Source organism: Urtica dioica, chromosome 4, assembly GCF_054948205.1.
Source record: "Urtica dioica subsp. dioica isolate 48M chromosome 4, U.dioica_male_clone48M_v1_H2, whole genome shotgun sequence".
Lineage (NCBI taxonomy): Eukaryota > Viridiplantae > Streptophyta > Magnoliopsida > Rosales > Urticaceae > Urtica > Urtica dioica.
In genome coordinates, this window is record NC_142759.1 from 9908969 (window position 1) to 9978689 (window position 69721).

At 38.3% G+C, this 69721-nt stretch overlaps 7 protein-coding genes and 1 non-coding gene across 17 annotated transcripts; 3 read left to right on the forward strand and 5 right to left on the reverse strand.

The window, feature by feature from the left end:
• Positions 1 to 272: 272 nt before the first annotated feature.
• Positions 273 to 8988, forward strand: LOC149400245 (conserved oligomeric Golgi complex subunit 4). Its single transcript, XM_089613781.1, has 3 exons — positions 273 to 1623; positions 5826 to 7460; positions 8153 to 8988. Exons 1-3 carry the CDS (start codon positions 346 to 348, stop codon positions 8780 to 8782), a joined length of 3543 nt encoding a protein of 1180 aa, XP_089469907.1. The 5' UTR covers positions 273 to 345; the 3' UTR covers positions 8783 to 8988.
• Positions 8989 to 9388: 400 nt separating this feature from the next.
• LOC149400246 (pyruvate dehydrogenase E1 alpha) lies at positions 9389 to 11620 on the reverse strand. Its single transcript, XM_089613780.1, has 3 exons — positions 11221 to 11620; positions 9963 to 10743; positions 9389 to 9866 (listed from the first exon to the last, which is right to left on the reverse strand). The coding sequence occupies exons 1-3, from the start codon at positions 11449 to 11451 to the stop codon at positions 9589 to 9591; spliced, it is 1290 nt and encodes a 429-aa protein (XP_089469906.1). The 5' UTR covers positions 11452 to 11620; the 3' UTR covers positions 9389 to 9588.
• A 907-nt stretch (positions 11621 to 12527) lies between these two features.
• TRNAC-GCA (transfer RNA cysteine (anticodon GCA)) lies at positions 12528 to 12599 on the forward strand. Its single transcript has one exon. It is a non-coding gene; the product is annotated as a tRNA-Cys (tRNA).
• Positions 12600 to 17072: 4473 nt separating this feature from the next.
• Positions 17073 to 27951, reverse strand: SETH5 (transducin family protein / WD-40 repeat family protein). 3 transcript variants are annotated; one of them, XR_016296817.1, is made up of 20 exons: positions 26310 to 27951; positions 25490 to 25801; positions 25153 to 25392; positions 24921 to 25041; positions 24693 to 24850; positions 23915 to 24539; positions 22762 to 22826; positions 22553 to 22654; positions 22326 to 22468; positions 22094 to 22149; positions 21265 to 21920; positions 20970 to 21160; positions 20570 to 20858; positions 19959 to 20207; positions 19738 to 19847; positions 19208 to 19523; positions 18714 to 19121; positions 18132 to 18372; positions 17946 to 18045; positions 17073 to 17674 (listed from the first exon to the last, which is right to left on the reverse strand). XR_016296817.1 is itself a non-coding variant. In XM_089613773.1 (19 exons), the coding sequence occupies exons 1-19, from the start codon at positions 27747 to 27749 to the stop codon at positions 18020 to 18022; spliced, it is 5748 nt and encodes a 1915-aa protein (XP_089469899.1). In that variant the 5' UTR covers positions 27750 to 27951; the 3' UTR covers positions 17792 to 18019. The 3 variants fall into 3 exon arrangements, 1 of the variants encoding a protein (XP_089469899.1); XR_016296816.1 differs by having other exon boundaries at positions 17073 to 17741; XM_089613773.1 differs by lacking the exon at positions 17073 to 17674 and having other exon boundaries at positions 17792 to 18045.
• Positions 27952 to 28451: 500 nt separating this feature from the next.
• On the reverse strand, positions 28452 to 31267 carry EMB3101 (Tetratricopeptide repeat (TPR)-like superfamily protein). 3 transcript variants are annotated; one of them, XM_089613779.1, is made up of 4 exons: positions 31072 to 31267; positions 30813 to 30916; positions 29122 to 30702; positions 28453 to 29039 (listed from the first exon to the last, which is right to left on the reverse strand). In XM_089613779.1, exon 3 carries the CDS (start codon positions 30640 to 30642, stop codon positions 29260 to 29262), a length of 1383 nt encoding a protein of 460 aa, XP_089469905.1. In that variant the 5' UTR covers positions 30643 to 30702; positions 30813 to 30916; positions 31072 to 31267; the 3' UTR covers positions 28453 to 29039; positions 29122 to 29259. The 3 variants fall into 3 exon arrangements, with proteins under 3 accessions (XP_089469903.1, XP_089469904.1, XP_089469905.1); XM_089613777.1 differs by having other exon boundaries at positions 28452 to 29039; positions 29122 to 30916; XM_089613778.1 differs by having other exon boundaries at positions 28452 to 29039; positions 29122 to 30916; positions 31019 to 31267.
• Positions 31268 to 33726: 2459 nt separating this feature from the next.
• LOC149400250 (uncharacterized) lies at positions 33727 to 36953 on the forward strand. Of its 3 annotated transcripts, XM_089613775.1 has the most exons (4): positions 33727 to 34044; positions 34236 to 34297; positions 34672 to 34699; positions 34806 to 36953. In XM_089613775.1, the coding sequence occupies exon 4, from the start codon at positions 34981 to 34983 to the stop codon at positions 36787 to 36789; it is 1809 nt and encodes a 602-aa protein (XP_089469901.1). In that variant the 5' UTR covers positions 33727 to 34044; positions 34236 to 34297; positions 34672 to 34699; positions 34806 to 34980; the 3' UTR covers positions 36790 to 36953. The 3 variants fall into 3 exon arrangements, 2 of the variants coding, with proteins under 2 accessions (XP_089469901.1, XP_089469902.1); XR_016296818.1 differs by lacking the exons at positions 34672 to 34699; positions 34806 to 36953 and adding an exon at positions 34404 to 34436; XM_089613776.1 differs by lacking the exon at positions 34672 to 34699 and having other exon boundaries at positions 34238 to 34297.
• Positions 36954 to 42105: 5152 nt separating this feature from the next.
• On the reverse strand, positions 42106 to 43218 carry LOC149400251 (large ribosomal subunit protein P1-like). Its single transcript, XM_089613171.1, has 4 exons — positions 43071 to 43218; positions 42902 to 42977; positions 42544 to 42747; positions 42106 to 42449 (listed from the first exon to the last, which is right to left on the reverse strand). The coding sequence occupies exons 2-4, from the start codon at positions 42968 to 42970 to the stop codon at positions 42396 to 42398; spliced, it is 327 nt and encodes a 108-aa protein (XP_089469297.1). The 5' UTR covers positions 42971 to 42977; positions 43071 to 43218; the 3' UTR covers positions 42106 to 42395.
• A 4259-nt stretch (positions 43219 to 47477) lies between these two features.
• LOC149400252 (RNA-binding (RRM/RBD/RNP motifs) family protein) lies at positions 47478 to 50639 on the reverse strand. 4 transcript variants are annotated; one of them, XM_089613004.1, is made up of 7 exons: positions 50596 to 50639; positions 49941 to 50168; positions 49725 to 49857; positions 49276 to 49399; positions 49147 to 49183; positions 48794 to 49058; positions 47478 to 47808 (listed from the first exon to the last, which is right to left on the reverse strand). In XM_089613004.1, the coding sequence occupies exons 2-7, from the start codon at positions 50151 to 50153 to the stop codon at positions 47729 to 47731; spliced, it is 852 nt and encodes a 283-aa protein (XP_089469130.1). In that variant the 5' UTR covers positions 50154 to 50168; positions 50596 to 50639; the 3' UTR covers positions 47478 to 47728. The 4 variants fall into 4 exon arrangements, with proteins under 4 accessions (XP_089469130.1, XP_089469129.1, XP_089469128.1 ...); XM_089613003.1 differs by lacking the exon at positions 50596 to 50639 and adding an exon at positions 50269 to 50587; XM_089613002.1 differs by lacking the exon at positions 50596 to 50639 and adding an exon at positions 50259 to 50587.
• Between the last annotated feature and the right edge of the window lie 19082 nt (positions 50640 to 69721).

Consider the following 69721-nt stretch of genomic DNA (forward strand, 5'->3'; position numbering starts at 1 on the left):
CAAAAAATTCAAACTAAATGTTCATTTATATACAAGACTAAACGAGACCAAACGGTGTCGTACAAGTATGACTAACAAATGGGTTACACAACTTGAAAAAAATAAGTCGTATAACTTAACTAACCCACGCTTGATATAAACTAACATAACACCTAATTATGTTTTTTTTTTTATTACAATCGAGTTTTTGCTTTATTTTTTCTCCCTCTACTATCTGTTTCAGCAATTTATCACGGATAAAAGCGTTAATCAACCATTGGCTCTCTCTCTCTCTCTCTCTCTCTCTCTCACTGTAACTCGACTCATCTTCCCAAACATTCTTCGAACACCCCAAAACCCAAAGAAATGCATCGATTACTCTCACCCAAATCTTCAGTAAAACACAATCTTTACTTCATATTCCTTTCCCAAACCCAAATCTCTTCTCACCGCTTTTCCTCAAAACCACACAAGAACAACAAACACAAACGCTATGAAATAGAACGAATAGACCCTGAAAGAGTCAGAAGACTCATCGCGTCACAGACAGACCCTCTTCTGGCCAAGGAAATCTTCGACTTCGCATCCAAACAGCCCAACTTCCGACACTCCCAGTCTTCCTACCTCGTCCTCATCCTCAAACTCGGCCGCTCCAAATACGTCTCGATCGTCGACGACATTCTCGCGCGCCTCAGAGCCCAGAACCACCCTCTCTCCCCGACCCTCTTCTACTACCTCATCAAGGTCTACGGCGAGGCCGATCTCCCCGACAAGGCTCTCCGGTTGTTCTACACCATGATCGAGCTCAACTCCCAGCCCTCGACCCAGCACCTGAACTCCGTCCTCAAGATCCTCTTCTCTCGCCGGAGCCACGTCCGCGCCGGCCTCGACCTCTTCAGAACGGCGCACAAGCACGGCGTCGACCCGGACACGGAGTCCCACAACATAGCGATGCGAGGCCTGTGTTTGAACGGCGATCTCAGCGTCGCCTACAAGGTGTTCAACGAAATGCCCAAGAGAGGCCTCGTCCCGGACCAGGACTCGTACCGGATCCTGATGCAGGGTCTGAGCCGGCGGGGACAAATCGGGACCGCGTCGCAGTTCCTGGAGGAGATGCTGAACAAGGGCTTGGTCCCAGACGGTCGGAGCTACACGACGGTGCTGAACGGGCTGTGCCGGAAAAAGCGGCTGAGAGAGGCGTACAAGCTTCTGTGCCGGATGAAGGTGAAAGGGTGTAACCCCGACGTGGTGCACTACAACACCGTGGTGACGGGGCTTTGCAGGGAAGGCCGGGCCGGGGACGCGAGGAAGGTTCTGGAAGATATGGAGGCCAATGGCTGTTTGCCTGACTCGGCTACGTACCGGACTCTGGTGGATGGGCTTTGCCAGGAGGGTCGGCTCGACGAGGCTCGGTGGTACAAGGCTGAGATGGTCTCCAAGGGCTTTTCGCCGCATTTCTCGACGGTTCACGGGTTGGTCAGAGGGTTCTGTGGGGTCGGGCGCATCGGGGAGGCCGGGGCGGTGGTCGCGGAGAGCCTCGGGTCCGGAGTGGTGATTCATTGGGACACGTGGATGGAGATTGTTCCGAGGGTGTGCGAGGATATCGGGCCCGATGAGTTGGATCGGATCGTCGAAGATGGTTTTGTTTAGTGTATATTCAGGGGTGATGAATGAAGTTTTGCTTGGGAGTGTTTTTTTTTTTTTTTTTTTTTTTTTTTTTTTTTTTTTTTTTTTTTTTGTATACATGTATTAGGACTTGAGTCTCATTAGGTCTGTATTAGTTAGTTAGTTAGTTTTAACCAAGTTCTACTGTTTGATTAGTTAGTCCATAAAATGAGCCTGTATATAAGTTGACTAATTGTTCTGTCATAAATTCATATCATTCAATTTGGTATCTGCTTTCATCCGCTGTTGATTTGACGTCGGAGCTTTGCTCCTCAAGCTCTCCCATGATCGTAGTTTTCTACTTTATGAAAGAAGTTATATCTTCAATTTTTCGAACCTTGATTACGTGGTGTTTTTAGCTCTGCTCTTCAATTCTTCAAGATTCTTTTGCTCGATGTTGACGATAGAGGCTATGGAAAGTCGTGATCAGTACTCGTACTTTCTCAATGACTCATATAATCCCCGCGTTATTCTTGTTTCTCGAGTCTTTGATGACAATTATCCTTTGTGGCATAGGGTAATGAAAATTTGCATCTCTGTGCAAAATAAATTGGGATCATTGATGGTTTGATCATGTATCCGACAGTACAACTTTAGATCTTTTCAGATTCGGATTCGAAACAATAATATTGTCATTTCTTGGTGTTATGACAATCTTGACCTAAGCTTTCAAAAACCTGTAAATTAAGACGCAAGAAATCAATCTACTAACACAGAACTAGAACACAGGGAAATAATTAAGGAATACTTTATTTAAATTTTGCTCCAGCTTTCGAGATATTTTCAAGACTGAGTCTCTCTAACTTTGGTTTCTAGCTCAAACGAGTTATCTCACGTTCTTTTCTTTCAATATAAACGTACATAATCTCATTACAACAACCATAGCTATTTATAACCGCTAAAATCAGTTGACTTGAATGACACGTCAACTCTGATGATCCAACGGTCTTCTGCTGTAGAAAACTGTTTTGATGATGTTTTCTTTCTAACCGTCTGATTTGACATGTGTTGATGAAGAGATTAACATATAACACTTGGCTCCTTAACTCTATTCCTAAAGAGATATCGACTAGTTTAATGTACTACGTTGAAACGACTTCCGAAATGTGGTCTAGACCACATAATTAAACAACCATGGTGAAACACTCATATAGATCATTCAAGACACAATATTGTTTATGAAGTTGTACCTCACAATGCGTTGAATCATGAACTCCTTTTGTGACAAGTCCCGATGTCTCTTTCTTTGCAGAGAATTGAAGCAATAGGCCAAGATCTATACATAATGACAACTTAACAAATCAAAGTTATAAATAAAAAATTTTACTAAAATTTTAGTGTGGGGCTCTAAGGAACGAAGAACCGAAAATTATGTTTTTGGCTCTAGAGAGAGAAAGTAAATTGTCAGCATAAGCAACATGGTAACCAAAGATTAAAATATCGTTTATCGCTATTGTACTACATCTATGATTTTATTGGTGTACTACATACCTCTCACTGTATATCGTGATCTGGAGCGGAACTAGGAATTCAAATCGAGGGTGGTCAACAACACGAATATGGAACGTCATATATATATATATATATATATATATATATATATATATATATATGTATGTATGTATAATGTAGTAAATGTATTGCTAGGATATCCTTTCCTAGATACTATCACGCCCAAGAAAAGTATAAAAACACTTCCCAGCAAAATATTTTCTCTGAAGTTTGATTACCTACAACAATGCGTAGTGTAATATTATAATCAACAATACTTAGTGAAGAAAGTAACCAAAGAAAGTGGCTTAATTCCAAATTTACGTTTTGATATTTGGCTTTATTTAACATTGAAGTAGTGTTATCTCAAGAAAATAAGAAGGAATCAACTAAAGTAAGAAGTTAAAAAAAATGCTAATAGGAAAAAAATTGGGATTTTAAGTTGAGATTGAACCCATAATATCTATTAGTGGTGTGGAATCACCATAAGACTAAACTACCTATCGAGTTTTTAAGTTAATGAAAAGAAAGAAGACATTAAAATTTAAGAGGTATTTAATCTTTTTACATGTATCACTAATTAGCCATGCCCAATGGCCATATTTAGTTATAGACAACCAGGGTAAAAAAATTACATCATCTCTATTTCCAATTATTAAAATTTTAATTACGTTTTGTTTTTTTGTTTTTGTTTTTCTATAAAGTGTGGTGGCTTGGAGCCACTTTCATGAGCTTAATAGGTCCGTCTTGACCGTGATATTTGCGTAAGTTTACAAGATAAGATATTTACAAATACGGGGCTGGACAAATATAAGTATCTATTTCTAGAATCACATAAACACACTCTAAAAATTACTAAATATAGGCATTACGCCCACCACCAGGATTCGATCGAGGTTAAACTGTCAAAAAGAATATATAACCGAATATATATTTATTTTTAACGTTCAAAATTTCAGCTATTTATTTATCTTATAGATAATAATGACTATATCTATAACATAGATAATAAATACAACCTCTCCCCCAACTTTTATCCTCAGGTCGCCACGTGACGGCTCTTTTTTTTTCCTGTGCCTTTTCGTTTTTTTTTTTGTGCGTTTCAGTTTTCTTTTTCTTTTTCTTTTTTCTTTGCCTTTCTTTTTTTGTTTTTTTTTTTTTTTGTTCTTTAATATTTTGTAAATTTTTTTATATTTATATTGGTTTTTTTCTCCCACTTTCATCAATATATTTTGTATAATTTTTTTTTTTTATGTATTTTATAATCAAAATTACTGATACTATCAATAACATACATTATTTTGACTGTATGTTAGTTTTATATTTTCTTTATTAAATTCTATTTCTTTTTCTCTTTGATATTTATTTCCCTTCACCTTATATGTGTCTTCATATTTCATTGGAAAGCGAACGCACGTCTTATTTACCAATGAAAGCCTAATCGATGTGCAAAATAAATTTTTTACATTTTCTTATTCGTTCATTATTTTTAAGGGTTTTTCTTAATTATACTATATCGTTTTTTTTTTAGTTTTTTTTTCAATCTCTTTTGTAAATCTTTTTTTTTATGTATATTGTTTTTTTTCTCCCTCTCTCGTCAATATATTTTGTATAATTTTTTTTATGTATTTTATAATCATAATTACAGATACTATATTATACTATATCAATAACATACATTATTTTGACTGTATGTTAGTTTTATATTTTCTTTATTAAATTCTATTTTTTTTCTCTCTGATATTTATTTCTCTTCACTTTATATGTGTCTCCATATTTCATTGAAAAGCGAACGCAGGTCTTATTTACCCAAGAAAATCTAATCGATGTACAAAATAATTTCTTTACATTTTATTATTCGTTCATGATTTTTAAGGGTTTTTCTTAATTATACTATATCATTTTTTTTAGTTTTTTTTTTAAATCTATTTTGTAAATCTTTTTTTTAACGTATATTATTTTTTTTCTCTCTCTCTCATCAATATATTTTTTATAATTTTTTTATTTATTTACCCAAGAAAATCTAATCGATGTACAAAATAAATTTTTTACATTTTATTATTCGTTCATGATTTTTAAGGGTTTTTTCTTAATTATACTAAATCATTTTTTTTTAGTTTTTTTAAAATCTATTTTGTAAATCTTTTTTTTAATGTATATTATTTTTTTTCTCTCTCTCTCATCAATATATTTTTTTATAATTTTTTAATGTATTTTATAATCATAATTACTGATACTATATTATATTATATCAATAACATACATTATTTTGAGGGTATGTTAATTTTATATTTCCTTTATCAAATTATTTTTCTTTTTATCTTTGATATTTATTTACTTTCACCTTATATGTGTCTCCATATTTCATTAGAAAGTGAACGTAAGTCTTATTTACCCATGAAAGTCTAATCAATGTACAAAATAAATTTTTTACATTTATTATTCGTTCATGATTTTTAAGAGTTTTTTTCTTAATCGTCGATTTCTTTGATGCCCATTGTTTTCGATTCTTGATAGCACAAATTAATTTCTACAAATTTTACTTGCTATTATCATTTATAATAAAACTAGTTCCATTAGAACAAGGGACCCAAATGAAATAACTTTAACCAGAAGGTGTTAAGAATTAAAATTAAATAAAGCCGTAAAACGAGAAACTCAAATCAGATCTTCTTCTTCTAAGAGTCTAGTCTGCTCAGACCATTTCCGGAAGCGAAACAGCAATGGGGTCCATCGCAAACGGATCGATCGCCGGCGTGGATCCAGAGAACCAACACCAGTCCGCCGTGAAGTTCGGAACAGAGGAGGCCCTCCGGCACGTACGAAGCCTGACGGACGTGGGGGCGATGACTCGGCTCCTCCACGAATGCGTGGCCAACCAGCGAGCCCTAGACCTGGAACTCGACGCCCTTCTCCTCCGCCGCGGCGACCTGGACCGCCAGCTCCAGGGCCTCCAGCGCTCCGCCGAGGTCCTCTCCATCGTCAAGTCCGACTCCGATCACACCCTCGCCTCCGTCTCCTCCACCGCCGTCCTCGCCGACCGCCTCAGCGCCAAGGTCCGCGACCTCGACCTTGCTCAATCGCGTGTCAACTCCACGCTCCACCGCCTCGACGCCATTGTCCAGCGCGGCTCATGCATCGACGGCGCCGAGAAGGCCCTCGCCGCCGAGGATTACGAGGCCGCCGCCGGATTCGTCGAGACTTTCCTTCGGATCGACGAGCGGTTCGGCGGCTCCGACCAGAAGGACGAGCTCATGGAGTCCAAGCGCCGCCTCGAGGAGATCGTCAAGAAGAAGCTCGCCTCCGCCGTGGATCGGAGAGACCACGCCGAGATCTTGAGGTTCGTTCGTTTGTACTCGCCGCTAGGGCTGGCCGTTGAGGGCCTGCAGGTTTACGTAGGGTATTTGAGAAAAGTGATTGGGATGAGAGCCAGGGTTGAGTTTGAGAATCTGGTTGAATTGATCGATCAGAGAGGTCAAGGCGATGCGAATTTCGTTGCTTGTCTTACTAATCTCTTCAAAGACGTTGTGCTGGGCGTGGAAGAGAATGATGAGGTTCTCAGAGGCCTCTGCGGCGAGGACGGGGTTGCGTACGCGGTCTTCGAGCTTCAAGAGGAGTGTGATACCCGGGGCTCGGCGGTGCTCAAGAAGTACATGGAGTATCGGAAACTGTCGAAGATCTCGTCGGAGATCAACGCAGGGAACAAGAATCTGATGATGGCCGCCGGGGTCGGGGCCGTCTCGGAGGGTCCCGATCCGAGGGAGGTCGAGCTCTACCTGGAGGAGATTCTCTCCCTGATGCAATTGGGCGAGGACTACATCGGGTTCATGATCTCGAAGATTAGGGGGTTGGGGTCGGTGGACCCGGAGCTGGTTCCGAGGGCGACCAAAGTGTTCCGCAACGGAGGGTTCAGCAAGGCGGCGCAGGAGATCACAGGGTTCTACGTGGTGTTGGAAGGGTTTTATATGGTGGAGAGTGTGAGGAAGGCGATCCGGATCGATGAGGCTGTGCTCGATAGCCTCACGACTTCCATGGTGGACGACGTGTTCTACGTCCTCCAGAGCTGCCTGAGGAGAGCGATGTCGACTTCGAACATAAGCTCGGTGATAGCGGTGCTGAGCGGGGCGAGCAGCCTTCTGGGAAACGAGTACGGCGAAGCGTTGCAGCAGAAGATGATGGAGCCGAATCTCGGGGCCAAGCTGTTCCTCGGCGGGGCCGCCGCGCAAAAGACGGGGACGGAGATCGCCACTGCGCTCAACAATGTGGATGTCAGCAGCGAGTACGTCATGAAGCTCAGGCACGAGATCGAAGAGCAGTGTCTCGAGGTAATTCGTTTCACTTGCCTATGTTGCCTTGTGTTTTGTTGAATCATCCGAAAGACCCACAAATTCTGATTCGGAAATGGTTTCATGTACCTTCTGATTTGCTCACTATAGTATTGGATAATACCCTATGCTGACAGTTTGATCATGAAGATCATACCATTCTATACCATAGGATAATACCCTATGTTAGTTGAGAAAGACCAACATTTTTTTTATAATCCTATTCGTGTACCTTCTGATTTGCTCGGCTTTAGGATAATACCCTCTGCTTTAACAATTCGACCAATAAGAAGATAGTTTGTGTGTGCGTGTGTCGTAAGTAACAAATGAGCCACAGAGTAAGATAATAGTCACCTCGGCTTTCTACGAGAGATTGCACATATTTCTGTTTCTGATCCTTGGAGGAGATTAGTGACTTATAGAAGTGAGCAAATTGCTGTAATAGGAAAATAGATCATCCGACTATTTCTACATTGGGTAGTTTTGATCTCCCGGGATAACTTGGAGAACAAATTTGCCGCTCTGTTAGGATCTAGATTTCTCTGGTTTAGCGGTCCTCAACTGTGTGGACGAAAAAAAATAAAAAAGAAATCGCCCCCCCTCTTTCTATATTTTGTTATCCATGCGAAGCTTTACAATAAGACTATCATGAATTCAGAACAAGTCAAACACGAAACTCTTTTGCTTCTCAGATATTTCCCGCTCCGGCGGATAGAGAAAAGGTGAAATCTTGTCTGTCGGAATTGGGAGACACGGGGAACGCGTTCAAGCAGGCTCTGTCGGCCGGCATGGAACAGCTGGTCGCCACGGTGGCGCCGCGAATCCGACCGCTGCTCGACAGCGTGGCGACCGTCAGCTACGAGCTGTCAGAGTCGGAGTACGCGGACAACGAGGTGAACGACCCGTGGGTCCAGAGGCTCCTCCACGGCGTGGAGACCAACGCGGCTTGGCTCCAACCTTTGATGACCGGCAACAACTACGACTCCTTTGTCCACCTCATCATCGACTTCATCGTGAAGAGGCTCGAGGTCATCATGATGCAGAAGAGGTTCAGCCAGCTCGGCGGCCTCCAGCTCGACAGGGACGCGAGGGCGCTCGTCAGCCACTTCTCGGCGATGACTCAGCGCACCGTCAGAGACAAGTTCGCCCGCCTCACCCAGATGGCCACCATCCTCAACTTGGAGAAGGTCTCCGAGATTCTCGATTTCTGGGGCGAGAATTCCGGGCCCATGACGTGGCGCCTCACCCCTGCCGAAGTTCGCAGAGTGCTCGGCCTCAGGGTCGATTTTAAACCCGAAGCCATTGCCGCCTTGAAGTTGTAAATTGAGTGAGCTACAAAATCTTTATTCTTTTTTGTTGCCAACATATTCTGTTTTGGTGTGAGTAATTGTTACGGTTCTCTCTTTTGCATGTTGTAGCATCTTGTTTTTTTTTTAACCTCAGAGGCAGTGTATACATGAGATTTTAAAAAATATGGGACCAGAAGATATAATTATAATAATAGTTATTATTATTTTGCTTGTTCTCAGCACGAAAATCTGATTAGTGTTATAATTACTTTGTGTTTTGAGGAATCGTTGACTTACAATTTTTATCAATTAGTATGTACCTAGATAGAGGTTTTTTTTATGCGTCGGAGTAAAAACGTCTTTAGGGTCACTACTCATTATTCTAGCACTGTTATTTTATAGCTTCTACAAAAATGAGAGAAATAATGCTTTAAAATTGTAATGTTTCCAAAGAACTGAATACTTAAAATCTTTTCTAAAGGCAATATTTCTCAAACAATAAACTAAAAATTTTCTTATGAACCGTAAACAAAATTAAACACAGCCCAAAATAATAATAATAATAATAATTTTAAAAACATTGATAAAATATATTCAAAAATCAAGGAACATGATTATTTACTACAAAGACTTTAAACATAGTAGGAGATAAAACTTTTCAATTAAAATTTTCTTTAATAAGAAGTTTCAAATGAAAAAAAAATACCCAAAACTGAAACTAAACACCCGCCACATCCAAATAGAAATTCTGATAAGAGCCAGCCAACAGCCAACAGACCACAGGAGTAAACAAATAAAAACATTTCCAAAATAAGAGGTCACTAATTGAGTGAATATATCTAGACTTTGGCGGTTCCCTGAGTGAATTTCGGGTCCTCGCACCTGTACTGCCCATCGGGTCCGATCCCGAAGCCTTTCGGATCCGCAAACACGTTCTCCAGCAGCTGGCTCCGAGGCGGCAGAGGGCTCTCGTCCGCAAAGTCGACGCAATCCTCGATCACCTCCTCTATCTTCTTCTCTATGGCCTTCAAGTCTTCCTCGCTCGCCAGCTTCTTCTCCATCATGTACTTCTTCAACGCTGCTATCGGATCTCTCGCCGCGTAACGAGCCTTCTCTTCTGCAAAAACAAACACAAACAGATCATCAACACAAACACCCACGGGGAATTCCCAAAAAAAAAAAAAAAAAAAAAAAAAAAAAAGCAAGCACTGACCAGGGTCACGGAGCTCATCGGGGTCAGCCAAAGAGTGTCCCCTGAACCTGTAAGTCTCGCACTCGACCAAAGACGGTCCTTCGCCTCTGCGCGCCCTTCCGATCGCCTCCTCCGCGACCTCGCGAACCTTCAAAACGTCCATCCCGTCGACGTGGATGCCGGGCATCCCAAAGGCCGGGCCTTTCTTCCAGATCGCCGGGTCCGACGTCGACCTCAGGTGAGACATCCCGATCGCCCACAAGTTGTTCTCGACGACGAACACGATCGGAAGCTTCCACAGCGCGGCCATGTTGAGGCACTCGAAGAACTGGCCGTTGTTGCACGTCCCGTCCCCGAAGAAGGCGACGGTGACGGAGTCGGCCCCGGCCTCGCCCTTGACCTCCCTCCGGTACTTGGACGCGAAGGCGGCTCCGGCGGCGACCGGAATTCCTTCTCCGATGAATGCGAAGCCGCCGAGGAGATTGTGCTCCTTCGAGAACATGTGCATCGACCCGCCCTGGCCGCGGCAGACTCCGGTGGCCTTGCCGAAGAGCTCGCTCATCACCGCCCGAGCCGGGACGCCTTTGCTCAGAGCGTGCACGTGGTCGCGGTACGTGCTCACCACCGAGTCGTCCTGTCGGAGGAGCTTTATGAAACCCGTCGACACCGCTTCTTGCCCGTTGTACAGGTGGACGAACCCGAACATCTTGCCTCTGTAGTACATCTGGGCACACATGTCCTCGAAGAATCTGCCCAGGATCATGTCCTCGTACACGACTAGCCCTTCCTCTTTCGTGATCAGCTGCGGATCAGATCAGATTATGAGAAACCGGCAACAATTTCAGGTGACCTCGTAAATCTAACACTATACAAGTCTTCCTCATCAGTTGGATCATCACACGTCTATAAATTTCAGGTGACCTAAAAAATGTAACACTATACAAGTCTTCGGTGACCTCAAAATGTAACACTAAACTAATCCGTTTCTTTACAACGAGTACTTACTTGCACAGTGGAAATTTTTTCCAAATTATGCAAGGAAAAGAAAAAAGATCCATCAAGGCGTCAGTATCAAGGTAGCAGTTGTTGTTTTGATTTTTAAGATGAGAGAACGAAGTATTCGAAAGATCTCTCAAGCGTCATTATCAAGGTAACAAGTGTTTAATTTCTAGATGACAAGCAAAAAACATGATACACTGTGACAATCCTTCCGTGAATTTTGGAAAACTCGAAATCAAGAGCAGAAAGAAGAGAAGCTATGGAAAGAAAAGAAAATTACATAGTCAGTAGAAGCTCGCTTCTTGTCCTTGACGACATCGGAGACAGCGACGATGGTGGATTGGCCGCGAGAGACGGAGCGAGAGGGATTGGAGGAGAGAGAGCTGAATCTGAATTTCTGTGTGGATCCGAGGAAAGAGGAGGGCCTGAACGAGGCTTGGGTGTCGCCGGATCTGGGCGGGTTCGTGGTGGAGCCCAGAGGGATGAGCTTTGCGACGGAGAGCGACGACATTTTTGCGTCGGCGAAGAGAGAGAGAGAGAGAGAGAGAGAGAGAGCAAATGAGAGTGCGGAGATTGAGAGGCCGAAATATATATAAAGAGAAGAAATGGCGGAGGGCACGAGGAATTCCAGTTTTTGGTCTCTTGTTGGAAGAGAATACCCGCTACACCCAAACCCAACTAATTCTTACTGCTGTTTTAATTTCATTTTTTTTAAGAAATTTTAATTTCATTTTTTAAACATATTATATTTCAAAATAATAATATTTGAGTTGCACTTTCACTTATACACAAAGACACGTTTGTTTTGTTTTGTTTTTTTTTTTATTTTTCTGCAAAACCAGACACATTTGCTGTAACAGCTCACACGAGCCGTAAATAACGTACGTCTAATATCACACAACGCAAAGGAATCGATTTTTTTTTTTTTAAACTGCACTGTGTCTATTGCTTAAAGCTTCATTTTATGTATTTTTACGATATTTTATTACTTAAGCCGAGATAAGCCTAATCCATCTACAAATTTTTTTTTTATTCAAATTGTCTTTACAAAAATCAATTAGACAACTTTATATACTTAACATACTTATCAACCCTATTTTTTTCCCCCTTAGAATCACAAATTCACTCTTAGGATTCTCAAGCGTTCTCCAAATTCACGACGTGTACACTTCGTTCTGGTGCATTTTCGATTCTTGTGGCGACAAATAAAAACACTTGTTCTTATTCATCCAAGGGAAGAAAATTGATGAAGCTCAATTTTTAAGTTATATCAAATATTTGAAATTGTTGCTCTTAACACTCTTATAAAGTCCCATCTGAAACTGATCCAATAATCAAAGTTTCCAATGAAAAATGTTGCAACATCAAAATTAAAATGTTAAAACTAACTACACATGTCAGTGAAATTAATCATCCATGTATTTGTGTGGTCTAGCTTATTAGCGACGGATATGAATAAATGTTCCCTTTCTCTAATAATAATGTTCCGTGATACGTGGATTGAGATAAGAACAAACATATATTTGGATGACACAAAATTCGTGTTTAAGGTTTGCTTATATTATAATTTAACAAATGACAACGAATGGGTCCATAGCTCAGTGGTAGAGCATTTGACTGCAGATCAAGAGGTCACCGGTTCGAACCCGGTTGGGCCCTATTCTTCTTGACTTTTAATTTGTAGAGGAGATTTTTATGTTAATTAAGGAGTCCCGAATTTTATTGCAATTTTGCTTTTGAAAAAAATTCTTACGATGCATATGATTAATCGATATTCATTGTCCATTTGTTTATATTCAGTTTTATATCATATTTCTCTGTGAATTTAATAATTTGTTTTATGGTTGTGAATGATTTGAATTTGCATATTTTTCTACTATATTTTTTTTAAGTTTTTGATCCACTACAAAATTCGGTGCGAGTTTCATGAAGGCTTCTTTTTCTAATTGGGGATATAAATTTGTGCAAATTCACCAGATCTTTAGTCTTCAAATATCGGACTTAAGGAAGGAGATAGAGAGAATGAAGAGGGATCTCTCCCATGGATCGAGTGTCTTGCGAATTGCGTCTCTCAACGCGAGACTTGAGAAGCTTCTCTCGGCGGAGGAGATTCATTGGAAGCAGCGGGCCAAGGTGAATTGGCTGACCCACGGTGACAGAAATACGAAACTCTTTCACGCTTCCGCCAATCAACGAAGGAAGACGAACTACATATCGGCCATCATTACCGACTCGGGAGCAAAAATTACCAAGATTCACGACATCCTCGGCGTCTTTGCGGGGCACTACAACAACCTCTTCTCCTCGACCTTTCCGACCGCCACGGAGCTTGAGGCCGGCATTCCTGCCACGGTTCCGAACCTCCCGGCTCGACTTCGCATGCGGCTCGAGGAGGATTTCAGCAGGAATGAGGTGGAGACCGCCCTTTTTGGCATGCATCCGACGAAAGCTCCGGGTCCCGACGGGTGGTCGGCGTGTTTCTTCCAGAGGTGCTGGGATGTGGTGGGGGATAGAGTCGCTGCCAGCTGCCTTGAGGTTTTAAACGGCGGTGGCAGTGTTGCGAGCTGGAATAGTACTCTCATATCCCTCATCCCAAAAGTGGACAAGGCCTCGACACTCTCCGAATTCCGGCCAATCTCTCTCTGCAATACCCTATATAAAATTGTGGCGAAGGCTATTGCGAATCGACTAAAAGAGGCCCTTGGAAGTGTCATTGACGATAACCAGAGCGCATTCATAGCCGGCAGGAATATTGGCGATAATGTTATGGTGGGCTTCGAATGTAATCATTGGCTACGGTGCCGCACACGGGGTCGGACGGGCTACGCAGCTTTGAAGTTGGACATGAGTAAAGCTTATGACAGGATTGAATGGTCTTATGTGCGAAGAATCATGGAAGTTATGGGGTTCGGTCCGGTGTGTATTGCTCGTATCATGGATTGCATCTCAACAACCAACTTTTCCGTTCTTGTTAATGGCTTCGTCTCCAAGTCTTTTTCCGCGTCTCGAGGACTTCGTCAAGGTGACCCTTTGTCTCCATACTTGTTTCTTTTATGTGCCCAAGGATTCTCTTCCTTAATTCACCAGCAAGTTCAGCTAGAGCACATCCATGGGATACAGATCTCGAAACGGAGCCCGGCGGTGTCTCACCTTTTCTTCGCAGATGATAGCCTCGTATTCTTTAAGGCCGACGCTGCCGAATGTCAAGCTCTTCGTTGTTGTATCGATGATTACTCAAGAGCTTCGGGTCAACTAGTCAATTTCGAGAAGTCGGCGATCTCGTTTTCTCCTAACACACAGCCGAGCAAAATAAGAGCAATCAAGGACATCCTGGGAGCTAGACTTACGGATGGGTTCGACGTGTATCTTGGTCTGCCTACTTTCTCGATGCGTTCAAAAATTGTCCAGTTCGGTTATCTCCGGTCTCGGGCAGTTAAGAGGATCAGCGGGTGGAGCCAGAAAATGCTATCGATGGGTGGGAAAGAGACTCTCATTAAGTCGGTTATTCAGTCTATCCCTACCTACGCGATGAGTTCGTTCAAAATCCCGGCGGGGGTGTGTGAGGAAATCGAGAAGGCTTGCGCAGATTTTTGGTGGGGCGAAGATGGTGGGAGGAAAAGATTTCATTGGTAGAGCTGGGACCGTCTTTGCAAGCCTAAAAGTGAAGGGGGTCTCGGCTTTAGAAGCCTACAAGATTTTAACCAGGCGCTATTGGCTAAGCAGGTTTGGAGATTAGCGAGAGCACCTAATACCTTAGCAGCGAGAGTCATGGCCGGTAAGTACTATCCTCACTCGTCGATTATGGAGGGGAAAGTGAAGTCCGGCTGCTCATATGTATGGCGGAGCTTGCTTTGGGGCATCGAGTTAATGGAAAAGGGATGGCGGTGGCGAGTGGGTGACGGCCAGAATATCAAGGTGTACGGTGACAGGTGGATTCCTTCTCCTTCGAGCTTCATGGTGCAATCCCCGACACGACTTCATCCATCGGCGACCGTCGACGAACTAGTCAAGGACTCCGGAGGTTGGAATTCCAGGCTGATCCGGCAGGTCTTCCTACCCTTTGAAGCCGAGAAGATTCTGGCCATAGCTCGGCCGAGTGGCAAGAAGAAGAATTCTATAGCATGACACTTTGGAAAGAAGGGTGTCTACACGGTTCGGAGTGGTTATTATGTCGCAAGGGAAGCTAGGAAGGCTGGGGAGACCTCTGGCACCTCTCTTAGAAGACAAGACAAACTGTGGAAGATTATTTGGGACATGGACACTCCTCCCAAAATAAGGACGTTCTTATGGAGAGCTTGCAAGGATTATATCCCGACACGAGGTAATTTAGCGAATCGATCTATCCCGGTGGCCCCGGTCTGCCTTCAATGTGGCTGTACGTACGAGTCTTCCGCTCATGCCCTCGTCTTTTGCCCGTTGGTGGAGGAGGCATGGGCCAACTCGCCTTTTGAAACCATTAAAGAAGCAAGTCAGAGCTGGAAGCTTAGAGACATCCTCGTGGGAGCTGCGACGACTATGTCTAAGCATGAATTTTCTACTCTTGGAATCTTCTTGTGGGATATTTGGAATCAGAGAAATAAGCACTTCCATGATTCCCGCAGCGTTTTCCGTCACATTTTTTCTCGAGCTGAAACTTTGCAGATGGAGACGAGGCGATGTAGTATCCAACAAAGGCAGGCCCCTCATGCCGAGAGCCGGGTTTCGTGGACACCTCCGACGAAGCACAAGTGGAAGATGAACGTAGACGCGGCGTACCCTACCAGCGGGTCTCAGATGGGGCTGGGCGGATGTATTCGAGATGCCCAGGGTCAATTTGTTGCAGGCTTCAGCAGGTCCAGACCCAAGGCGACATCGCCCCTGGAGGCGGAGCTGGAAGCGCTCCGAGAAGGGCTCTCTCTCGCGACGAGCTGGGGCTATACTCCATGTGAAATGGAATCTGACTCCAAGGAGGCCATCACCATGCTCATGACAAGGACGCCAGTTGCAGACGAATCCGGATTCCTCGCTGACGACCTCAGGGTTTTGGCGAATCAAACCAATTCTAGCTTTAGTTTTATTAAGAGAGAGGGCAATTCTGTGGCTCATACTCTCGCGCAATTTAGTTTGAAGGCTTATAACCCTGCTACTTGGATTCATTATCCTCCTGATTGTATTTCAAACATTATTTCGGCGGAGTCCGCTGCCCTCCTCTAGAGGATTTAATAAAGCTGGTGTTTTCCCTCAAAAAAAAAAAAAGCTTTCCGCATATGAATTTTTACTAAAGCTTCTTTTGTAATCCACTTAATTTCAGAAAATATGTTAAACTAATTTATTAATCTGTCAGATAAATTTTCATCAAAGCTCTACTCTCTTCAAAAGCTATTACTTATAGGAGATTTTCAGCATTTTAATTTTGACCGTCCACATATTGATATCATAATGTTACTTGGAATGTTGCGTGAAGATATTATCAGCAAACCTAGATAATTTTTTTTTTTTTAATTTTTTTTGTTCTTCCAATCAATTTTGTTGATATGTTTCATAGTCCACTCGTTCGTCTATTTTCAGCTTTAATTTGCATTTCTATGTGACTTCATGGGTGAAAAGTAGGCATATTAGCTTATTTAAACCCCATACGTTAAAAATTTAGCCTATTTTTCTAAAAATTAAGAAAATAACTCAAACTAAAATAAGATGCATGCGCTATACTATGAGAAACGTAGGCATGTGTTAGACTGTGTTCAATATTTAATAATGGAGCTATAATTTTAATGGAGGGTAGTCATTTGACTATCTCATACAGTTTCTTCAATACGGTTTTTTATAGTGATATGATTTTTTAATTTGTTTATTTTCTCTCTTTTTTTTTTTTTTTTTTGAATTTTTATACACAGCAAACTTCATTGCTAGTTTCAACTTTCTAGGCCTCTTTTATAATTGATATAGAATGAGCAATTTTTGACAAACTATCTACTATCTTGTAAAGTTATCTCATCAGATCAATTTTTTGTTGAAGCTTCTATTATTCTTATCTTAATTTCACCAAATATGTTCAAATGATTATAAATTTCTTATAAATAACAGAATTCTATGTCAAGGTCATTATAAAATGTTGTACTTGTGACAAGCTTGTCATAAAATACTGGTACATTTTCTGATACACTCTCGTAACAAAAATAAAAATAAAAAAATAAAAAAACAGAATTATATCTCATCAGTGAGTTGCTCTTCGGAAATCCAGAAAGTGCAGAACTAAGTTTTGGAGTTAGATGGCTACCTCCTTAAAATTTTAGGACGGGTATAACTCCTCTTTGTTGTCTTCTTAAGAAAAAAAAAATATCATAATCAAAACACAGTAGTTTGCTTGGGAAATTAAAACAATGAAAAACATATAAAATAAAGGGGACACTTAGTCCCTCCTATACTAACTTTTAAGGCTAATGCCCATCCATAATTGCATGATGTTCACATCATTGTCAGAAGGTGACGTCATAGGATGCGAGAGTTGAAACTTTGTCGATTGACGAAGTTGGTTTGTGAACTTCAAATATGGTCAGGACTTGGGTCTAGGAGTAAAAAATTATGAGGCCATCCTTATCTGAGGTTTTCCCGGAGAATCCTCTATCACTATTGCTCATTTTTTGACCTTCTTGAACACCTGAAATAACTTGCTTCTCTTCTACCTTCTCGCATATCTCTTCTGGTTCTTCCGGCCTCTCGTCACACCCCAGTGGAGTCCCAAAAAACCACATCACCTGGTTGTCATCGCAAAATCTAGCCTATGAATGTGGGAGAACTTAACGAAACGGCCAAGTATCAGCTCTGAATACAATGTAATCAAAAGTTGTCAAAATCTTTGAACGAAAATGTCATCGTTGAATGGCTGGTTTTTATTCATTATTTCCTCCCTGATAATGTACACATAACTGAAACTAAAAGTAATTACGTAAAGCTCTAAACACAACTCAATACCGAAATAACTTGAACAAAAAACTCAACCAGCCTAGGGTTTAAGTAGAACTGAACCTCTCAGCTATTGACGTTGTGATCGGCAGATGAAATTTTGAGTATTGTTAGTCTATCTATACATAAAAACTGCATCACCTCTTGCTCAACTTCTCCTTGCCTGCGCGCCCAAAAAGTCGAATCAATCATAAAGGAGATAATCAAATATCAACACCAGTTTGTGATCAATATGACAGAAGAACGCACCAAAAATGTTTGATTTCAAAGGGAACCGGAGAGATGACCCTTTCACTTTCAGGTCTTTAAGTTGCTTGTTTCTACTTTGCTTCTCTGTTCTGGTAACACTGCTGCTACTTTCTCCGCTCGGGAAATCGGTTCCTTTTCTTACCTTCTCGTGATAAATCGCCGGCGGGGAGAGCCTCAATAGAGGCACGTTTTCGACCTGGACGAACCTTTGATCTTTTTGCAACAGCCTCAACATCTCAAACTGCGATGTAGAAAGAAATCATATTTATAATTTTTTTTCCCGATAAACTTTGTTTTATTTCTACAATCAATGATGGAAGAATAAAAAACCCTTTTTGTCCATGTATTTTCACTTAGTTTGTTAAGTTGATAAAAACTTAGTCCCTTCGACACTTTTTATTTATTTGTTTTTTTTATTTATAATTTTTAACATGTGAAAATAAAAAATCATAAATAAACATATTATTTATGCATTTAACAAATTCGAGGCTATCTATTTTAGTACTGAAAAACACAGGGACAATAGTAAATTTTGACCGAACTTAAGGAATATGTTTGATATTTTCCCTTGACGATTCGTACCCTTGAAATTTGCTGAATGGCATAGGTGTGGTCTGAGGAATCGGTATCGTGTGGGAAAGTTGTTGCCCCGTGTGTTTGGTGGGGTCTTGATGAAACCTTATTCACTAAGCTGTTCTCCACGAGCACTGATTTATTCCTAGACCTCTGTGTTTTCTTGTTTGGCATACAAACCGGGCACCCTGACGAGGACCTGAGACTTGACGTGTCGTTTTCCAAAGCTTCACACTGAAGATGGGTTGCATGCCCGCAGTGAAAAACTCGAATGCTTGAGCAAGAAAGGCTCTTGGTGAGAATTCCGTTGCATATGCAACAAATTTGACCACGCGGGGCGTACCCATGAGAAGCTCCTTTCTTTAGTAAGCTCATCGTGTAATACGTGTCATCTTCTATCAAGGATTTTGCAGTGTCCTATCAAACACAGTGAACAAAATATTTGTAGAAACCTGAACATAGGGCTAATATTGCAACGACAAAGACTGGAGAGGTGATGGTACCAGAATTATTCTTTCGAAGCCATATGTTCCAAGCATACCAAGTATGGTAAGTTTAAAGTCACCGAATTCCTGGTTACCATTATCAGAGAGGAGTTTTGACATTATAGTCGGGAGGCGAACATATCCTATCATGCCCTCCACAATCTCCCTGATGAGCTGAGAGAACAGTTTTTTCAAGATATGCTCAGCTTTATGGGATTTTGGAATCCTCCACTTGATTATGGACTCTTCACTCTCTTTCTTGTCCGATGGATCAACCAAGAAGCCACTTAAATTTTCTCCGAACCCATCACAACCCATCAAAGGCTCACAAAAACTGCATTGGAAATCATGAATGATTGTTGAAAATATATGTTAAGTTCCAGAACAACAGATATGGTGTAACCGGGATTGAGAGGAAATCAGTTTCAGCCCATTAGCTTGCATCCAGATTCTCAAAATCTTTTTTATTTATTATTATTATGAGCTAGTGGTGACTTACCTCAGACGAAAAAGAAAAGAAAAAAAAAGCGACTGGGTACAGAACTTACGAGTCTAGCAATCTGAACCACAGCATTTCTGATTCTTCAGGATTCAGACGAGGGGTGTTCCGTTGGCATAATCCAATACAAGCATTCAATATATTTTCTATTTCTTTCATCTAAAACAGAATCACAAACAATGTTAAATATTACCATACAAGAGTTTATAAACATCAAGGAAAAAAAAATACAAACATAATGATGATATATTTACAGCCATATTTGCTAACCTCCTCAAGATTTTTAGCATTTCTGCCATGCTCTGTTTGCAGTGCATCAGCAACCTTGGCAAACTTATCGTTGAGGCTGGAAAGTGTTAGCAAGAGAGCACTGCCAACATCACCAACCCTTTCTAATAAGAAAGAAGCAGCATCCACAATCCCATGTTCCTGGCATAGGCGCAAACAATGTTCCACGCGATAGCTATCAAAAGTCTCCAGGAACTTAAGAACTGAATCCGGTTCATACTGGCATAATAGCTGCAAAGTTTGAAACACTATAAGCAATTGGAAAGTAACAACTCAGAGAAAGAAATAAACTAACCACGAAATCTTAGGCAAATAATTTTTTGGAGTCTGATATATGATCTAAGTTGAAGCTTGACCCAGAGAAAAAAATGGTCCGATCTTTGTCTTTAAGTAAGAAAACTTCTAAGCTGTAATTGATGAATAATATGAGCTATCAGTTTAGTCCTTCGACTTGATAGAACTTTTTAGTTAACTTGTGCGTCATAGTTAATGAACATATGCCCACAAATTTCCAATAGTAAATACTACAAATGTCAAGCTCTAGACAGGAAAATGGAAACCATTAAGAAAATTTCTGCATAATCTTTACTCACCTCAAGATAAAGTTCAATCATTTCATCTGTTACATTGACAGGATTGTTCCTCAGAAATTTCGGGAAATCTGATATTCTTTCTAAGTAAGCCTCAAGTCCTTCAGGTTCATCCTGCATACTCATTCTATCATACCTTCTTAAATTATCCAAGTTGAGGCTGCCAGATAAGTGAACCTCCACTGCTGTTTTTAAATAAAGGAAAAGGCTTTTTGTATGACTACGTAGTTCAGATAGGATGTGTGAAAATTCGTTGTTGAACTGGTTGACAACCAAGAAGAAAGTGCCCTCTCTGAAAAGGATCAAAAGTGCCCAATGTTAAATGCTGGATATAAATAAAAGAAACAAAAGGCAGGTACGCAATTTAGGAATCAAGGGAGATTCAACATGACTTGAGCATTACCTATTCAAGACAACCAACTCCGGAATACGATTAATGACTGCTAGTCGAAAAGCCGTACGATCATTGTCACTCAGCTCTAGCAATGCAACATCAATAAAGGCAAACGCATGAATGGGTTCATCCACATCTTTCATGTAGCTATCCAAAGCAGACAGATACTGATGCCTAATTTTATTAATGAATCCACAAACCTAGAATGGTAACATATTGATAATATTAGTTGAATTGCCTTTAGAACAATTGTCTGTAACTTTAGAAACAAATCTTCTAGACTACACTACGAGAGCAAAATTACCTGGTAAAAGCGTGCTTCTTCACAAAGTTGTAACACATAAGAAGTATCCCAGTCGTTCTCCGGTACTACCTTCAAAACTGCTAAGACCTGTTTCTCTCTTTTTTTATAGACAAGTCCTTGTTCTGTATTGCTAGATGCAAAATTCTCTGATGTCAAACATTTCAACATATAACTGAGGACTTTCTTTGGCACATTTGCTTTCCCACATGCAACATAATGTGCAATAAATTCATACATATAACCTATTTCCTTCTTCGACGGCCATTCTTCGACTGGGTCCCCGCCATCATCACAAGATCTATCTGATTGTGAAATGTACTTGTGCAGAATATTGATAAGAACATCTACCGTCTTTTGGACGAATGAGTTAGAATGCTGAGCCTCTACAATGCTCTCTTCCTTCACCTGCACACTGGAATCAGCTGAATTCTGAGAAGACTCGGGCTGTGAGACTTCAGCTTCTGCAAAAGCACATCTCAGAACATCTAGAGTAGCTTCAGTATCTAACTCGAGGAGGGGATATACGTTCCGATATGTTTCTCTGGATGATAAGCGTGAACTATCTCTAGAGTTAGGGGTAGCAGAGCTCTCCAACAAAAAATTCAGCAGCTCTTCTTTGAGAGATGGCAAGCGTGAAGGAGGAAGTTCACCATGTCCTGTGTTGAAATAATTTTGATTGTTTAGTCAGACAAAAGTATCAAGCAAGAACAAAAAAACAACTAAGGTTAATCTTCTTTCAGTGTGTCAGTGATTCCTTGCAACTTCGTTCCAGGAGATAGAGAGAGATTTTCGTACGACAATCTTGATACAAATAGGAAAAGGTACATACCTGGAGGAAAAGCGATGCCTGAAAAGCAGTACTTCAGATACACTAGTATCCTGTATCTGTTAAAAAAGTGGTAGAAATGAAACAACAATCAGGCTGAGGTTTACACATGTAATAGTAGAAACTATTACTCCAGTCAAATTATCACTATAAATTTGGCAATAAAGAAAGGTTAGGCAGATAATTAATAATATAGCACTTGATCAAAATACAATTTCTATACAATAGACCATACCCAAGGGCAGCATCAGCCTCTCTTTCACTCTTGAGTAACACTGCCAAGAGTTCCTCTAAAGGTGCCCTGAAATCATTTAATCCTTTGTTGAAGAGATAAATGAGGGCACCATACAATCCATGCTCTTGGCATAGCCTCACAACCTGCGGAAAATGATAAGAAGAAGTTAAAAAAAAAAAAACATAATAAACAACTTTAGTTCAATACAAGCAAATATCTCTACATACTTGGTTGAAATCCAAAGAAGAAATATCCATGTGGAGGACGCATTGTTCAACTCTCTGTAACCACCCTTTGCTGCTATAATGCTCTACTAATGCTTGCATAATCTAAGCACGAGATTGCAGGGGGAAAAGAAAGAAAGAAAGAAAGAAAGAAAGATTACTTAATCGGAAGTAGATATTATCACAGACTATGCTAGAGCATTAGGGAATACCTCTGGTGGTAGAGAACCTAGCATGTCTCTTAATATGTATGGCTCCAGTAGCTCCAAAAATGTGTCTTAAAGATAACATTGGAAAAAAGTTACTCAAAGAACAAAGTTCAACGGAAACTGAAAAGGAGAATCCCCTTTCTGCACTACATGATATTATAGAGAAATTTATTTTCTGTTTGAAACTTGTTCTTTGACCTAATTAATCTCTCTGGTAATGGAAGGAAGATTCAATATCCCAATTCTTTTTTTTTTTTTTTAAGAAGAACATCTTTTTTTATTAAAGTCAGTATATGGTACTTAGTAAACCTAAGTCTCAACGAGAATTAGATCATTTACTATGTCAGGTAGTCACTTTCTAATGCTCACTTGGAGCTGTTTTTTGCTTTGTTGCTCAAATTAGACATATGCCTGATTTCCTCTTTTGCACCTAATGGAATATCTTGAGCATGGGCTGCTTTCGGAGTCGGCTTCAATCCGGGTTGATACGTTCGAGGCTTTGGATGGCGTGGCGGCTCTTTTCTACAGCAGCGAGGAAGATGATAACTCTTTTGTCCTAGATTCCGAGTCTCGAAAGTCTGATGGGATAGAGCAAGGCATCGTTGATCGGGTGGTATATGCTCCCGTTAAGCGAAAAGACAAGGTTGAGAAGGTCTTTTCTGCTCAGAGAAAGGTTGAGAAGATCGATTTGGATAAAAGAGATCTTCGAAAAATGGCCTATTTAATCAGAGTTCGGAAACCAAAGTTCATGAGGATTCGTTCTGGATTTTTATGAAGTATTCCCATGGTTTGAGAGGAGTTTTGGAGGATGTCTATGGTTTTCGTGGATCTCGTTTTGGGGTTTTTGTTTCTTATCGGAGCAGTCAGCGGGTTTAGAGTTTTTGCGTCTCTAGGAAGTTCTTCTCAGATAGGCTCATAGGTGTTTCAGTGTTTAAGTCGAGAAATGTCCCTTTGTGTCTATTTTCTTTTTTGGGGTTTTTATCGGGTTTTTCCCGAACAACCACTCTTGTATTTGGAATTTGCAAGATCTTAATATAAAGGTGTTCTTGTTTCAAAAAAAAAAAAATATTCCATAATCAAGAATCTTACTCCTCAGTTTCGCTTGTGATAGAGTAATAGAGCATATTTATGCAAGACAAGAGTGAACCGAAGGTACCTTTTTGTTTAACTGCTAGAAACTTGGAGAAAATCTCATCAAAAAAGATGTCAGTCCTCTTAATATGCACACAGAACTCAACTGCAACTCCGCCAACGCGGGTATACTGCTCTTTTATTTCGTGATACACAGAACTGCTTGAATTCTCAACTTGATCCATTTTCTCGATCTGGTTACAAAATGCCACCGAAATATAGGAGAACACTTCTTCTACATAGGCATGAAGCAATTCTACCAGGTAGGGCATTATGACCTCCTGTACCGCATCCAAAGTCCTAGGAAGATCAACCACACCATGTGCTTGACCGTCGTAAATTGTCATTGCCATGTTCAAGGAACCCATCCAATCGCCTGCTTTTCTCAAGGCCTGAATTCGCTCCTTCCAAGGTAGAAGGCGAGACACTATAAGATGGGCTGGTCCAAGTATATAGATAGACGCCCCCCTCACTGCTAAGCAGTTGTGATACGACTTTTCAGGATTTCCGAAGATGTTATTGAAGTAAGTGTGATATGAAACAAGATCATCCCCGGGAGAACCATCCATGGCAAAACTAGTTTGATGAATTACGTTTCCATCATTTGCACACAAATAAAGTTGTCCCGCCACAGTAAGAATCACCAGCATCTGTATGCATGCAAAACCCTCATCATCTTTGCAGCCAAGCTACGCTCATGGAGATCTTTCCACACAAACGAAAACAAAAACGAAAAAACAAACATACACCATGTGGACTGAAATGCAAGCAATAAAGACAGATAACAAGCTTCTCGGACATACCTGATCATCAAGCCAAGACACGCCAATAACTGCACTATCAATAGACCATCTACCGTAAACTTTTAGGTCTGATTTGACCAGCTTTGCTACCTGAACTTTTCTATCCCACGCAATCGCCAGCAACGAAATTCGTTCCGATGCCTCAAGAGACCCGTTCTCTGCAGCAATTTAGATACTTGTTTCAAAAACCTGCCAACTAAAACTCTAAGACATCTCAATAGTCCATACCAGAAGTCGAATTACGCGGTTGTGTTGTGCATTTCCAGGCAGTGTAAGGCATAGATCCCTCCCTAACCCCTTCTGGCCGAGGAATTTGTGCATAGACCTCTAAATTTGGGGTGAGCCGGACCTGGAGCAAGGATATGGCATAGTCATTATCAGAATAAGCCATACCCAGAATACATAATATAGAAAAACAAACAGAAGAAGCAGTATGTGATATAATCTGAGAGCCTCATACCACCAAAGCAGTTTGATGTGTGACAAAGATGACCACACCGTCTTCCACCAAAGAAGATCCTTCATTAAAGAGCTTCCAGGCCGCGTCTCCCCCGACTACACCCCCCATCATACTGCTAATGCCACTTGCGGAGCCCGTTGCATTGCCATGAGATGAAAGAGAAGACCCTCCCAGAAAATCATCAAAGAGGAGCGGCGAAGCTGATAGCACTGTGCCCGTTCTTTGTCCATCAAGAAGACACTATCTCAATCAATATACATGGTGTTAAAATGGGATGATATCAACAGTTTAGAAATGGAGAAAAATTGGCATAAATGACATGTTGGCGGTGCAGTACCATTGTTTTGTTGGTGAACCTATTAAACAAAAGAACCACTGAGAAAGTATGCAAGAGAACCAGACCCTTGGTATCACCAGTAACTGCCTTAAATTGACGCGTAACCTGAGAATCTTGACCTAGAAAGAATGCATGAACAACGGGCGCCGTATGTTCTCCAGTAATTACTTTCGCTGCCGATGACCTCTGCACATCCCAAAGTGTAATGTGCCCATCGCCATAACCAGCCAAGAGAAGATCTCCTTGCTGATTGAAGCATATGGAAGTAACGGAAGCATAAGATCGTTCCCCTTGCAATCCTAGCATTATCATCTGCAACACGCAATGACATAAAATGACCCCGGGATGAAAAATTAAATTTCTACTGAATAGATTAAAAAAGGATTGACAGGGTCAGAAATTATGCTTTTTGAATGATTATATTATAATAATAAAAGAAATTACATATAATCAACATATCTGCTACGAATTGGAACAAAATGGTTGACCAACTAAAATATTAGGGATTTTAAGAAAATCCTTTGCTTAAGTTTTTCCTCAAACACTACACATAAAAGCATGTGGTCATCTATACAGAATAGAGAAAATAGAACACGAACCCCAATAGTAAATAACTTCACCGATCCAGACAACAAGCAACATTTTCTTAAACATTCTCACTTTAAACAGTGACTAACACTTCTCTCTACCACACATCCTGAAAAGGACCCTAAGTTAAACCACCACAAGATTGAACTAAGGGTATACCATAAGAATACAAATACATAAAATAGAGAAGAATCTGAAATAAAATTAAAAAAAAAAAAATAGCAAAGCAAACCTTGGCATCCATTTCGTCAGCATTATGAGCAGAATATTTACTGGGAACAACAACAATAACCCCTCTTGCCATACCCACAGCAACATAATTAGCATGAACAGCCAAGACCTGAGGTGAGCCATAATCGCGCCTGAACGCCTGTGACGAAATAGTCCTCGTAATAGTGTTACTAGCATCTATATCAAAGTACCCAACTGCTATAGAACCCCTCCGAACTCCCTCGAGCCTCATCGGCTGTGCAGCGGCACCCGCTTCCCAGTTCAAACCCGTGGAAGCGTGTTTCTTCTCTAGTTCTTCAGCTAATTCAAGCCTCTTCATTGGAGGCCGCGACTTCTTCTCCGCTTTTTCATTCACCCTCTTACTCTCCAATTTCCCCATTCTCTCCTCCAACAGTTCGTCAATGTCACTCGTCAAGCTACCATCATCGCCAGCAACACCCTCTTCGATACCATTTGGAGAAGAATCTTCTCTCGACAAATTTTCTCCTTTGAAATCTACACTCGACGTGCTTTCTAAAGTTTCTCTATTTGGATCAGTGGCAAGCAAAGAGGAAGATGAGCGCCCCGATTCATTATCTTCATGACCATCCATAAAAATTGAATTTCTATCCACTCCAGTACCATCTTCATCTACAGTATTAGACTCAAACCTCACATCTATATTCTCAGCACCCGAAATCCGACCTAAGTCAACATCTTTTCCGTTATTGAATGATACAATGTCGATATCTGGTTTAGTACTAACCTCCAATAAGGCTTCGGTTTCATGACCCTGATCAGCTGAGCTCTCAGTACTATCGTATCTTGTCAAACTATCACTCTCAAAATCAGCAACAGAACTCTCTAACAATGTCTCCGCAGTTTTCTCGTGGCCATCGCTACCATTCACGGGTTCCACAATCGATCGATTGATCTCCTCAGAAATTCCACCAATATACCCATTCCAATCGGAACCTAATTCAGCGTCATCGATCACCTTTCTCAAACCCTCGCTCCCAGCGCTGTCCCTTCTCGACTTGATAGCGGCGGCGTGGGGAGACGGAACGGACCTCGAGGCCGCTGCCGCCGCCGCCAGAGCCGCCCCGGGCTTCGCATTGGACCGGACGCCTCCGAACAGCGACGGCAACGGCTTCGATGCCCTGCGGAAAAATTCCTCCGGCGAAGACGACGACGATGCAATCTCGGCGGACTTGAACCGCGCAAGCGAAGCGGTTCTCGATCCGGCCGGCCTCTCTTCCGACGACACTCTCGACGCGGAGGATCGGGACCGGCGATCCGATGGCGGAGACGACGGAGGAGAGGCGGACGAATCGGAGTCGTTGAGGATTTCGTCGACGGTGCGGCGATGGAGGGAATTGAGATCGCCATTCTCGTTGTCGTTGTCTTCGTCGTCGTCGCTGGAGAGATGCGAGTTCAATAGCGAATCGATATCGAGCTCCATTGAAGAACTAAGAGGATCGAGCAGTCAACTCAAATTCCAAGACTGATAGTAAGCTCTCTTGGTGATGCCCTGGGTTTGTGCTCGACCGCCATGGAAGTTATGTTCTCTAGTCTGTACTTGAATTAATACAAAATTAATATGATTATTTAGTTTTTACAGTTTCTTAACACCGAAGTTTGAAAAATTAGAAGAAAAGCTGTGCCACTGTATTTGGCACATTGGCCTAGTAGGAATTATTATTATTATTATTATTATTATTTTCTTTCTAATATTATTAGCTCGATTTATATACATCAAACATTTGCTTGCATACAGAAAGAATTCTTCCAACACAAATAATTCAATATTAGCATCACCGCACATATGTTTATGACGAATGAAAGGTAATCGATGATATTAATTCCGAGCAACGGGTTGAAAGATGAATCAAATCACCCAAGTACCGCCGATCATAATATAATTTTTTTTTTAAATATGTTCAAATACCTGAACCACTCAATACCAAAAACAATCTGAAATAGAAATTTCACCCCTTTAAGGCAAAACAAAAGAAAAAAAAAATGTGGACACATATACAAAATATGAACGAAAATGCTTCCAACACATGGAAGAACAAGAAGCACTAAAGATTTGAGGATTGCTTACTTTTTCAGACATTTATTCATTAGTTGATAGAGAGATCTATACACCATGAACAAAATAGGCATTGTGTTCGTATAGACAAAAATCTATAATTCTCTCATAAGAGATAGTGGAATGCGGTCATTCTGTCTACAATCCAAGTAAAAAAAAAAAAAAAAAAAAAAAGCAAAGAGTCGAGAGATCCTTGGAGCCCATGGAGCCGCGTGGCCGTTGCCTCGTCAGCACCGGTAACACCAAACTCCGACAAAACTAGAACCACTTGGTGATACGTTAGGCAGAATATTGACACCAAAGATTCAAATCTGGTTGTTCAAGCATTGGTAAACTGACGGGGTAATTTTGAATCCACTGATGCCATGTATTTTTATCAATCCGTTTATTTGACATTGACACCAGAAAAAATTCTATGACACCACGCTGAGCTCAAAGCTGATTATATGATCTTGTCGTTACCAAGAAAAAATATATCAATTGTTTGATTCACAAATGCATATATCTTTTGGTACCAACACTGTAAACCTAAAACACAAAAGGCAATAATAAAAACTGAATAAATAACCAAGACACGACTACTTCAGGCCGATCGGAACTCCTAATCAAAGAGAGAATGAAACCCACGTCATCGTCGCCCTTTTCCACGGGCACTTCCTGTAAAACAAAACACACAAGATTTACACAAATCGCCCATCACCAAAACTGCACAAAAAATAGGCTCTGGTTTTTAGTTTACCATCTTCTTCTTTATTGACACCAGAGCAGAGGCAATGGAGGTTCAAGACAAGATCTTTGCAAAAACACATGGGCCTGTACAATTTCAGCTTTAAAGGAGAGAACTTTTCGAGGGCTTGTCAAAAAGGCATATATGCTTTCAATAGAACTCCTTGAAGTCGGCCATGTTGTTGCAACACACAGACGACACCAAAGCGTTCCAAACCGAACGCTCGGGCAATTTGCCTTGGCTGATCATCTCCTCTAACCACATCACAGCCTCATACGGCTTTCCGACCGAACAAAACCCCTTGATGAGCCCATTGAAGGGCTCGTCGCTACAAGGCCAGCAACGCTTCGCTAACATCTTCTCCATCACAACGCTCGCCTCGACAAACTCTCCCTCGCGGCACAGCCCGTTCACCACAGTGCTATAACTCTCCTCGTTCGCCGCGCAACCAGATATTTTGGCCATCTCTTTCAGATACCCCACGGCAGACCTCGATCCGCCTCCTTCGCAGAGGTGCTTCAACAGAACGTTGTAGAGTTTCACGTTCAGGAGACAATTATCTCTCACCATCTCGGTCTCGATAACGCCGACTGCTTTCTCGGTCTCCCCTTTCCTACACAGAGCGCTCATCTTCGCCTCGAACAGCAGAGCCGTCGGCCTAAACCCTCTTCCTCGCATTTCTTCGAGGACTTCGTCGCCCTCAGACACGTTGTCTTCTCCGTAGAGCTCGGTCGCGATGACAGTGTAGCTAGCCAGGCTCGGAACCCCGCCCTGAATCAGGGCTCGGTTCATCATCCTCTTGAGGCTCTCCTTGTCCTGATCGCCGCCGAGCTTGTCGAGGTCGAGACGGAACCACTTCCGCCTCGGAGCCCTGAGCCCTTTCCTCAGTATCTTGCCGAGAATCGCCACCGCTTCCTCGACCTTCCCGTGGTCGCAAAGAGTGTCCAGCAAGTTTCTGTAGATCGCCACGTCATCACCGCCGCCTTTCTGCGAAATCCGCCAAAACATCGCGTACAGCAAATGGACCGCCTCGCTCAACCGGCCGTCCCGGCACAGCCCTTTCATCAGAATCCGGTAGCTCTCCCGGTCGGGATAGACGGTCTGGTACTTCATCTCCACGAAGATCTGCTGAGCGATGTCCGAACGGCCCTTTTCGCAGAGAGCGGCCATTAAGATGTTCAGGGACAGAACTCGCGAGCTGACTTCCCACCGGGAATAATTCTCCAAGAAGAGCCGGCGAGCGTCGTCGAACCTGTGATCGTGGATAAGCATCTTCAAGATGGTGTGGAACGATTCGGTCCAGTTCACGCAGTTGAACTCCGGTATGTTCTTGAACAAAGAGTAAGCTTCCTCGGGAAAACCGGCGTCGCAGTAGGTCTTGATTGCGTCGACGAAAACGTAGTCTCTGCACTCACAAGCGTCGTTCCTCATCTGATCGATCACTTTCTTCATCTCGTTGACTCGACCCGAGCCTCCAAGGATTCGAATCATGGCAGCGTATACGGGACCGTTGTGGCGGTATTTCGGGTACATAATCTGAGCTTCATTGAAGAGTTTTAAGGCGGTCAATGGATGTTTCTGCTTCTTCAAAATCTGGGAAAGTTCCGAGGGTGTTAAGAACCTAGGCCATCTGACACTCATGGTGTCTCAACAAACAAAACCACCCAAAAAAAAAAAATCAAATTTAAGCATTCGCTGCTAACACAATTTATTTTTGCTGCGAACACAATGGTTTCACGGAGGATATATGTCGAGCAGTTGGCGTGTGGCCTACTCAACTGCTCTAGTTCTTTCCAACATTGCTTTCCTGTTATTATGAGAAAATAATTCATATCAGAGTCTACTTCCGTACCGAACGGAATAAAAAGGAGAATAAAAAAAAAATTAATGTTTGGGGATTTGGATTAACATAAAGAAGAGTATGACGAGATGTCGAAGATGTGTATTTCGCCGCGCTCTCACCTTCCAGATCAAGACCACAAGGACTGTGCTGTGAGAGAGTTTAGGGTTTCAAGGTTCTTGCTGCGTCGGCGAAGAAGAAGGTGAAGAAGGAGAGAAAATGGGAGGGGACGGTACGATGCGAGGGAAGCCAGTTACTATTGCAACTTTCATTTCTTTTTTGTTTTTTTGTTTTTTTTTTTTTTGTTTTTTTTTTTTTTTTTTTGCGACAAACATACTTTCATTTCATTTCTCGGTAATAACTTTTTGTAACCAATGTTTCAAGTGCCTTTTACATGCTTACTTCTAGGGGTTTAATTTTTTTTTTTTTTTTTTATAGAAAAAACATCGTTATGCCAATGAAAACCAAACATAAAAAGTTTGAAAAAAGGAATATATTTCGATGAAAAGCTGCATACATGATAATAATAATAATAATAATAATAATAATAATAATAATAATAATAATAATTGTTAAGCCGTTTTTTGGTTCAACACTTATGGACACTGACGTGAGCGGACTTGGTCACGTGTTTTCGAATCCATGAGATTAGTAATGAGATATTCCTCTTATCGAATTAAGAACGAGATAATTGGTTTCTCAAACTCTTGGACACGATCGTAGAGAGAATATAATTTGGCTCGGGAGCCTCGGGTTTTGAGAGAGTGTGAACTTATCTCTCCCACTCTAGAGAGAATGGAAGGAGATCGTTCCTCGTTTTTGTGTGAAAATGAATGAGTGGAGTAGCTTTGATTCTCTTTGTTCTTGATTTCGGTCTCAAAAGTGTTTCTAGTGAGAGAAATAGCTGAATAGGGGTTTTGACAGAGTCTAGTTAGAGAGAGAAAAAGTCAACTCTTGACAAGTGTTTGTCTCAGGTATTTATAGTAGAGTTATAGTAGAGTTGTGAGGGTCGGGGTAGTCTCGTCATTTGGCTGTTATTGGAGGGACGGTCTTGTTTGGGAGGGGATGGACGAGATCTACCGCAGGGTCACGGGACGAGCCCATGAGCCACGGGACCTGCTAAGGGGTCATGGGACGTACCTATGGGTCATGAGACCTGTCAGGGGGTCATGAGACTTATCCATGGGTCATGAGACCTGCTAGGGGGTCATGAGACTCGCCAAGAGGGTCACGAGACGTACCCATGAGTCGTGAGACCTGTCGGGGGGTCATGGGACTCGCCAGGGTGGGTCACCAGACGTACCCACGGGTCATGGGATCTGCCAGGGGTCATGAGACTCTTCAAGGGGGGTCACCAGACGTACCCATGAGTCGTGAGACCTGTCGGGGGGTCATGAGACTCACCGGGGGGTCACCAGACGTACCCATGGGTCATGGGACCTGCCAGTGGGTCATGAGACTCGCCAGGGGGGTCACCGGACGTACCCACGAGTCATGGGACCTGCCAGTGGGTCATGAGACTCGCCAGGGGGGTCACCAGACGTACCCACGGGTCGTGGGACCTGCCAGTGGGTCATGAGACTCGCCAGGGGGGTTACCAGACGTACCCACGGGTCGTGGGACCTGCCAGTGGTCATGAGACTCGCCAGGGGGTCACCAGACGTACCCACGGATCGTGGGACCTGCCAGTGGTCATGAGACTCGCCAGGGGGTCACCAGACGTACCCACGGATCGTGGGACCTGCCAGTGGTCATGAGACTCGCCAGGGGGGTCACCGGACGTACCCACGGGTCATGGACCTGCCAGGGGGTCACCAGACGTACCCACGGGTCGTGGGACCTGCCAGTGGTCATGAGACTCGCCAAGGGGGTCACCAGACGTACCCATGAGTCGTGAGACCTGTCGGGGGGTCACGAGACTCGCCGGGGGGTCACCAGACGTACCCATGGGTCATGGGACCTGCCAGTGGGTCATGAGACTCGCCAGGAGGGTCACCGGACGTACCCACGGGTCATGGGACCTGCCAGTGGGTCACGAGACTCGCTAGGGGGGTCACCGGACGTACCCACGGGTCATGAGACCTGCCATGGGGTCATGAGGCATGAAACTACTGATGACGTGGCCCCTTGCCTTGTTATGATTCCATTTGGGCCGAACCTTGTGTACATCTTTTTTGGGTTGGGTCGTAGCATTTCTTGTAAAGGAAAAATGACCAATAACAACAACAACAACAATAATAATAATAATAATAATAAAAGGGAAACTTGATAAACCAAGCATTGTGTGACACACCTTTTGAAAATAAAGACATGTTTTGGGAGTCTTAGGAAAACCAAGCATTTTTAGTGATGAAAAGTCATAAATACCCTGCTGTTTATTCTTCCTTCATCAGCAGAGTTAAATGCCTTAACAAATTCGAAATAAAAAAGGGAGCAAAACCCACAAACCTCACGCACGCAAACCCCCACGCACAGCAAACCTCACGCACGGCAAACCCCGACCCGCTACCAGTCCTCGTCGTCGCCGCCATTCGCTTCTTAGATTTAAATTTAAAAACAAAACAAAAAATCTTCAAAATCGGATATGTGGTCAAGGTCCAAAACTTTAGCCTACCACAGTATAAAACAAACGACAAATCCTTTGTATAAAACGACAATCGTCACCATTTTTCAATCTCTATTTTTAACCGTTGGATAAGTAGTATCCTATGGCCAACAAATGTTTCATATATAAGAGTATAAACAAACACATTTAACCTCAACTAAATTTTGAAGCAAACAAAATCAAAACTAAAATCATTTATGTCAATCTTTCTTCCGCCACACTCTCTCTCCCGCTCTCTCTATGTATGTTCACTTTCTCCAACTGAGCAACGATGACCGAATCCTTTCTCACGTTGATCGTTTCTATTTCTTCGACTTCACTCACTCATCGTTTTCGTCAGAGCTGTCGATTGCCTACGACTCCATGATCCTTTCAGCCTCAATTCGTAATTAGCGGTGACTGATGTTTAGGGTCAGGGCTTTTGCGACAACCTCTCCTTATGAATGCGTTCATTGTATCTTTGTTCCTTGACGGAGAGTCGTTCTCGAAGGTACGTTATTTAATTTGTTTTTTTGTTTTTAATCATAACTTTGTTTCCTTATTTTGTCAATTTAGCCATTTGTGACAGATGTTCAAATGGATGATGTCGATAATGGTAATAATGCTTGTGTTGTATGTGATGTAAGTAAATCAATAATGGCACTTTTCTCTGTAATGATAATTTTATCTTAATTATAATAGAGAACAGTGGACTAAAGTTTTCAATGAAGAATTGGCGAAGCTCAAAAAACGCAATTGCAAAGGTATACTTGTCTTGTCTATTGACCTGATCTTATTTTGCATTCTTGTTCAATCTCTACATTCATTCATTTTTTTTATTTTGTATTTTTTGCATTGGTGTTCATTCAGGTAATAGCAAATCAAAAGCACCAAAGTGGTATACTTGTCTTGTCTATTGACCTGATCTTATTTTGCATTCTTGTTCAATCTCTACATTCATTCATTTTTTTTATTTTGTATTTTTTGCATTGGTGTTCATTCAGGTAATAGCAAATCAAAAGCACCAAAGTGGTATACTTGTCTTGTCTATTGACCTGATCTTATTTTGCATTCTTGTTCAATCTCTACATTCATTCATTTTTTTTATTTTGTATTTTTTGCATTGGTGTTCATTCAGGTAATAGCAAATCAAAAGCACCAAAGTGGTATACTTGTCTTGTCTATTGACCTGATCTTATTTTGCATTCTTGTTCAATCTCTACATTCATTCATTTTTTTTATTTTGTATTTTTTGCATTGGTGTTCATTCAGGTAATAGCAAATCAAAAGCACCAAAGTCTCCAGATGCCACGGTAGATAACAGAGAAAATCGGACTCAGTTATCAGTGAAGAAGCGACCCCTTCGGCATTCTTACAGCTCCAGAAGCTCTCTCTCTCTCTCTCTCTCTCCCAGAAACTCGTTGTCATTCTCATATCGCCACTCCCAATGAAACCCCACAGGTTTCTCAACTACCAAACACTCAAGTACCTCAAAACACTCAACCCCGTCGTGCTCAACCACCCTTCACACTTCGTCGCGCTTTTCTCTTCAACCTCTCAGACCCCGGAAACAGACCCTCCTCCGATCGTCCCGGCGAAATCCGACACCGATTCTCAAGACTCTCTTCTAAACCTGATCAACTCTTCTCAATGGCATTTAATCAAACACCTCTCGCCCGGTCAAACCTCCCACGCTCTCCTCAGCCTCCGCGAGAAGCCAGACCTCGCTCTCCGCTTCATAGGACACGTGGAATTCATCCGCCTAGACGTCAAATCCCAATGCCTCGCCGTCGCCGTACTCGCCGGAGCTCCGTCGCCAGAACCCGCCCTCCGTCATCTCAAGATCGCCGTCAACGGCGACGACTCCAGATCGATCCGGGAGATCTTCGACGGGCTGTGGATCGCGAGAGAGCAATTGGGCATCGACGACGACGATGCCGGCGTGTTCGAACTCTTGATCAGGGCTTGCTGCGAGGCGAAGAAGGCCAACGAGGCGATAGAGTGCTTCCACGCCATGAAAGACATGGGCTTGGTCCCAAAGATCGAGACTTGCAACGAGATGTTGACTTTTTGCCTGAGATCGGAGATGTTCGAGGCCGCTTGGGTCGTGTACGCCGACATGTTCCGGCTCGAGATCAGGTCGAGCGTCGTGACCTTCAACATCATGATCAGCGTCCTTTCAAGACAAGGGAAGCTGAAGAAGGCCAAGGAGTTCATCGATTACATGGAGTTTCTCGACATCAAGCCCAACAACGCAACTTACAACGCCCTGATCCACGGCTACTGCTCGAAGGCCCGGATCGAAGGAGCTCGGGTGATCCTCGACGCGATGAGAAGCAGAGGATTGAAACCCGACTCCCACACGTACAGCCCGATCGTCAACGCACTGTGCGAGGAGAGAAAGACCGACGAGGCTGCCAAGACTCTGGACGAGATGATCACGATCGGAATAGCCCCGACCGCCGCGGCCTACAACGTCCTCGTCGAGGGGCTCTGCGAGAGAGGTGATCTCGAGAAGGCTTTCGGGTACAAAGACAGAATGACCGAGAGGGGCGTGAACTCGACCGCTTCGACTTACAACCCGTTGATCCACGGGCTATTTCTCGAGGGCAAACCGGGGAGAGCCGAGGAGTTGCTCGCGGAGATGAGAGAGAGCGGCGTGAGCCCCGACGAGGTCACGTACAACGTCGCGATCAACGGAGCTTCCCGGCTCGGACTCGCCGGAAAAGCCTTCTCTCTCCGTGACGAGATGGAAAGCAAAGGAATCGCCGCGACGAGACCGACCTTCACATCGCTCGTCTACGCTCTGACGCGGGAGAGAAAGACCGCGGAAGCGGAGGAGCTCGTGAGGACGATGGTCGGGAGAGGGGTCGGTCCCGATCGGACGGTCTTCAACGCTCTGATCGACGGTCACTGCGCCGGCGGCGAAACGGGGCGCGCTTTCGGGGTCTTGGAGAGGATGGAGAGACTTGGAGTCTCGCCGGACGAAGTGACGTTCAATCTGTTGATTAACGGGCTTTGCAGGGAAGGGAGCGTCGAGGAGGCCCGCGGGCTTATTGCGGAGATGAAGGTGCGGGGGATCAAGCCCGGCCACGTCAGCTACAGCATCCTCATCGGCGGCTACAAGCCTCGGGATGAGGCGTCGGGCGTGGGTTTCGATCCCACGATTCTCAGTTACCGTGCGCTCTTGGAAGGGCTCGGAAAGAGCCGCGACGACGAGCTCGCCGCAGAACTCCTCGAGCAAGTGGTGGGCTAATGTGGAAGATTGGTTGATTAATTGATGAGTACTGATGCAACTTTTTAATAGATCGATTTTTTTACATCAACTGGTTAATTGAATTTACTGGGAAAAAAAATACAAATACACTGTACTTTGTATTCATTTTTATTGTTTCTTAAAGAATTGAAAGTTGACCTTTCTTTTTTTTCTTTTTTTTTCATTTTTAGGAGTGAGCAGGCTTAATCCGGTAGGTTTTTGCATTTTTATCAAAAGTTGCACTTTTTTTTTCTTTGGTCCCTTGTGTTGTTATGTATTTTTAGAAATTTCATAATGTAACTAATTTACAAGAAAACAGGTCCATGAAAAATGGTAGATTCAGGTTCTACTATCCTTCACGAGGTCGTATTGTGAGCACAGACACAAAAAATAAAAAAAAGTGATCTTGTATGATATGAAAAAATACATAAACTTCATTTATTTTGCCCGAAGGAGTCAAAGGGCCATAATTTATTGTTAAAAGTATTAGTATTAACGGATTAGCGGATCAGCATGTGACCTATGTTTCCAAAAAAATATATTGTTAAAACTTAAAAGTAATTAATTCTTGGGAGCTATTCACTTGGGAGGGTTCGGGGCTATCGGAGTTTCCGGTTCGAGCCGGATCAAAAGAGGACTATGCTTAACCGGATATCAATTCCTTTAACTAGTGACTAAACGGTAAAACAACTGCCAAATAATTGAATATATGCAATAGTTATTTTTTATAATTTTATTTATACTACCGGAAGAGTGCAATAATTTCTATATGCCCTTTGTTTTCCGCAAAAGAAAATATATATATATTTTTTTTGGAAAATTACAAAAGAAAATACTGATAATAAAATAAGCTACCCTTAAGAATTGAAAATAAAGCCATGTTTTGGTACTCTTAAGAAAACCAAGCATTTTTACTAATGAAAAATCTGAAATACCCTTACTTCTTCTTCTTCTTCCTTCATGAGTAGAGTTAAATGACTTGATAAAATCGAAATAAAAAGATGAGCAAAAACCCACAAACCCACGCATGGCGAAGCCCGAACCGATCATCGTCGCAAACCAGTCCTCGTCGTCGCCGCCATTCGCTCCTTCCTCTTCTTGTTCAGCCCTCCTCGTCGCCGCCATTCGCTCCTTCCTCTTCTTGTTCAGCCCTCGATGCCCACGACCTAATTCCTTTAAACTCAAATTTGTTGGGCGTTCTATGTAGTTAACCACTTTAGAGAAGAAAAATGGGTAAGTTTCGATCTTTAATTCGATGATATTTTGTAAGAGATTTGTTTGATTTTCAGGAAAAAAAAAAAAGAAAAAAAAAAAAAAAAAAAAAAAAAAAAAAAAAAGAGTTTGGGTTCGTCATTTGGGATCCAGGAAAAAGTTCGAATTTGTTGTCTGTAATTTCGAACTTTTTAGTTGTTATTTCGATTGCATTTCGAACTTTTTAACTTTTACAGATTTGACTGGTAATGTATACTCTTCAAGAATAGTTCTTCAAGCGGAGAGAAAAATCTGGAAACGCGAAGACCAAATTGAGTCCAAAATTTGACTTTGGGTCTAAGGGTTTGAAGTTTTCCATGAATTTTCGGTGATTAAGATTGCTTTGATATGAAATTTTGGGTATTTTTGGTCTTAAATTTTGGGTATGAAGTTTATACCGTTTAGGGTACTTTCTGGTATTATTTGAAGGGATTTCGAAGATTTATGATTGATTTGTTTTGGAAAGATTTGTGAGGGTATGTATGCAGTTTGGATATTTTGCACCTACTTTCAGCAATATTTGTGTCAAAATTCAAAGTTTTTACCTTTGATTGATTCTTTATTTCGAACTTTTCCCAGTGTTTTATGACAACTTATCATTTGTTGCAGCCCCCGAGACGGCAAGCACTGTGGCAGCCCCCCGAGACGGCAAGCACCGTGGCTGCCCCTCGTCAACCCTCCGGCGAAAGAATCTGTCTGCGTCTATGGTAAGTTCATGTTGATTTCAAACTATTTTGCCTATATTTCATGGTTTATTTTCTCAATTTCAAAGTTGTTTGTGCTTTTTAATTATTTTATGTTAGATTGTGTAGTTTCGAAGAGAATGAGCAAGCGGCCCATAAAATATGATGATTACACTGCGTTGAACACAGCCAAACTGAAAAGCTTGAAAAAAATGGTGATGAAAATTGGATGAAAACAATGAAAAAGTTTGGATGAAAATTGGGTTTGTAATGTTTGCTGATAATTACTTTGGTAGTTTTGGAGAGGGACTAGTTTTTTGGATGAAAATTGGGTTTGTAATGTTTACTGATAATTACTTGAGTAGTTTTGGAGACTAGTTTTTTGGATGAAAATTGGGTTTGTAATGTTTAATGATTACTGAAACGTCTAAAATCAAAGACATAAAATATCTGAAATCTCTTAAATCCATTACATAAAATAACTGAAATCTCTGAAATCCAACACATAAATAACTGGAAAGTATGAAATCCATTACATAAAATAACTGAAATGTCTGAAATCAAAGACATAAAATAACTGAAACCTCTGAAATCCATTACATAAAATAACTGAAATCTCTGAAATTCATTACATAAAATAACCGAAATCTCTTAAATCCAACACATAAATAACTGGAAAGTATGAAATCCATTACATAAAATAACTAAAATGTCTGAAATCAAAGACATAAAATAACTGAAACCTCTGAAATCCAACACATAAATAACTGGAAAGTATGAAATCCATTAAATAAAATAACTGAAATGTCAGAAATCAAAGACATAAAATAACTGAAACCTCTGAAATCCATTACATAAAATAACTGAAATCTCTGAAATACAACACATAAATAACTGGAAAATATGAAATCCATTACATAAAATAACTGAAATGTATGAAATCAAAGACATAAAATAACTGAAACCTCTGAAATCCATAACATAAAATAACTGAAATCTCTGAAATCCAACACATAAATAACTGGAAAGTCTGAAACCTCTGAAATCTATTACATAAAATAACTGAAATGTCTGAAATCCAACACATAAATAACTGGAAAGTATGAAATTCATTACATAAAATAACTGAAATCTCTGAAATCCAACACATAAATAACTGGAAAGTATGAAATATATTACATAAAATAACTGAAATGTCTGAAATCAAAGACATAAAATAACTGAAACTTCTGAAATCCATTACATAAAATAACTGAAATCTCTGAAATATCTGAAATCCAACACATAAATAACTTGAAGTCGTAAGTCCTCATCAAATTTTGGACTCAATTTGGTCTTCGCGTTTCCTGATTTTTCTCTCCGCTTGAAGAACCATTCTTGAAGAGTATACATTACAAGTCAAATCTGTAAAAGTTAAAAAGTTCGAAATGCAATCGAAATAACAACTAAAAAGTTCAAATTACAGACAACAAATTCGAACTTTTTCCTGGATCCCAAATGACGAACCCAAACTCCTTTTTTCAGAAAATCAAACAAATCTCTTACAAAATATCATCGAATTAGGGATCGAAACTTACCCATTTTCTTCTCTCAAGTAGTTAACTACATAGAACGCACAACAAATTTGAGTTTAAAGGAATTAGATCGTGGGCATCGAGGGCTGAACAAGAAGAGGAATGAGCGAATGGCGGCAACGAGGAATGCTGAACAAGAAGAGGAAGGAGCGAATGGCGGCGACGACGAGGACTGGTTTGCGACGAGGACTGGTTCGGGCTTCGCCGTGCGCGGGTTTGTGGGTCTTTGCTCATCTTTTTATTTCGATTTTATCTAGTCATTTAACTCTACTCATGAAGGAAGAAGAAGAAGTAAGGGTATTTCAGACTTTTCATTAGTAAAAATGCTTGGTTTTCCTAAGAGTACCAAAACATGGCATTATTTTCAAATGTGATGTCACAAAATGTTTGGTTTATCAAGTTTCCCTAATAAAAGCGCTACATACATGATCTGATTGAAAATAACATGCAAGTAGTGTGCAGCTGACCTTGACATCCATGCAGAGATGTGCATGTGAGGACTGACTATGGAAGTTGAGATTCTCGAATAAAACTGTTTTTGACTTTTCTAACTTGAACAGTTTTCTGAAAAAACTGAATTGACTATTTGTTTGATGATTCTTAGAATACAACTCAAAAAGTTTTCAAACTGTTTTCTGTTTTAATGAAGAAAATCAGAAAACAGTTTTTAGGTGTTTTCTAATTTTTTCACTCAACTTTTTAACTTTTTTTTAATATATCCTCTTGACATTTTTTTTCTCTCATATCAACATCATTTAGTTTTCATCACTTTTGATTATCGAATTTGTTTTTTTTCCCTGGAAAACTTAAGTTTTACAATTATGGCAAACTTTAAACAATCGGAACTCCATTTTACAAACTATTAATTGGTCGTGATCCTCTCGTCGAGCACATGAGTTTTCACTATTTTTAGTCAACCTTAGGTATCAAAATTTGATATTTGTTGTATTGACTACAAATACAAACTATGTTTTCCGATGAACTTGTGAACAATCATTATTACTAAAAGTACGACCATTATATTCGCAGCAGAGACTTTTAATTAGTATATATATCGACACATAATTCTGAATTATTACACTACAATTACAAAAAACTGAATAAAAATAAAAAATAAAAATAAAAACTGAAATCTTTACCAAATAGTTATTTGAAAACAGCAAAAAAAATTTAGACTACAACTATCTGAAAACAAAAACAGTAAACAAAAACAGTTTAAGTGAACTACCAAACAGGCCGCGCGTTCCAGATTTCGCAGCCGATTTTGCACCGACAAGTTTTTGGATTTCAAGAAAGATTACTCGACAAGTTTCGTATATGATTCGGCACTGGTAATCAGAACAATCGGTGTGCGGCTTTATATTTGATATTTTCCATAGCTGTATGGAATTTTCTTAAATATAAAGGATAAAAAGAGAAATTCACGTAAGTTTTATGTCGTACATTATATAATTGGAAGATTTGGAACCAATAACTAAAGAATACTATCTTTAAAGGAGAGATCATATTTGGGAGAGATAATGAAAGGAAAATGTGTTGATTTTGTGTAATAAAGCATACTCTACACTGATTTTTCACAAAAGAAAAAATAATAACCAGCCCCTGATGCTACTTATGTCATATTAATACTTACGCTTCTACCAATGTCACATTTAAATTGTGGTAGTAGCTTGAAATATTACTGTGTTGTGAATTTTTGCGAATTGTGATACCATGCGTACTTGTAAATTAAATCTGAACAGCTCATATAGCATAGCATAACTAAATCTGAACAGCTCATCATTTTTCCCTAGTACTTAGTATGAACGTTCTGAGCCAACCACACACTCGAGCATTTCTATAACCATTGAAAAGTTTATAAGCAAAACAAAAATTCAAAGACCCAAAGGTTGACTTCGTAGTACTTGTATACCACGAAGCAGCTCTCAAGTCAGATGACAAAATCTCGAAAAAGCTTATGGTTCCATATAGAGAAGAAAAAAATTGCTGATACACGAATACATAACTTTTGCTATCGATACAAAAGCCTACAACACGATAAAGACTGAATAAATAACCGAACCGGCATGAAAGGACGTCTTTGAGCCGATAGGAGCTCCTAATCGAAGAGACTGAATCCCATGTCGTCATCGCTCTCTTCCTTTGCCTCTTCCTGTGAAAAAAAAAGAACAAGAAATGTCAACAAAATATAAACCCACACAGAAGAACCAGACTTTAATTTCCATTTGCTCTGTTTCTGAATTTACCTTCTTCTCCTCGGCCGGAGCAGCAGCTGCGGATTCGGCAGCGGCCGCCGGAGCAGCGGCAACGACGGCGCCACCGCCGCCGCCTCCGCAGTTCATTACGAGGTCTTCGATGTTACGCTTCTCGGCGAGCTTCGCGAACAATCCAGGCCAGTACGATTGCACTTGCACGTTCGCGGCTTTCAACAAAGTGGAAATCTTATCTCCCTATCTCAGAGGAAAACAAACGATACACATCTTCACATCCATTCAAATTCAACACTATTTTGCTCTGATTGATTCTTTCATTTCATCCAATTTTTCTCTAATCGCGAAGCTTGTCAACTAAATTCTGGTGTAACTAATTTAGAGAGAGGAATACCGTGATGGCGATGCCATCGTCGTGGAGGATCAGAACGGCGTATGTGCAGGCGAGCTCGTCGGTCGACATTATTATGCTGTTTTCCAGAAAGAAAGAAAAAAACGATCGTCGGTCAATTTTTGGGAGAAATGAATGGGGAAAAGGAGAGGGAATTAGGTTTCGGATTTACCTGAAGAAGAATAAGACGAGAACTTGAAGATCTGTGTTTCGCTGCGCTCTCTCGCCTACAAAAAAATGACCACCAGCACTATCTGCAGATTGCTTTTAGGGTTTCAAAGGTTTTTGTACCGAACGACTCGGGGCTTGTTAAGCAGATCTACAATGGGCTTTTCTAATTGTCAGAAGACCCAATTAGGCTTTCAGATGGGCTTTGGAGACCAATCTCACATTTGTCGTTTTTAGAGATACCTTTTCAAAACATAATCCCTTCTTATAATACCTCCTTGTCCTTCATAGAATATGAATATCTTTATTTTAAACCTTTGTCCCCGCCAGCAAAAACGAGTATCTTTTTCAAATTCACTTGCAATGATAGTGAAAGAAATGATATTTACAAAAACCAAACATAATTAAAATTTATGTAGTAGATATGAAGTATAATCTCAATAGTATTTTTTTTTTGTATATTTAGTTCGTGAGATATTCCATATAAAATATGACTTATTTAGTAAGTTTGTGTGTCTATTCGAGTTCCCAATTCGGATTCCTATGTATGTTTATAAGAATTTCATCTCTATATAAATGCAGTTTGTTTCATTAATCGGTTATGTTATGTAAATATCAGTTATTAAGTTGTATCTAAATATATTAATACTATAATATTTTAGGTTAGATTTTATGCGCACTAATGGCTAAATAAAACTAAGCTTCTTTTACAGAACAGATGGTTGTTTGATTTAAAATAAGAAAAGTAGTTAAAAAAAATGTATTATTCATAGATAAAATATCTTATTGTAAGAGAAGTAGTTAAAAATATCTTATTCAAGTTTACAAGTTCATTTTTTTTTAATAAATTTGTTGACCAAATTATCCATTTGATTCGGACGCATTAAATCTTGATATATCAATAATATATATATATATATATATATATATATATATATATATATATATATATATATATATATCTCATCTCGCACAAATAAAAAATCTTCTACATGAAATAAAGATTGAAGGTTATTTTCAATTGAGAATATCTATGGGTCTTTGTTAGCTTGTTTATTTTGAATTTTGTCATACTATTAATAAAACCAACGATTTTAAGAAAAAAATTGACCACCTTCTTAGAATGATCCATCAAATTTTTCAATGGTTTGTTTAAGAGTTTATTCGACATGTTTTGCTCATCAACAAGCTCATGTGCTCTGGTAAATGTGGCATGGTTGACGATTACACCGGTAAAAGGCTAATCCTAAAGGCTCGTGGTGATTAACACACATGAGCGGTTCAAGACTTTCAAGCGCATGTGTGAAGATAGAGAAAGACGTTAGTGCTATCTTTCTCTAGACTAATTTAAAGAATATTATCATTAGTAAGGTTTCACGATGATCATTAGATTATTTAATTTTAAATTTAAGATAGAGATCTTGTGTAAATCCTACTTTGTACCTCAATATTATATTATGAGTAATAAAATAAGTAGTTTATAAGAGTAGTAACCATATCACCAATGTCTTTTTAACTAGGATTTTTTGCCACTCAAATGACCATACCACCATGATCATGTATTTGTGCTTATACGTGTGCATTATTTGAATGGTTCTTATAGAGTGGTGCTCGAACAAGTTATGTTCGCTAACTTAGGTCTTTCGAGTGGTATCAAAGCATGTCGGTGCTTGATTAGCTGAGATCTAGTGACAACAAACCTAGGAGAAGGATTCATAAAAGAAATTCCAACCAACCACCATCTCTCGATGAAATCAACTATGCATACTAGAAATTTCGAATGAGAGCTTTTTAAGAGCAAAATTGATGATATTCAAATCTGCTAGCAATGATAAAATTTTGGTTTGATAATCTAAAAGTTTTGATGAATAATCGTTTCATAATGCGGGATACAAGAGTCTTAAAAATACTTTATTGGATTGGATGTCGCTCGATCTAATTAAAGATTTATCTTGCCCCGACAACATTATGCATTAGAAATGTTGTCCGGTAGAGGTTTTCTTTCATGTAAAGATTGAAATTGTCAAATGAATGCCAACATTAAGTTCTCCAAAGATGACGAAGACCTACTCGGGAAAATCCATATCGTTGAACAGTCGTTTCACTAGCCAGATTGATATACTTAGCTTATCTTGTCAATAAGGTTAGTTAGTACATGGCTCATATATTTGTCCCTCACATGCAAACCGTTCATCAAGTGTTGCAATACTTAAAATGAATAGTATGTCATTTGTATCACTTTAGCCTTAGATTATATTTGTCGTTTAATCTTTATTTTTTTCATGTTTGGTCCTTACATAAAAGATCATGTCAGAGTCATATGTGATTGTCACGTGTAATTGCCATGTGATTGTCTTCTTCTTCTTCTGGAACGCCATCTATAATACAACGGCGTATCCCTCTCCGAAGTTGGGATACGCCATCTATAATACGCCATCTAAAAACTCGACACTTGATAAGTGGCCTTGGATCCTTGATAGGTGATTCGTTAGTCTCTTGGAAATTGTAGAAATAACCAACCATTTCACATTCATAGCTTAGAAATTTCTATTGTCTATGCAAATTATTGTGATTTCTATTGTAGTCGTTTTAATTAATTTTTATGCAAGTATGAATTATATTTGAATTAATATTTTTTTAGAATAGACTAATTTATAATAAAGTAAATAATACATATTAAGTATCAAATTATAGTTATAAATTTAATTTTGGACTCATTTTTAGAAATTTTTTATGTTAAAAAAGAGCTATAGAGATTGAATAGTGGATGCTCAAAATATGAAGAACCACTATCCCCATCAGTTTAATATTTTAAGAATAAATCTTCATGTAAAGAAAAATATAGAGATAGAGATGGAGAGTATCTCCATCTCTATCTCAAAGAGACGGTTTTATGAAGAAAAAAGAAATATACAATTGAGAGTGCTTATAACGCTTCACATGTGTCCAAATCTACTGTGGAGTCCTCTTGGCAAGATGGACTTCTACGTAAATAGAATTTATTTTCTTTGCTATTTTGTTATTTCCTTGTGCTGATCTGGAGTTAATTAGCAATAGGCATGTCTCTTTTCCTTTCTAGATATACAGTGTAATAAAACCCATCTTTATGGTTTGAGCAAATAACGTACTTCTTTTTTTTGCCATTTTTTGCTTCCTTTCATTTGAAAATTATTCTTCATGATATATATCAACATATTTATTTTGAACATATTATTTAACAAGTATATAAAAAAAACTATCTAATAAATAAATAATAATAGTTTATATGCTTACGCAAAAAATTATAGCCTTGGAACGGAAGACCAATATATTTTGTGAAGATTGTTATTTGAGTAAACTAAGAAGCATACTAATACCAAAATGATGTGTCGAATAATAATAACGGAAATGACACAGCAAATGGCCATAGTCATACCAAATATATATATATATATATATATATATATATATATATATATATATATATATTATAGATAGAGGATATGTGGTTTCTATTTAGTCATTTGTCAGCCCAAAAAAAAAAATTACAACATTTTACAGGTTGGAGGATTTATAAGAATCTTAAAAGCATATTAGGACTTACCCGCATGCCCAACTTTGAAGCACAAAAGCAAATAAAATCACATTTTGTCCTCCTTTTCTTAATTTATGTGTATATTTTAATTGGTAATTTCATATCATCAGATACCCTTTGGATTCGAAGCACATCATTCAAAGCCTCTCTTAATAACGGAGGCCATTTCAAAAGAAGGATCAGAAGAAAAAAAAAGGTAGACAATTTAATCAGCAAATAACGACTGAAAGCGAAAGATACTTTAAGGATTTAAACAATTCTAAGAAAGAAATTAAATATATAAACAATGAAAAAGGTCTGAAAATGTTCCTACTGAATCAATCCTATCCAAAAAAGAGTATCAATAATCATGAATAATGAAACAAAAGAAAAAAAAAATTACATGTTACTTGCCAAGCTGTCCCTGAGCTTGCCACTTTTTTTTTTCTTGTTGACCAACAAGAGAGAGACTGTGGTGGTTCAAAAAGACATAAAACCAATCTTTTGAACCACAACTGTTTTTTTTCCTTCTAAAAGATTATAAACAAAAGGGTATGTCCTTGGATGCTCTATGCATCCGAGGCATAACAATCATATTCTTAGAGTCTAGTGAGTATTGCAAGGTAGAATCCAAAGCCAATATTTAGCTTCTACCTTATAACAACAACGATAATTATAATTAAAAAATAAATGTCAATGCTTCAAGTGAATATGATGATGAAAAAAAATTAACCTCCCCTAATTGCTAACTACTACTTAACAACTAATAAAAAAAAACCCAATTGTCCTAATAGAGCAAACCATGTGTGAGTTGTGACAATGACAATGATGACGAGGTTAGTGTAAATCCCAACTTGCTTTGTTTTGTTTTTTTTTTTTTTGTCTTTCCTTTTTTCCCTTTCTTTTTCCCTCATCCCTTCTCTTGTTTAGTTATGCCAGTGATGAGGCAGGCTGTCCTGTCCTAGTAGCCAAATAATTCTTTGCCTTTTGTGTGTCTCCTCTCCCTTTTTTTTTTTTTTTTTTTTAAGTCTCCACTCTTTTGAATTTTTGATTCTTTATCCAATGTTAGCCTTGAATTGAAATGAGAAGACCTTTTTTTCCCCACAAATTTAATTTGATGAGTTTTGCTCCGAGGCCTCTTGTGATACAGCCGTCCTAGATCCCGTCCCCGTGCCTGTACCCGTTGGACCTGTTCGCATAGGCAAATGAATTCTTCGTGCAACACTAAACTCTTGAATAGATTACCTATATCAATTTTCTAGAATTAACTTAAAGTAAATATCATCAATCCCCACAACATTACCAACTAGAAAATCATCCACACACTAAATTTTTCTAACCACTATGAAGTTACCCGTTACAGTTTAAACGGGGAAAGATTATACAAATAACCATTCGAAGCTAATTGATTAGTAAATAGCCAAATAAAATTTTGACAATGTCATTGATATTTTTAGCGGTTTACATAAGTAATACATCACTTAAAATAAAATTATCACGTAGTCAGAAAATTAATTAAACATGTAGTGTTACTTGTACATTTTGGCTATCTCACAATTTTATGCAAATCTAGAATATTTTGTAAATCTATTAATTTCAATTGGCTTTTTTCTACTCTAACACCATTAGATATATAGTCTTATTTACATATATGGTTTGCTATTTAACCAACATTTAGTAATTTTTTGATGAAAAGTCATAAGCCATTATTTACAGGTTCAAAAAACTTAACTGCAACAATAAAAAAAACAAAAAATTGGCTACGTAAGCCACCTAAACTATAGGAATTGTAAATTAGCCAACATTTGTTAAATAATTTGTAAATAGCCAATTTGCATACGTGGCAGCCAATTAACTACCTAAAATATATGTTTGGTTGTGTTAAATAAGGCTTCTATTAATTTGTTAATAAGTTTACTTGGCTATTTACAAAAAATTAACCAAAGATGGGCTATATCTCAATCCACTATATCCGTGTGGCTATATAACTTAATAACCCTAAAAAAAATATGTAAATACGTCAAGTCTATGGTTATTTACCTAATATTTACTGAATGTTATAGCTAAACAGCAATTCCGAAACTAGTATTTTTGTAAAATATATGTATTAAGTTTTATTTTTAGTTTTTGGAACATGAGTTATTGAAAGCAATAAAGGAGAAAGAAATTGTGACCTGTGGTAGGTGTAGTGGTACTAGGCATTGGGAGCGAAGAGGGAAGAGATAGTAAGCCTGAAGAGCCATAGTGCTGGTGAGGCATATAAGGGTATTGTACCATTTGTTGACCCATTTGAACGTTGAAACCGTGATGATGATGAGCTTGGTTACTACTTTGCGCGTATTGAGAATAATACGGATAGTAATTTTGGTACATCCCAGACCCTCCAGCTGTACCCATGTATGGTGAAAATTGTTGACCTCCATACACTCCATAATAATTCTGCAAAATCAATAATTAGTAATTACAATTAGATATTTCAAGCTTAGCTCAAATTATGGGATAGAATTAATATTCTGGGAGCTCTTACCATGGGGTACATTCCGTCTTGTGAATATCCGGTGTAGCTGTTAGTAATGAGAAGAAAACACATTCAGAGTTCAGACACTATAATAGATTGAAATAGTAAATGAATTCATGTAAATGTGATTGAGTTTACCCATAAGCTGAATAAGGGAGAGAGTATTGAGCAGTTTGTTGAGGAAAGTATGTTGATGTTGCCGAGCCTTGATAAGCTGGTGGTGGTGGAGCCATTAATCCAGCTCTAAACCTCCCTGAAGAACCTGCATTGAGAAAAGTTTGATTTTTTTATTTTATTTTATGTGTGTGTGTGTGTGTGTGTCCAGATCCAAATTTTGCAGACAAAATATTGTGCATGCACATGCATTGTGGTGGTGGAAAATAATCCATTGACAAAACTAGCTAGTATTTCATCATGGATAATGGAAACTTTTTAAATGCAAAGCAATTTGGTCAATCAACGATAGCGTGATGTGACATTTTTTATCCTAAAAATCCCCAGAGATAAATGCGCTATGTATATATATATATATATTTAAAAAAAAAAAAAAAGACATTCAAGAGAGAAAAAAGAAATAATATACAGACCGTGTTGCGGAGTTGTTGGACGAGGTTTATGGGCTCCGAGAGAGGCGAGATTGCAATTCGCTCTTCTTCCATCGATCACAGGGGATGGGTTTTGACACGCTCTCACGGCTGATTCTGGATCCCTAAACGTCACCTATAGATACATATGAGATGTTTATATGATCAGAATATATATATATATATAAAGAAGAAGAAGAAGAAGAAATAGGGGCTTACGAATCCATAACCCTTGGATCTGCCGGTGTTTTTGTCAGTGATGACAACGGCCTCAAGAATGTCTCCGAACTGCTCGAAATACCTTCGCATCGTCTCTCGCTGAGTCTCCCAAGCCAAACCTCCGACGAAGATTTTCGTGAATGTTGTGTCGCTGTTGCTGTTATTGTTATTGTTACCCACCATCTGAAATTGCCTATTTTGTTGATGAGACATTTTTGGCTTCTACGCCTGAGAAACAGAAAGACAGCCCCAAAAGATAAATTCTGGTGACCAAAAAGGCACAAACAAAGGAAACACAACACACCAAGAGAGACCAACAGAATCACACTCGTGCGCTTGTGAATATATGTATTCTTGTTCTTCTCTCTCTCTCTCTCAATATGTATGCGTTATATATATATATATGTATGTATATATATATATATATATATATATATATCTTAGTAACTTCCTTTGTGGTGGTATTTTTGGCTTGAAAAAGAGGGTTAATAACTGCCAATGTTTTTTTTTTCCTTTTCTTATTTTCTTTCTGTTTTCACAACAAGAGCAACAACTTCCTCAGATTCCTCAGCAACGATACTACTAACGAGAAAATCATTACTCTTTGAACAAGAAAATACAGAGAAGAGAAAGAGAGAGAAGGAAAAATACTGACCTCTGAGAAAATATTTATATATACAACGATGAAAGGAAATATAGAATAGAGAGAGAGAGAGAGAGAGAGAGAGAAAGAGAGACAGGCAGAGAGAGAGAGCGGAGACAAAAGCTACTAGTGGGTACCCACGTAGACAATTGTAGGCATGAGGGTTTTATCCAATGAGATTGCAAAGACCAAGACACTAATCTTTTTTTTTTTTTTATGTTTTAATTTGCTGTATCATTTCATAAGCACTTTTCTCTCTGGCTCCTCCTCTGATATTTCCACATATATATTACGACACAAATAATAATTCCCCTAAAATATAATAAAAATAAGAATAAATCTATAGAGGGTGGGTCTGCATAAACATCTCTGCTTCGCTGCATTCAACCTTATATTGGTGGGTCTCTCTAAAAATCATACCTTTGGACTCTCTCTCCAAAATAACCTTTATTTTCTGAAAGGATTGGAGAAAAATACAGAGCTGTGGAGATTATGTTTGGTGGGGCTGAGTCTTTTAATTTTTTTTTTTTTTTTTTTTGGGTTAAGGCACAACCTTCTAAATTCTCTTTAATTGGGTAAGTGGCTAGAGAGAGAATCAAATATTTTGGACGCCATTATGGGCACCTCTAATTAAGGTAGATGCAAATTCATAACTACCCTTTTAGTCATATTGCATGGCTTCATTGAACAGCTAGCCAATGGAAGCAATTCCCTCATGAGGGCAAAGGTCCCTTGATTTTCGTCAATGGGGTTTCCATTTTTTATTGAGGACAAAATTTCTGCCAACAAATGTGCTGGGAATATTTAAGGGAAGTAAAACCGGTGACATAATTCCAGATTTTTCTCGAGAATTTTAAAATGGGAACTACAATTGAACATATGGCCTTAATGCCTTAGTCCTTACACAATATAAGAAGCAGTTGGGCAATTATATGTTGCAATAGCACACCACACTAGTTGTCATGATGTTGGTAGTTGAAATCCAAAGCTGGCCAATATTTGTCTGAACCAAAAAGATAAAACCAAAATCCTCATAACCATAATTAAAGAGCTCTGTTCTACTCAATATATACAACTCTCATTACTCGTGCCTTCAAATTGATGACATTTTGCGTATAATGCATGTGGTGATCGACGAAGATCAAAGAGAAGCCTTGGCGGAGTCATAATTTGAACTCAGGAGACATATATATATAACAATTTTTTCAAAATTCAGAGGTGTGTGAGGACTGTGTATGTTTGCGAGAGAAAACATTAAAAAAATTCTATAATTTGGGCTAAAATATAATATAAAATAGTAAAAATAGGGGTACATTAAAAAAAAGGTCTAGGGAATAACTAACTGAGCTTATATAAATACACTCTAAAAATGCAGTTGTGTTTCATTGTGTCTGGGTTGGTGTATGGTTATAATTATTGACCAAAAAAAAAAAAATTGTAATATTGATTTAAACGTAAAATTCGTATTTTTTCTTATTATTGTTAAATTTATTGAACTTTCTCTTGGGTGATTCAAAATCATCTTTATTTTAGTAGAGGAGTTCTTTAAACTAAACTAACACATCATGCCAACAGAATATTGGTAGTTATCGACATAATATTCTTAAATCTAGCAACGTAGCTAATTTCAAACATGGTTTTAAAGATGTAAGTAACGTTTGGTAAATTTTGTAATCTAGTCATTTAAATAAATAAACAATTAAAAAAATATCGAAAACACCATTTTATAACATAAATCATAAAAATCAACTACTAATCAACGTTTCAGCCAGTCAAACTTATCGCGTGTAAAATAAATGGAAATTAACTAAAAAAACTTGATCTCGCAACTAATTGGACTACAAAGCATAAAATAAAATATTATGGAATAAATCAAGTTAACGTGTATTAAAGCTGCATTTTTTGGCTGCGATCAAAACGTTGGATACATATTTATGTTCAGCCGATTTCAATAAAAGCTAATGTAGTAATGACTAATAAAGTCACGTCATCATTTGTGGCTACGTTTGAGACTTAAATTAAACGTTGGCTAGATTGGAATACCAACGTTTCAAGTGGCTAAATCCATGCGAACTTTTTCTCGATGAAAATAGTATTAGATTACTCAAATGCAATGAAAAGACATCTAAGATGTCCAAAGAGTGTCAACTCGGCCGATGCCAAAAAAAGATCCCGTTGAATAGAGAAACGTACAAAGCTCACAAGCTACAAGAAAAAATAATGGAGTAAAACCGAGAATATCGGATAAGCTATCGTAATAAAGACTAATAAAATATATAAGCTTCTTGCCACAAATAGTGTATGAACTTTTATAATTGTGTTGTTTCAACCCTTAACTTATGTTTTTGGAGCAATTCAATCCCTAATATATTGACTTGTGAGGGTATATTGTTTGTTGAAGGACGGCCTGAGAATGAGGACGAGGCATGTGCTAATATGGGTCATTGTATTATGGCTTCCACTCCCGGTCAGCGAGGTGTTCGTTGTTCACAACTTCAGTTTAATGAAAAGTTCTCGACAAACACTAAGAACTAGATGGCAATTGTGAGAGAAATTATGTAGAGGCATAAATTCCTAAATATATAAAGGTCTTAGCAGAAACCTGAGGAACAAAGATAGGAGAAACGCCTAGCTCATAAGGTGAGACCAAAAGTTATTGAGCAATTAAAAAAAAAGTTAGATAAATAACCACATTTACAATTTGAAATTCCTAAATAGCCAACGTTTTGTAAATTTTAGGTAAATAATCACTTTCATATATTTACAGATGTAAATCTTAGCAAATAGCCACTTCTATTTATTAGGTCACGTCATCTTTATGGTTATTTATCTAATATTTACGAAGCGTTTGCTATATAACAATTTCAAACGTTTTAATTGGCTATTTTTACCTAATTTTTGAAAAAAAAATATAGGAGAACTTAGTGAAAGGGTAAGAATAGTAAAAGCATGAAGGAATTGTCTATCATGAAATTAACCAATTGAAGTCAAGAATTTGACGGTTATCAACTAATAAAAAAATGCAAGAGGAAAAATAGGGTGCCGAAAGTCACAATAGCTAGCTAGAGTTCATTATTTATTAACCAAGATATATTAGTCTATAAGAGAGAAAAAGTAGTTTAGAATATTCTCGGTTAAGCATCTCTTCTCAACTCACTTGTTCCTATTAATATTTGATTTGACATTGGCACAGGATACCCTTCCAAAAAACCAAAAATTTCGCTCATTTTAAGTGGTATCGGGTGCCACATGTTGCACCTAATACTATCCGGTGCGACATGTCGCACCTGATAATTTTAAAAATTTTAAGTGGGCTTAAAATCCATCATCGTATTTTCATTGTCACGAATTGAAAATTTTGTTTTTTTTTTCTTTCAGGTGCGACATGTCGCACATAATGCTCATTTAGATGCGACATGTCGCACATAATGCTCATTTTGGTGCGACATGTCGCACCGGATTTTAGGTCATGTCTATAACCGATCTTGTTGTTGTTCTTCTTCTTATTCTTCACACTCGCCTCTCAACCTATCTCACTCTCTTTCTTTCTCTCGTCCCTCTGCCTTGTCGGATCTCGCCGCCCCTCCTCCGCCGGAGCTCGCCGTCGAGCTTCAATGTAAACTTTCTATCTTTCTCACTCTCTTTCTCTATATCTCACTCTATTTCTCTCTCTGTCGGACCTCAGCTCCACCACCGCCCCTCCTCCTTGCCGAGCCTCAGCCCTCGCCGGCCTCGCCTTCGTCGGAATCAAGCTCGCCAACAGCCGATCTACAACAAGCTCGAAGACCCTTCGCCGTAGAAGATGAACCGCGTCGGGAGAATCACCACCGCTCTTTGCGTCTGTCAGGGTCGCCGATCTGGAGGCGCGTAAAGAGGTCACTGGGAAGAAAGGGAGGTCGCCTTTGGCGGAGTGGTGGGAGAGGACGATGGCGTTGGATTGGCGGAGGACGCCGGAGCGGAGGAGTAGGTCGAGGTCTTGGAGGTGGTTGGAGAGAGCGGAGGCGGTGATGTCGAGGGTCGCTCTAGAGGAGGAGGTCGGAGAAGGAGGCGTCGGAGCAGCGGGACGAGAGGGCGGATAGGCGGCTGAGGGTGGAGAGGAGTATGGGGAGAAGATTGTGGAGGAGAGGATTCTCCGCCCAATGAGCTGACTTCGCGTTCTCCGCTACGACCGCCGCGAGGTCGGAGAGCTTGCCGCGGAGGAGCTGCCACCGTAGATTTTCTGAAGCCAAATAGGTGTAACTTTGGGTGCGACATGTCACACCGAAAAGTGTCGCACCTAATATGTGACACTTTTAGGTGCGACGTCGCATCCGAAACCTTTAGCGACGGACTTTATTTTGGCATTAGGTGCGACATTTCGTAGTAGTGTATGAACTTTTATTTATATGATGAGTTGAGATATGAAGTTCACTAGTTTAACCTAATGGTCATGTAAAACTTGTTATTTTTGATATCTTGTGTAAAAAAAATGGGCAAAGAATATACATATTGATCTATAAAATCAATTGTTATAAATTTATTATGTATATTTTCGCTAGTTCATTTAAATTTTATAATTTTTTTTTAACATAAGTTGTTCTTAGAATTAGCTGATTGTTTTCATTCGTAATGTTTGAATGTTAAGATTTGATAAATTGTTATACCCGCTTTTGTATATAGTTTTGTTGAATCATGACTCAGTAATTTTCACTATAGGACGTTGATTCAGTTATTTGGATAAAGCAACTTGACATTGAAATTCTTTTTTTAAAGGAATTTTACATTGAAATTGTTATTTCATATTTGAACTTTAAACGAGATAAAAAAAAAAAAAAAAGGTTGATTCAAATTCATAGTAGTACCACTACAATCCATGGGAGAGGGAGAGGGAGAGGGAGAGGGAGTATTTTGTTTTGTTTTGTTTTGTTGGAGATTTTGTGATATGAGTCACATGGGCACATCAAAAGTCGAGTCAAAGAAGAAGACCGAACTAGTCAAAGCCTTAAAGAACTGGGATTGGCTGGACTGTAAGAAGACATACACTACGTTGAAATTATATGGGGGAATTAAATAACAATTGGAATTTGAGAGAGAGAGAGAGAGAGAGAGAGAAAATGAGAGAAAAAGAATGAGAAGTTGAGGTACAATGGTATCGGCCACATGAAGGCTGCAAATCAAGCACACGGGTCAGAGCAATCGCACATGCTTATCTGCCACTGCTTTTCATTATCAATCCCACAAGATCACTTTGCCCACTTGTTCCCTTTCTTTTTTTTTTTTTTCTTTTTTTTTTTTTTTTCATCTTTTACCTCATTCAACCGTTATATATGGGTGTTGTATATGGGGTCAAGTGACTATCCAATCCAACTATATAAACGTTAAATTTTTTTGAAATAATCAAAGTTTCGTTAATTTTTTGTAAATAGTCATGTAAATTTATTTACGCTATCAAAATAATAAAAAATACAGAGTAAATTTTTATTAAATATGGCTATTTACGAAATATTTACAAATTTTTTTTGCTATTTACGAAAAATTTACAAAACGTTGGCTAAAACGCAAATGTTTATGTTTATGTGGCTTATATCGCTAAATTTTTGTTATATATATATTTACTATCCACGTAATATAAATAACTACGTGACTGATCTTAACTAAAATTATAAGTTAATCATTCGAATAAAAATATAGTTAGCTCTTTTATAATAGGGTCTATTAGGAAAATAACCAATTTAAATGTTTGATATTGCTAAATATCCAATGTTTGGTAAAATAGTTATTTTCATGTATTTACAGACTTAAATCTTAGATAAATAACCACTTCTATATATTAGGTCACGTCATTGTTTACGGCTATTTATTTAAGATTTACCAAACGTTGGTTATTTAACAATGTCAAACGTTTTAATTGACTATTTTCCTAATTTTCTGTTTAGAATATGACAATATCATCTTATTTTAGTTTAAAACTATTTTCCTTCTCTGTGCTGGTTGAAGAAACAAGTTGTTTTAGTCTCTGACTGGGTTTAGAATTCCTCGAGGGTTCGAGGTAGATTTAATTAAGCTCGTGATTATGTTTAGCAGTGCTTCATGTTCTTCTTCAAGAATTGAAGAAAATCTTTGTTGAATGGTCAGAAAGAACTCTTTCAGACGAATTTTGATATATATATATATATATATATATATATATATATATATATTTTGCTCTCATTGGTAGGGTACATATCCGAACATCACGATTTTTTTTATTTATTTTTTATTTATTTATTTATTTATTTTTTTGTAAATAGAATGATCTAATTAACGTAATAGAACTGGCTACAATTTTGGACAGAGAGATCGGTACCTCACTCAAAACATACGAGTGTCTTGAAACAAAAATTAGTAGAAGATAATCCAATAAAGAATAAAGGAAGAATTATCTATTTAGAATAAAATATATATATATATATATATAGGGTTGGTAAACAACACAGCACACAAACGAAAAGAAAAATAGAAGAATTATACTGGAATTTGGCCAAGCCTTATTATTACTTTCTTTGCTTTGACTTGATACCAACACTCCTCTTGATTCCACGTTGCATGTAATGAGTAGTCAACTATAAGTCAACGTAGACAGGAAAAATGTATTCTTCATTGGATGTGCATTACCCATTGTAAATAGATTTATTATCTCACAGTCCCCAAAAAATCAGCGTTTGTTGGTTGTGCAGTTTAATTTTTCACAGCACGAAATTACAGCTACAGATCTGTCTTCTTTCCGAATTTTATGATATTTCCATTTGTGTCTGTTTTCCTACAATGGTATATGTACAGTGATGGTCAGCTTCCAAAGCGCGACTGAATTTCCCCTCTGACAACGAAATGTGAGAAAAGAATAATATAAAACAATAGTTTTGGTTTGTGATGCATGAATAATTTACCCTTTGTTTTTGTTTTTTTTTTTAAAGTCACATATTTTCCATTAAAATTGGGTAAAAACCCATCAATACAAGAGAAAAACACCTTAGTACATGGAACACATCAAACCTAAGCCGAAGTGAAACTAACACTAAGTTCCGGTAATCGCACGTTTTGTGCATGCTTCCGACAAGTGGAAGAACGACAAGCACAATAATTGAGCACACATAGGGCTCTTTCAACAAAACCAAAATTGGTAGATGGAAAGATCCACTCAACCTCGGTTTGATAACCACGAAGAAGATGCATCTTCAACCTGTATAGATCAAAACCTAACAGGAAATCCACAACGAGATAGTGGACAACGGCTAATCCGTGTCCAAGATAAACCAAGTCAAACAAAACGCAACATGAGCTAACTAGCATAAAAACATAAAGCATATATAACTAAATAAAAACACAAAACAAAACACACAACACAGCCAAACCGGCAGATCCGACCACTTCTGCACCCGAAAAACTCTTCAGCCACGTCCCTCCCATCCATAGCTCGGAGTCTCACCGCATACTCTTCCGTATCACTCCAGTCGGAGAGAAAAACAGAGGAAGCCACCAGCGTACCACAGACCCACCGAAGCTTTCGTACCATAGACCCACCGAAGCCGCCAAACCGTTCTCAGATCCGAGACCTGAGCACGGTCCCTGCTTCTCCAGCCCCAGCGACTCCCAGGTCTTCACCACGGCCGAGCACCAGGAACCGCCAGCGCGTCAGAGTGACGATGAGCTGAGCCGAGGCAAGGACGAAGGAAGAAACGCCACCTAGAGCCGCGCACGTCAGTGAAGAGATGCTACCGAGGCCGATGCTCACCTCGCGAGCAACCGTCCTACCTCCCAGGCCGCCGGAGCCCAGGAGGCGGCGGCGGCTGACGAAGCTAGGGTTTTCTTTTCTCTGTTTTTGAGAGAGAGACGCTTCCGAAGGAGAGAGAAGACTTATACGAGTTACCCTTTGTTTTAAATTCCACTTTTATGTATGGCTGCTTATTTTCCAACATGAGACTTGAGAGAACTCTAACATCGAGGGTTGAGTTTTTGTAAAACTTGTCCTGTTTATAAAAACTTCCTTTCCTTTGCTAAGGCATATCCCTGCACGTCTAACACTTTTTTGATTGTTTGGCCTTTTTTCATTATTTATTTATTTTTGTTAAACTTAATTATTACAATTTCAATGCTTGATGTATATGTTTCAGTTATTAGAAAAATGACATATTTTATATAGAAATTAGAAACTGTATGAATCTTCTTTATCATTAATTCTCTCTTTGACATTTGAGTTCGGAGGTAATGTTTATTATACATATGTATTTTAATTTAATTTGTAGGAGGGGATAATTTTTTGTTTAAGATCATTTAATTTGGGAAATGTTATTTTCTTTATATCTTTATAATAAATGATAGAGCGTCGTTTTTCATTATATAAAGGAACTATGTATCAAACGAAGACTTTAGCCCACAAATCAGCTCAAACCCAAAGAGATATATATATATATATATATATATATATATATATATATATATATATAATACACGGGAAGATTAAGGCAAGCCCAATTGCACCAGACGGACCGCACGATCGTACTTTGCCAAATTCATCTCTCACTCTTTCTCCTCACTTTCTCTCTCTAAAATCGAGGGGACGAGACTTAGACCACAATATATAGTAATCAAAATAATATTGACTATCAGGGTGTGCGTCAGTACAACAAGCCATATGTGCCCTCTTAATCAGCTCACATACTTTATCTTATTCAAGTGTCGGAGATTGAAAAACTAGCTTTTTATTGACCTACAACCTACCTCCTCGTTATTGTTAACTTTCATAAGAATCGTTAGAGATCGTATCGTGTCCATCCCTTGCATCATCACATGCGCTCTAGGTATGAAACCAAAACAACTTTGAACAATAACACCATTCAATATATATGAGTCGAACTCAAATTTTTTTCCGACAAGTTTTTAAAAATTAAATATAATTATAACTCTAATTAATATCATATTAATTTAATTGATATAGTATACTGATTTATATTTTTCCACATGAAAAAAAAAAATCATACTTAAAACTATATTTTTTTTCTCACAAAGAGTTTCTTTATCCATGACGTGATAATATTCACCTTTTTTTTTTTTTTTTTGTGTAGTTATGGATGTTTAGCTATAAACTACATATTTGAAAAGAAACTTACAGAATAATCATTTTAAACTATGAAAATAGTAAATATTTTGGACAACACAGTTAATTAATTTAATAATTAAATGATAGTCTTTTTTGTATTTTTTTTAAATTTGGTGTTGTTAATAATTAGAGAAATAGAGTCAAATTGTCAAACTATATGAGCGTTTTAGTAAAATAGTCATTGTTTAACGTTTAAGTACCTGAGTGTGTTTTTTTTTATTTTTTATTATTTTTTATTTTTTACATTGTTGAAGCATTCCATTAGAAATTGGGCAAAATATTCACTAATACAGTTGTAGAGCCTCTCAAAACAAGATTAACATACAAACCTAGATTGAATCGAGGCTAAATACAATTACATATTTGACTTTGAATGTGCTAAAAAAACTAAAGAATTACACAAACTAAGCTACATCAAAATTCTTACAATTGCATAATAAATTCAATATAATATCCAATGTTGCAAATCTGACTATACGGGGCAGTTAACCAAAAAATAAATTCGGATTTTGACATTTATTCCCAATTTATTTTCATATATATATTTTAAAATAATTGGCAGTTTTATTTCCTTGATTATCTCTCTCTATTTCTATCTCCTCTCATACATGATTCTTTTTTAGGTTCTCCCTAGGGAAAAAAATCGATATCTTATCCCAAGTGGTGAATTGGTGATGCAACAATCACTGCTCTACAAGGACATGGATCATGAAAAAAAAACAAGTATATTGTTAATTGATTTCTATTCTATCTTTAGACTCGATGATATTAACTATTATAAACAATTTTAACTGATAAAATATAAGCTACGAATAATATGGATATTAACCGTAAAAATAAATTTTATTTTATAATAACCGTAAAAATAATTATAAACACAAAAATAAGCTACAAAAAAAATGATATTAACTATTATAAGAAATTATAAACATATTAAATGGGCTGCGAATTTCTCATATAGTCATATTAAACATTTTTGTTGTTTTTTATTATTACTTTATTAGAATATTTGAATTCGAGAGTCTAAAGAGACATGTTTCCGGCTAGTTTAAGTCATTTTTTCAATTTTATATTTGTTATTCATTAATTAAAGAATGGTAGTAATTTTTTTTTTTACTTATTTGCTTATTTTTTTATAATAATTTATGGCTATTTTGTAATATAAAAACGTTAGCCGTTTTGCCTATGTTCAAATTTAACTATTTAGCTAAAGCTCCCTTTATAAAATTAGCTTATGTCTGACTAAATGTGTATTAATTGAGGCAAAATTAATAGGTTTTCTAGTTTTTACCCAAAACAACAAAAAGAAGTAAAAGTGGTGGCAAAGTAATATAGCACCGTGATATACATATTGTGGCTTCTTTCGTTGATGCCAAAATTAAACCTTTATCTCGTCAAAAGACAACCGTGATACACATGAAATTAGAACAAAAACACATAATAATAATTAAACATCGATTTTCCCTGCGTAATTATTCGATAAATACAGTCTAGTCTAGTGGTACTTTTTATCTTCAGAAATTGTGCTCAAACCAGCCCGATTTCTCGAAACATCATTCTGAGAAACAACGGTTAAAGACGCAGAACTAAGCTTACCTTGAAGATAATGTTGCATAATCAACTGACCAAGCTCAGATGTGCTCGTTCCTTTGCTCATATCAACTTGACCCACTAATTCCTCGAGCTGTTTTACACTCATTCGAACCTTAATCCTTTTTGTCGTATGATCACTCTTCGTCATCGTCGTTTGTACTTCACCTCCACCGTTAAGCTGATCTAGTAACTGCTTGTAATTGGTCTTCTTATTCTTCCCAAATCGATTCCCCATATTTAAAAAAAAAAAAAAAAAAAAACTCTAGCTGACGACTTTGATATGTTTTTGTACTCTTTAGCGTTTGTGTTTTGTTGCATGTTTGCGTGTGTGTGTGTGTTTATATAATGCTCACACCGAATGCGTAGGCGAGGCCTTAAAAAGTTGACCCAAGTGAATAGAACACCTATATTTCCCAAAAAAAATTAAATAGCTGTCAATATATATGATATATCACCTATTTATTATGAGCACAAAAAGTTGAAATAATATTTCTTAATGTATAACATATTATAACGTGAATGTTAATTTCAAAAGATACACACATCCTCCTTGCGTAACGTTGGGCTTTCTGAGTTTGTCCCAATTAATAATATTATAAATGTATAAGATAGTAAATGAAATGTTTATGTTCTCATTGACATTAGCTGAATTTCATATTAAAATACTAAATAAGTAATGTCACCTATTCCTATACCACGTCTCATGCGTCTTGAAGTGTGCCAAATAAAGAAAAAAAACATATCTTACGTATTAAATAGCAATTAGTTGTAATCACGTATCCTTTCTATGAATTGCCAGGGCTATCAGTTGATAAAAGGGACGATGAGTTTTCCCACTAAAATTTTGTAGATTAGTTTAATTTACTCCCTAAAAAATAAAATAAAAGTAAAAAAACCTACAAAATTACATCTATAGTCATATATTTGAGCTTTTAAAAAAAATAGAAAATTACGTACTGGCATTTATCGTATAGTTTTATTTTTTTCAGTGCTATGTTGAGTTAAACTTAAATATTGAACCAAATTTGTGTTGAAAATCGAGAAATTAACATCCAGACCCAGTCGATATTTAGGAATATTAAGAGTTTGATCATTTATAACTATTTTCTTGATTTATGACTCAAATATTGATGAACAGCTAAATGGACCATTAATACTAAATATTTGTGTTTTCCATTTTTCTATAAATAGAAGAGGAAGTGTATATATATATATATATATATATATATATATATATATATATATATTAAAATTACAATTTATGGATTCATATATATATATATTTATTAAAATTACAATTTATTGATTCATTTGGTAGTTTTTTTTTTTTTTTGTTTATTACTTAAATTAGAACAAGTATGCAGTTTTTTAGGAAAAATGTAAGTAATCATTTATAAAATAAAACGAGTCACATCTACTGGATCATCTCGTGACGAAATTAATGGGTCCCACTATTTACTCAGGATAAGCTGTGAAACATGCCTTTAATTGATCGAATGGAACAAAAATCACGCCAACCGTGTTTAAGCCTAAGTTTGATGAATTGAAACCAAAAAACGTGTATTTCATTTTATGCATGTGTGTGAATAAGGAAACGAGTTTTCTTAACGGTCGCGATTTTAGTACTGAGTTTGTATCACCATTGTTGTTTACGCTAACATCGAGCATGGACGGTTTGTCCACGGTTAATGTTTGTTGGGGGAAATGAGAGAACAATTTTTGGGTCTCTTCTAAATTCGCCAGATTAAAACAAGAAGGTTTTCTATACGTACTTTTTGTTACCTTTTGCGTTAATCAGTTACATATTGTATACACGTTAGAGAATTCGATCAAATTACTTGCTCATTCATAAAATTTAAAATAAGAAAAATTGCTGACTATAAAACTTAGATCTTTTACAGCGAGCATGTGAAAAAGAAAATTGATACGGCTAAATAAGCCCTTAAAAATATATTATGAAAAAGGTGGTTTGCATAATTTCTTCAGAAATCACACAAGTAATCAAATACGTATAATATCCAACCACGAACGGAACATTGCATGCCCATATATCGCCCATACATTATGATCTCTCAACTAGACTTATCTAAGAATAAGCATGGGCTTGAACGTCCACAATATCCTTATTATATAGGAGTTTGGCCTTCGTTTGAAACCATGAAACTTATATATGACTGAGCAAAAGTAATTAAAGCTATAAATAGCAAGTCGATCGTTCCACGACACGTAAAACCATTGACATCTATAATCACGTGACCCGATCGAGTTCATGCCTTACTGCTCAGTTCCAATGAATCTGTGCGCATATACCGTGCCACTCAGAAATCTGTGCCGTATGAAACATATATAACATTGACATTACGTGGCTCCTTTATCCGTCCGCTATTTTGTGCGAAACTTCTGTGTACCTACGAATGACGCCAGCGAGAAATTATAGATTGCTTTTATTTCTTCTATATTTCATGTCCACTTCAAAGAAGAAATTCAACCAGCTTTTGAAATCGTAAATAATATGATATTAGGTTATTTCGTGTTTCTTTCTAAAGTATATATTATTATCATGCCTCAAACAGACTCATATATTAGGTATGTATGTATGTATTGTGAAAATGGCAAAGAGAAGAATGAAAGGAATTTGGGAAAATGAAAAAGTTAAATAGAGGCTAAAGTTTCGTAATACAAAATGATAATGAAAAAATACAAGAGAAAAAATAAATGGGTAATTTAGCAAAATAACCAATTTAAACGTTGAGAATTGCTAATTAATAGCCAAAGTTTTATAAATATTAGGTAAATAGTCAATTTTATATATTTACAAACGTAAATATTAAGTAAATAACCACTGCCATATTAAGCCACGTCATCATTTATGGCTATTTACCTTATATTTGCCAAACTTCTATTTAGCAATATCAAATGCTTAAGTTGGCTATTTTTCTATTTTTTTAAATAAATAGACAAATACAAATAATAAACTAAGATTAAAATACCCCTAATATAAATATATTATTCTAATATCCCCTTCAACTCACGATGCATTAGTATGAAGTATCGAGAGTTTGCTAACTAAGATTCGAAAACGTGGAGTATAATGAGCCTTCGTAAACAAGTCGGCGATTTGCATGGCAGAAATGATGAACGACAACGTGATGGTCTCATTCTGATAGTGGTGATGAATGAGATGACAATCAATCTCAATATGCTTCGTGCGCTCATGAAACACAGAATTACGAGTAATCTGAATAACATTAACATTGTCCCAATGCATGAAGTGGAAGTTGAAAGAGAGATACACATGTCAGCGAGCAACCATCTCAACCAAACAATCTCAGTCGTAGTGGAGGCCATGGCGCGATACTCAGCTTCCGTAGATGATCGAGAGACAATCATCTGCTTCTTGCTCTTCCATGAGATAAGAGAGTCACCCAAGAAAATGCAAAATCCAGTGGTAGACTTGTGATCAGATGGATGTCCACCCCTGTCGGCATCCGATTAAGCATGTAACTCAATAGTAGAAGTAGACGAAAAGAGCAAACTCTGGAACCGAGTCCCCCAGAGATATCGTAGAATATGAAGCACAATTGCCCAATGAACTATAGACGGAGAAGCAATAAACTGACTAATGGACGGCGTAGGCAGTGTCTGGCCTGGTGACGGTGAGATAAACTAAGCGACCAACCAAATTGCGATACAAAGTGAGATATGAAAGAGCAACACCATCCAAAGAAGAATAGCGAGCATTAAACTTGAGAGAGTTATCAACAGTGTGAGAGTAAAAGAGGCGAGCCTAATCAAGAATATCAGTGATGAACTTAGATTGAGAAAAAAGATAGGCACGAGGATAGTAGGCTACTTATATTCCCAAAAAGTACCGTAGATACCCCAAATCCTTCATCTCAAACTAGGGAGCTAAATGTTTCTTTAACTCTGCAATCCTATCAATATCATCCCATGTGATAATCATATCATCGACATGCAATAAGAGCAGCTAGTGTGCGACCAGAGGACTACACCTGCCAAAGAGGGCCGAATCATATGGACTAGAATGGAATACAAGATACGATATCACAATAGACAAATTTTCAAACTAGGTACGGGGAGCTTGTTTAAGCCCATAAAGAGTTTTCTTCAATCGACAAACTTCACCAAAACTTTAAGGTAGACCGGGAGGAGGAACCATGTAAACTACCTCGTGAAGATCCTGTTCAGAAAGTCATTCTTAACATCCATTTTAGAGATTTCCCATTGATAAACAGATGTCACTGCGATGAGGGTATGAATAGTGACATGCTTGAAAACGGGAGCAACTGTTTCCTCATAGTCCATGCCATATTGCTAAGCAAACCCTTTAGCAACAAAGCGAGTTTTGTATCGCTTAACATTCCCATCACACTTAGTTTTGATCTTGTAGACCCAACGAGAAGCAATAGCACGTTTTCCATCGGGAAGATGATGAATTTCCCAAGTACCTGTCTTGTACAACGCAGAGAGTTCTCCAGCTATTGCCTGCTGTCAAAGGGGATCAAGTAATAATTTTGGAATTAGAAGCATCCCAAATATCCAACTGTTCAGCAAAGCCCTCGTCCTTCTCATTCATCGGCTTCTTGTAGGTTCTATAAACATACCCCCACATACGTTTCCATTTCAAAAAAATTTGAATGACATAACTCCAATACGAATAATTTTGCCCAATCAATTGCATAGTGATAGACTGAAGCGAATCATTTTTAACACCAGCCATATCGAAGAAGCAAAGCAAAAACGAACATCCAGATTCCCAAATACAGAAACGATGCAAAATCCGACAGAAGGAGCGAACTAGAGTACATACCACAATGAAGATCAATTCGGTGCGAAAATCCCTCAAAAAGATGTAAAATCCCAAAAATCACAGCCGAAACATAAAGCCAAATTTCTAAAAAAATTGATTTGCACTTTGATACCCTCTCGACCGAAATAGAACACTCAGAAAACAAAAGAAATGAAACCCTGTAAAAATTAGTTACACATATCCCATTAGAAATTTTTTATAAAGTGGACCTCAAAAGTGGTTAAATATCAAGGTTAGGCTCCTTAGTTATAAATATTCAATATTTGACTTTTGACCTAAAATCGAACAAAAATGCCCTTAAAGTCAAATAAACCTCATTTTTCCCTCTTTTACTCTCTCACTCATTTCCACTGTCTCACATCTCCCTCTCACTTGGCCTCTCTCTCTCTCTCTCTCTCTATCTCTCTCTATCTCAAGATTTCGACAAGATACGATGGAATACGAGACTCCTCCTTCAAGTTTCGACGGTGTTGGACGAGTTCCGACGAGTTTCGCGTGTATTTGACCTCGACAACTAAAAATGCCCAAAAAAAAGTACGAATTTTATCATAAATCATCATACATTATCGTAATTAATAAAGTAAATTATTGTAAATAATCGTAAATTATCGCAAATCATCGTAAATTATCTTAATTCAATATGAAGTCCAACGTAAAATCGTTAAATTTTATTCTAATCTATCGTATTGAATGTCAAATTATATGAAATTCTAGATTTTAGAGAAATGTATCACTATGTCGATTTAAGATGATTAAATAAGTGAACTTACCCGTTATTCAACGAAACCCACGAATGAAGGGAGGATTTTAGGGCTCTTTGAAAAAGATAGAGAGAGAGAGGGGGAGAGAGAATATAGGAAATGAGAAAAATGAGAGAGAGAGAGAGAGAGTCAGAGAAATATGATTAAATGTGCTGAAAATGCATTTTTGTCCGATTTTGAGTCAAAAGTCCAATTTTAAATATTTTGCAATTAAAAGTTCTAAATTTCATATTTCACTAATTTTGAGATTTACTTTATGAAATTTCTCTTACGTTACCTATGTTATGTGGGTAGATATTAAGCGTTGAACTTATTTGATATATGCTAGCCAATATCGGCTATAAAAAAAGGTGTGAATCTAGTTTTATTATATACCAACATTTATTTCTCACATTTACCGTAGTTATCAATGTGGGATTTCTACTAAAAGTAATTTTATTTTCATAAAAATCGCGCGTGATAATGTATTTTGAACTTATCACAAAATATCGTGTCTAAAGCCTTTATCTTAAAAAGATGGAAACATATGTTCTTCTTCTTGATGTCTATTTATTTTTTTTCTACTTATTTTTAGAACTTTTCTAATTTCGTTTCATGTTTATCATTTCATTTATAAGAAAAAAAATATTTTAAAGAACTATTTAACAATTTGAACAAACTCTAATATTGAAATGATTTAAAACATATCCACTACTTGGCTAGTACAAGTACGAAATGAATCCGAAAATTAAGCAACATTGGATCGTCAAGCAATGAGAATGGTATATTATACTCGATCTTCAAGTTTTTATCGGGAAGTTCCGTCTCTTATGCAAAACAATATTTTGGATGAGACCAGTTTGAAATGAGAGGTGATGGGGTTTTTTTTCTCTCTCTGTCGCACATTTTTAGGGGGCAGGGAAGTCTTGAGGAGGGCCCTTTTATTCTTAAAAAAAATATACAGGAATGGTGTATTGTTTAGTATTTATTAGAAAATTGAATTGATAAAACAAACATGTAATTATTAATTTCTGTACTAAATCTATAGGAAGCAATTGTTGGATTGTTAATTTCTCTAACGATCAATTAGTTATATCCATTTCTATCAAATTTGAAAACAAAAAGTCAAACGAGAAAAATTTTAGGTTTTTCATTTTTTCTCCCATCTTTATCATTAATCATGACAAATAAACTTTAACTACAAATAAATGCAATAATTGTTAAAGGGAGAAAGTCGAAAGAAGAAGGAAAAAAAAAAAACTCAACCTTACGAATTCCACAAAACTACAACTTATCATAATTATTATTCTCACTCCTATGATCCATTACGTGCGTGTATGGTAATGGTTTACATTATGAAACGCAACCGTTTGCTTAATCCACCGATCAATATTTCATTTCCCCTCAACATTCCAAAAAGTTTGACCAGGTCGCAAAGCCACTAAAATTCTCATCTCTTCACACATACAAAAAGGTGTCACGGTCGAGCAAATTAGTAGGGTCCACTACGCTTTACGACACCCATACATAAGATTCTGGCTTTCCATAGAAAAAGATTTCTGGTGTCGGCTACGAAATAACCCACAAACACACACACTTTTTCTCTTATCAAAAACATTACACAGAGAAAACACAATCAAATCGGAATCGAATCCCAATAATGGGAAACTGCGGGTTGAGAGGGGTAGGCGGCGGGGGCGAGGCGATGGAGGTGGTGAGGGGCGGCGGCGGAGTGATGGAGACGCCGTACCGGGTTTCGTGCGAAACGGCGCCGCGGTTTAACGGCGGCGTGTGGAAGGTGAAGCTGGCGATCACGCCGGAGCAGTTGTCGGAGATTCTGTCTCAGGACGCTCGCACCGAGGCGCTCATCGAGACCGTTCGCTCCGCCGCCAACTGCCGCGCCGCCGGATCTGCGTCGTCCGTTGCCAGCTCTGACCACTGGAGTGTCTCCAGCAGTGGCTAGCTAGTAGAAGGGTAGATCCTATCATATGTATGCTCATGAATCATCATCATCATGTGTTTATGAAACAACCATGCATATATATATATATATATATATTATATGTATATGTGTGTATGTATTGTTGATCTGTAGAGTTTAATAATAGTTTTTATTTATATTTTAATGGATATTTTAATAGACTGGGTAAGTTTGTGATGTTTTCTTATCATTTAGATGCGATTTTTATAAGATTTTTTATTATGTAATTAAGAAAGGAAAACAAAGTTATTTCATAATTATATATATATATATATATATATATATATAAATATATGATAATAAATAGGCTAATAGTCTAATAGTCACCGTCTCTTTTTTTTTTTTTTAAATAGCAAAAGTTTTATTTTATTAAAAAAATAATATACTAAATCGAAGTAAATTCAATAAGTGTTTTAGTTAATTTATTTTATTTCGACTGGATGGAGTATTTTTTATTAAGTTTAAAATTACCTAGTTGTAATAAATTATATATATATTAGTGTTACATACGCGCTCAAGCGTGAGTTGCACTGTGCAGCACATACGGAGTGAGAAAAAGGTTAAATATAGTGTAAAATCATCACATGAACAAATTTTTTTTGCCTTTTTTAATGGTGTCATCATCGTTGTATACTGAATTGATTGAAATACAAAGAAATAAGGATAATTTGTGTTATTAATATATATTTAGAGTTCAAGTGATATGAGTGCAAAATGGGGCTACTTTGTGACTCGCTCTATAATCATTGATGAAACGCTAATTGGATTTCGTAAAACTTGGACGTTGTAAACATTTTTATTAACAGTACATAGCTCTAACGGCAACAATTATATCATATACTTTGAGCAGCATATCTAAATCCAGCAAAGAAAGAGCT

Bases quoted from the DNA above. Each gene is read 5' to 3' on its own strand.
- LOC149400252 (XM_089613004.1), bottom strand. From the start codon at position 50,153: ATGTCTCATCAACAAAATAGGCAATTTCAGATGGTGGGTAACAATAAC. The intron at 49,400-49,724 runs GTCTGTATATTA...TTCTCAATGCAG, and splicing joins TCCAACAACTCCGCAACACG to GTTCTTCAGGGAGGTTTAGA. The intron at 49,184-49,275 runs GTAAACTCAATC...CATTACTAACAG, and splicing joins CTCCCTTATTCAGCTTATGG to CTACACCGGATATTCACAAG.
- LOC149400251 (XM_089613171.1), bottom strand. From the start codon at position 42,970: ATGTCGACCGACGAGCTCGCCTGCACATACGCCGTTCTGATCCTCCAC. The intron at 42,748-42,901 runs GTATTCCTCTCT...CCTCTGAGATAG, and splicing joins ACGATGGCATCGCCATCACG to GGAGATAAGATTTCCACTTT. The intron at 42,450-42,543 runs GTAAATTCAGAA...TTTTTTTCACAG, and splicing joins CTCCGGCCGAGGAGAAGAAG to GAAGAGGCAAAGGAAGAGAG.
- LOC149400245 (XM_089613781.1), top strand. From the start codon at position 346: ATGCATCGATTACTCTCACCCAAATCTTCAGTAAAACACAATCTTTAC. The intron at 1,624-5,825 runs GTTTAGTGTATA...CTAAGAGTCTAG, and splicing joins GGATCGTCGAAGATGGTTTT to TCTGCTCAGACCATTTCCGG. The intron at 7,461-8,152 runs GTAATTCGTTTC...TTTGCTTCTCAG, and splicing joins TCGAAGAGCAGTGTCTCGAG to ATATTTCCCGCTCCGGCGGA.
- LOC149400250 (XM_089613775.1), top strand. From the start codon at position 34,981: ATGAAACCCCACAGGTTTCTCAACTACCAAACACTCAAGTACCTCAAA.
- LOC149400246 (XM_089613780.1), bottom strand. From the start codon at position 11,451: ATGTCGTCGCTCTCCGTCGCAAAGCTCATCCCTCTGGGCTCCACCACG. The intron at 10,744-11,220 runs GTAATTTTCTTT...TCTGATCCGCAG, and splicing joins AGCGAGCTTCTACTGACTAT to CTGATCACGAAAGAGGAAGG. The intron at 9,867-9,962 runs GTCAGTGCTTGC...TTGTTTTTGCAG, and splicing joins CGATGAGCTCCGTGACCCTG to AAGAGAAGGCTCGTTACGCG.
- SETH5 (XM_089613773.1), bottom strand. From the start codon at position 27,749: ATGGAGCTCGATATCGATTCGCTATTGAACTCGCATCTCTCCAGCGAC. The intron at 22,150-22,325 runs GTATGGTCTATT...CTTTTTTAACAG, and splicing joins GAGGCTGATGCTGCCCTTGG to ATACAGGATACTAGTGTATC. The intron at 19,524-19,737 runs GTAAGTTCTGTA...TTTCCAATGCAG, and splicing joins TGGTTCAGATTGCTAGACTC to TTTTTGTGAGCCTTTGATGG.
- EMB3101 (XM_089613777.1), bottom strand. From the start codon at position 30,750: ATGAGTGTCAGATGGCCTAGGTTCTTAACACCCTCGGAACTTTCCCAG.